At 36.6% G+C, this 72,089-nt stretch overlaps 2 protein-coding genes across 7 annotated transcripts; one reads left to right on the plus strand and one right to left on the minus strand.

The window, feature by feature from the left end:
* Positions 1 to 8,263: 8,263 nt before the first annotated feature.
* On the minus strand, positions 8,264 to 42,670 carry nid2b (nidogen 2b (osteonidogen)). 5 transcript variants are annotated; one of them, XM_087298031.1, is made up of 20 exons: positions 42,521 to 42,670; positions 41,080 to 41,219; positions 40,261 to 40,563; positions 38,183 to 38,406; positions 35,958 to 36,328; positions 27,758 to 28,003; positions 27,483 to 27,683; positions 22,046 to 22,270; positions 19,839 to 19,985; positions 19,555 to 19,683; positions 17,672 to 17,794; positions 17,139 to 17,378; positions 14,295 to 14,519; positions 13,125 to 13,294; positions 12,907 to 13,036; positions 11,640 to 11,811; positions 11,377 to 11,534; positions 9,011 to 9,134; positions 8,440 to 8,548; positions 8,264 to 8,338 (listed from the first exon to the last, which is right to left on the minus strand). In XM_087298031.1, the coding sequence occupies exons 2-19, from the start codon at positions 41,098 to 41,100 to the stop codon at positions 8,440 to 8,442; spliced, it is 3,318 nt and encodes a 1,105-aa protein (XP_087154157.1). In that variant the 5' UTR covers positions 41,101 to 41,219; positions 42,521 to 42,670; the 3' UTR covers positions 8,264 to 8,338. The 5 variants fall into 5 exon arrangements, with proteins under 5 accessions (XP_087154157.1, XP_087154158.1, XP_087154154.1 ...); XM_087298032.1 differs by having other exon boundaries at positions 8,264 to 8,355; positions 42,521 to 42,643; XM_087298028.1 differs by lacking the exon at positions 42,521 to 42,670 and having other exon boundaries at positions 41,080 to 41,436.
* Positions 42,671 to 56,346: 13,676 nt separating this feature from the next.
* On the plus strand, positions 56,347 to 66,616 carry ptger2b (prostaglandin E receptor 2b (subtype EP2)). Of its 2 annotated transcripts, none has more exons than XR_015517963.1 (2): positions 56,347 to 59,139; positions 59,728 to 59,990. XR_015517963.1 is itself a non-coding variant. In NM_001030250.1 (2 exon segments), coding segments are annotated over 2 exon segments (1,026 nt in total). In that variant the 5' UTR covers positions 56,565 to 56,723.
* The last annotated feature ends 5,473 nt before the right edge of the window (positions 66,617 to 72,089 follow it).

A 72,089-nucleotide genomic window follows, 5' to 3' on the forward strand; every position in this document is an offset into this window, starting at 1 on the left:
ACTGAATAAATATAAATTTACACACATTTACTCAAGTAAATAAATAGACTCATTGATGTGCTAAAAATCTGTGGATTTCTGTACGTGCAGAGTCTGTGTGGGCCTAGTAATTGGTTTCTTTTTTCATTACTTAGAAATTGATATTGTCACGTACTGTAACTCGCAGTACTTGTAATGCGTTACCCCCAATACTGTGCATGTATTAGTGGTGGGCTGTTAATGTGCTGAGTTAACGCAAGACTTTTATCGCGCGATAAAAAATATAGCCGTTAATCTATGCTCAAAGTTGGGGTGGGAGCTGGGTTCATTCGTCGCATGCTATGATGACTTTCACCTTGATAATTTAGCACGGATGTATACCTGATCGGTGAGTCGTCTGACAAAAAAAGTGCCCTTCTGAATCAAATCAGCAGGATGCCTGACCACTTTAACTTATGAACATTTCATTCATGCCCTCGTGACAAAATGGGGTATCAGATACAAATGAGGAGTAAGGACTGGTGAGATTGTTATATAATTTAATAACGCACACCAAACGGAAAATAAAAAACTTCCGCATTTCATGATGTGTTTGTGTGTACGCCTGTGTGTGTGGTCCTTTATTGACAGCCACGTTTGTGGATCTTGTCAGAAAATAGCGAAAAGACCTACATAACGGTAATAGTTTGATTGCGGTGTTTACTTTAATAATTTCACTAATATATGCATACTCCACATCTTAATTCCATTTCTGTTTAGTTCAGTTATGACTCCAGTCGGATTAAGGTAATCAAAAATCGCTGTGTCGAGTTTATGTAGTCCTACAGTTCAAAATTCAAGTTTAACTGAATAAACAGTTAGTAAACACAAGTACATCTTATTGAACATCATTTACTTTCATCACCAATTTTCATAGTAGAACAGTTCCTCAAGCAGTTTGTGAAAGGAGATGAGCCCCTGGTCTAATGCGCCACCTGGCTTGGGTATTACTTGGGTAGCAAACACTTTCTGAATGCCTTCGGCAGAATTCAAATAAGCCATTTTAATCTAGATTAATCTAGATTTAAAAAATAGATAGATAGATAGATAGATAGATAGATAGATAGATAGATAGATAGATAGATAGATAGATAGATAGATAGATAGATAGATAGATAGATAGATAGATAGATAGATAGATAGATAGATAGATAGATAGATAGATAGGCAGGCAGGCAGGCAGGCAGGCAGACTGACTGACTGACTGACTGACTGACTGACTGACTGACTGACTGACTGACTGACTGACTGACTGACTGACTGACTGACTGACTGACTGACAGACAGATAGATAGGGTTGAGATGGCTTAGGTGAAATATATTCCTTTTTGTTTAGATAAATTAGCTTAAATTGTCATCCTCTTATTGCTGCTATGCATGACAAGGTTTGCTTTTGATATATAAACTACTGTTACAATAAATGACTTTTCAGTCAGTGATAATTAAGCTAAAATATAGCTTCAAACAAACCAAGTGCTCGGAAAATAAATAGATGTTGAACTTTTATTGCTTTGATACCTGACAACCCCTTTTCATCTTTGACTCATTTGCACCCACATAAATATTTTAATGTTTACCACAGCTAATATTATGCAATTAAAGTTAATATTTAAATAGTTTTATAATACCACAATAACCTCCCACATAGCAAAATTTCTCTGGCCCAGCTCTGGCCCACACAATCAGGTTTTGCCTGGCCCACATACCGCAGTGAATTACGGTACATGACTGGACCAAATCTGGCTTCCAGACAAGGGCCAAACACGGACCATATCTGGGCCAAGTCTCAGCCAAGTTAATAACTCATAACTGGGCCTGAACTGGGCCAGATAGGTTGGTGTGTCACGATTACAATGAAATTTATAAACCAATGGAGTGATGCGCTTTAGGCACACTATGGGCACGCTTTTTCTCAAAGTGACCTGATTGGTAGAATTTTTTTTCTTTACTCAAAAATGATTTTAGTGTATTTTAAATGTGGGTCAAGACTGGCCAAACTCACATGGCCCACTTATCAAATTTTTAAATCTGGGCCAAATACTACGTTTTTCATCTGCCCCAAATCTTGTGTGCCGCCTTAAAAACGGTGCCACCTCTGCCAAACCCGGGCCATGTTTGGCCCACATGCTGTATGCCAGTGCCGGATGAATACCTGCTGTGCCAGCTTTATGCCAAATCTGGGCCAGAATTCTTTGCTACTAGGGCTGCTTTTAATCATCATTAGTCAAAAAAAGAAAACAGTGATATTGTTCAGTTTAACTGTTGGACACACAATCAAGTGGAAAAGACAAGCCAAAATGACCATACATGTTAAATCAACAATCACCATTTATGTGTTTTTGCAGCTATACTTTTCAAGCCAAGCGGATATTGTGTAGATAGTAGGCTAGTTTATATAAAAGAGTATTAAAAAAAAAGAAGTTTGTACTCTACTCATGCTCCCTAAATTAGGGCAGCAATATCATTTGAATGCTCTCGCTGACTCAAAATCAAAAGTTTACTCTTTGAAATGTAACACAACCATAACCATAGCGGTGTCTCCACCTGTTTGTGTGTTTGCCATAAAAAGGAGGAGTTCTTTCTGTTTGTATATGAACTCAGAAGTGTGTGTGTGTGCATGATTGTCTATGTGTGGAGACTAGTCTAGAGGTTATACATTAGTCTCAAATGGGCCTCATACGGGGGCTAAGACAATACACGCTCTTATGTAACAGCTTCCATAGAGGCTCTGCTACACAACTAAATGCTATTCTGTAGCGCACATGAGTTTGTAGTAGGGATGTTGTTTTCACTTGTTACTTGTCTTGAAAGCACCATTAAGACAACTGGCATGATTTTCAAAGACCTCGAGGAATGATGTTGTCTCCGTTTTGCGTCACTGAACGCTCGAACCGTACAAATGTTTGAGGCCTGAAGGATGTTTATAATGAGTCGGGACTTAAAATAGGAGCTGATAAATGGTCGTAATTGAAGAGAGAAAAGCTAAGTGGCCTAAACCATTGGAAGCGAAGTCTGGACTAGAAAGAAATAAAAAATGTTCCTTGCACGCTAACTACCTGCAAGAGACTAATTGCCTTCCACAATGATGTCTAAAATCATGCCTATTTTCCAATCTGGCATCTTTATGCAGAGGCTGATTCAGACTTCAACATACAGCCTCAGCCACACCAATGGGAATGTTTGCTTATTGCGTGTGAAAAGAGCTGTTTAGCATTGACACTGCTGTCGCTCGGTATCAAATTCACTGGATGTTTAAGCAGACAGCAGCTGGACGCTTCACCTGGCTTTGATGCCATGGGAACGTGCCTTGCATCATCTGTGTGGTTATTTGAGCGGTGCATTTTTTGGATATGTTTATGGATAATGGCAAAGTTGGCAGCTATACACATAACATTTGCAGCAGCAAACATCAAATTGTGGAATTTATTTATCCTCCTCACTTTTTGAAAAAAATATTTTGGTCAATCATAGACAGAATGATTTTACTCGTCTTTTTTCGATATGTATAAAGTCAACCCAGGCGTATTGGAATTATGTGCCCAGTGATACATTATTGAGAACCCAGAAATATGTACCCTACAATATTGCTGCGCCCCAATTCGCATACTTATACTATGCCCTAAAAGTATGTACTGTTTTTGTGAAGGAAAAGTTTATACCTTTGAGTGTGCAACAGAAGAGTATGCAAGCTTTGGGACATACTACTTCCTCTTTAACAGATCGCTGTGTTGCTTAGTTATGCCCCCTGTTAATCATCCACACACCATCATCCACATTTCTGTCATATTTAATTTCCTACCTTATTGGAGAAGCAGTCGCAGGTTAATCTTCCAATTCAAGAATCTATCATGCAGAGAAATCTCCTCAGGTCTTTGGGTAACTATGCATTCAGACGTCCAAACATATAAGTTTAGTATTGTTGCAGATGAAATATACCACAGCGATTTAAATATTTTCCAGTGGGCTAGATATTGACTTACAGTCATTCAAACATCTACCGAAGCCTCTCTACTTGACGGTTGGTCTCGCTCGTCCATTATGTTTGTAGTTTATTTACACTTTTCACATGCGTTTGTAGTTTTAATCGAATTTGCATCCAATGTGCAATGTATTGTGGGCAATATCACTAGTTAGAATATGGATGCTTCTACTATGGTTTGGGAAATACTAATTCTATTTTCAAATACTATTTAGGATGGATAGTATGTGGATTGGGAAAAAAGTAAATGGCTTTTTGCAGTATTTGTTTTCACAAATCCACTAGAGGGTGCCGTTCTGCTTTTAATTTTTTTATTTTTTAAAATATTTTATATAGCAAGCAAATTTTAACAGTACGTTTAATAATATTTTTTTCTTCTAAGGAAAGTCTTATTTGTTTTATTTTGGCTAGAATAAAAGCAGTTTAAAAAAATTTTAAGCCATTTTAAGGACAAAATTATTAACCCTTTTAAGCTATATTTTTTCGATAATCTACAGAACAAACCATCATTATACAATAACTTGACTAATTACCCTAACCTGCCTAGTTAACCTAATTAACCTACTTAAGCCTTTAAATATCATGTCATCACGACAAATATAAAATAAATCAGTCATTATAGATGAGTTATTAAAACTATTGTGTTCAGAAAAAAAATTCTCTCCATTAAACAGAACTTGGGAAAAAAATAAACTGGAGGTTTAATAATTCTGACTTCAACTGTATATAGTACAATTACTATAGTATTTATTATATACATTATGTATTATATAATCACATTTACACAGAGCCTGAGATAATAACTGGGTTGTTATTGATAAGATATTACAGCAAAAGATTCAAAGATTAATTCATGCATATATGACCATTAAAATTGGATAAACTTCCAATAAATAACATAGCATCAAACTGAATTTGGCACAATCCATTTGATCGGGGTGTTGTGATGATTTTTAAGTCAAAAGACACAAAAAACACTATCTTCTACACACATTTTTTTTTAAACATGAACAAATGAAAATGGATGAGAAGGATAATGATATGAAACACTGGTATTGGTATTGGAGGAGTTTGATTGTGAGGTTACACCAACTATCATTTTTGTTCTCATGACTAGATGTCTTCAACAAAACACACTGCTTTGGTAAGTTTCCAGAAGTCAGCCACTATTTCCACCATCTCAATCAATGAGATCACACATAATGGTAAACACATACTTTTCATGCTCAATTTGTTGTCCAATTATCTCAAAAATCTTAGAACAATAAGCATTTACAATATTAAAATATTGTTTTCATAAAATAATAAATCTAAATTAAGTGTTTTTTTTTTTTTAACAAGCTAAATAATCTGCAAGTGGGGTAAGCAAAACAATATTGTTTTTGTTTTGAAATAGTCTAAGATTTCTTTACCTCGAGGCAGATTTTTTTAAATAAAAAAAACTCTTTATTTTGACATTGTTTATAAAAACCAAACAATATGTCTTGTTTACTATATATTATATTCAGACTAGAAACAAGATATGCATTAAAATATTTGTGTAGTCTGACACGCTTGTCCACAAAGCCAAAACTGAAATGGCAAAATTGTTAAATATATAATTGAATAACTAATTAATTAAATAATTGTTTGATAGATCACATATTTAAAAAAATGTAGTATTGATGTAGTGATTAATAAAAAACAGCGATAAGAGCCCAATATAGGCCAGTAAGCTGAGAATCATGTAGTATATGGTTATATTTACTTTTTACACTCTATAACTTTATTTTCAATTATAGATATCATACTTTTACTCCCTTGTTATTGTTTTTAGATGAACTTCGACACTTCATGTAACAGTATCGTTTTTTACGCACATCTATGTACTGTACAATCTACATGAAATAAATTTGCCATCCACACATACTGCACAAGAAAGGAGACAGAAAGTTATTCAGTGTCCAGTTAAACTCACTGCACATTTCTACATAACAGCAAAATAATATGGGTAAAATATGGATAAACCCAACTGTTGTGATTAAAGTTTCATTGAAGATATGTTAAATATTTTAAAGATGTTCATGTTTGACCCAAATTTGGGCTGAAACAACCCATCTTTTTGGGAGTACTAAATACAGAATTCTAGCATCTGATCATGAATACATTTGCACAAACTCTACTATTCAATTCATGAGAGTTTGTTTATGAAGCATTTTTGAGACCACAGTATAAACAGTATAGATTGGTAGTATATGTTGGGAAACATGACGTGCTTTGTATTTTTGTAGGAAACACGTATGTAGGCCTAGCCATTGACATTTATAGCAGGACGATGAGGGAAAATAGAACCATGGGAGTCGAATGCTACCCCTTTTCCAACACTCCTCGCAATGTCTTGTTTTTGTGTACAACAGTAGAAGGAAATTAAACCAGTTCTGAAACAAGTGGCAGGTGAGAAAATTATGACAGAATTTTCATTTTGGATGAACTATGTATCCTTTTATGCCCATACCTTGTCAGATTAGACAATAAACAGCACCTGATGGGCTCAAACAGCTCCCGCGGGTGCCTGGTGGTCTTCTATGACCCGGCCAGAGTTCGCAGGCCACCTCTGGGTCTCCGGACGCTCTGTTGTAAACTACAGTGAACTCTGTGACCTGCGGTGGGTCTGAGGCTGGAGACCGAATCGGGCTTTGGCTGCCCTCCACAGGCTGGGAGGTCTGGCCTCTGCAGCGGTGAAGTTTTGCCGTCTGTTGGCGCTTCTTGCGCCTTGTGGGAAACCCATCCTGTTTATTTAGCAATATCAGATGGTGGGTTTACAGAAACCCCATGGCAGTGCTCAAATATTATTCCACACCTTCCCGTGGACGTGAGAATAAAGTGATGGTGGGATGTTTTCTAACCAAGCTGAACATCATGGGTTGAAGACATGAGATGTTTTGAGGAAGAGATGGCCTGCTCCTGGATCCCTTGTTTGTTTGGCCCTACTGAGGATCAAACTAAAATTAACCATTATGTGTCAACATTATTTTAGACAGTGAGAATTTTCCATTGTGGTTAAAGGCCAAAGTGCTCTTGTGCTGCGCAATACGCCTGGCAGGAATCTTTTTAAATGGATGTACCAAAAATGAATATGCATTCACCATTAACTCACCCTCAAGTGGTTGCTGTCCAGCTTATTTTTGTGTGTGTATTTTGGGAAAACTTGTATTTTATAACTATTACAAAAAGCTGAAGACATGCTGGGTCTTAATCTTGTGCCTTTGTAATTAAGTAACAGGAATAGGCTTATATGTCCATTTGTTGAACTAAAGGTCACAAGTTAGTTAGTGACGCCATCTATGGGTGAATATATTGAACTTCAACTTAAGATTGTTTTCAAATTGTACAAGTTTTTTAAACTTCTATCATTATTAAGTATTTATTTATTTATTTATTTATTTATTTATTTATTTATTTATTTATTTATTTATTTATTTATTCATTTATGTTAACAGGACAAAAGCTGAAATATTTTAAAATAATCTAAGTCAAAGATTACAAATAAATAAAACTAAATTACAAATAAAATGGAATGAGATTGAAACAAAAACATTTCTAAATGAAATTAATAAACAATATATATGTTAAGTAATTTATTGAAATATTTGTCATTTTTCTTTGCAAATAAATGAAATAAATTGACAATTCTTGTACATTTAAAATATATAAAAATAAAATAGTAAAAGTACATAAATAAACATGTTATTTATTTTTTTATTTTGTTAGTTTTCATTTTCCATTTACTGAACTTACAATTAAGTTTCAAAAAGTTAAATTATTAATTTATAAATTAATAATGTCCACAGTCCAAAGACATGCAGTACAGGTGAATTGGGTAGGCTAAAATTGTTTGTAGTGTATGTGTGTGAATTAGTGTGTGTGGATGTTTCTCAGAGATGGGTTGCGGCTGAAAGGGCATCCGCTGCGTAAAACGTGCTGGATAAGTTAGTGGTTCATTCCGTTGTGGTGACCCCAGATTAATAAAAGGACTAAGCCGAAAAGAAAATGAATTAATGAAAATTATTAAGTATTTAGATATAAGCAATACAACAAAACACAAACGATTAATAAAACTTTAACACCTAAAATTAAAAGATAAAATCTTTCTAAAAATCTGCTTCAGACTATAACACAAAAAAACAACTGCAGAAGTTACTTGAGACTAACTTAGTGGACAAGAGCACATAAAAAATATAGAAATGAACCGAAAATAAAATCAAAACTAATAATACAAAACCAATGTTTCTGTTTTGTTGTCATTTATTTATATTCCAAAAATCCTTACAGTCTCTGTAACTGCAGAGATCCACAGGGTCTCTGTGAAAGAACAGACACTGACAGTGTGAAAATCAATACTGCTTTTATGAATATTAATAAAGGCATTTGTTGTTATATATTATTCCCATTTATATACCTACCTATAGACATTGTGATGGGATAAATGTGATCCCATATAAGTGTGACTGCTGAATGGGCAGATAATCTGTGTTTTTCCCTGTGCTTTGGTCAATCACCAGTATCCCATCTCTATACAGACATTCTCATTGTTAATATAGAGACATTAAGCAAAATACAAGGTCACATGCATAATTAAACTAGGCTACACAGCAAAATCCTCTAAACAAAATTTACTTAGTTCAGAGAGTATTTGGTCCCTCTTTAAATAAGGGCAAACGGGTTGGTAATAAGCAAAGCTACTGTTTGTGGGGTTTCTTAATGATCCTCTGCTGAGATTTTGAGAGATTCAATGTATTATTTTTCAGCTGATTTTATCTAAGGCTGTGACTGAAGTCAGTTGTAGTTTTGTGTTTCTTTTCTGTGTTTCTGTTTGTTAACAGCAAGTATTCATCATCAGTCCTTAATCATCACTTAATTAATCCTTTTATTGTCTCATGAACTTGAGTAGCTTTAACTCAATTAAGAGAGGGACCAAACACTATTTAAACTGAGTAAAATTTACTCAGGGGATTTTGCTTTGTAGAGACTCACCTCTCCCAGTCGGTGTAATAGAAGTGTTTGTTATGGATGGCTAGACTGAACGGATAGTTCAAAGTATCCTGGAACACACGTCTCTGAGTCCCATCCGGAGATATGCATTCCAGTTTCTTTGTGCCTGATGAATGAATTCATGTTTGTCATAAAATTACAGTACATTTTTCCTGGTCACATTATTAGGCACATCAACTGCTAATTAATGCAAACATCTAAACAACCATAACATCAACATGCATTTAGGCATATAGACATGGTCAAGACATGAGCTTGAGACTTGAGCTCTCCCTTAACACTTAAATAGTGCACTATTTGAGGTAGTACCCATTTAAGCATCGACATCATAGCATCCAGATACTATTGGAGGGTTTGTGTCTGACCACAAGATGGCATCCACAGTTTAATTATTTTGTTGCAAGTTTCTAAATAAATCATTTCAGCATTAAAATAACATTTGTAAACAAAACCAAGCATCAAAATGAACAAGAATGTAACAAGAATGTAAGTGACTTTGAATGTGGCAGTATTGTTGATGTCAGGCTGTATTATTTCAGAAACTGCTGATCTACTGGGACTTCCACACAAAATCATCTCAAAGTTTTCAGTGAATGTAATCTATGTAAATACTTATGTAAAAAACTTGTTGATTGCAGAGCTCATAAGACAATGGCTAGCCTGGTTTGAGCTGAGAGATGGCCAACAGTAACTCCGTTAACCACACAGGTTTTTAAACATGATATCAATGGTATTGAATGATTGTCTTCAGAAAAAAAAAGTATTGTGCTAGTTGAGAGTCTCTTCATCCTGATAGCAATCATTAAATTAGAAGGTCAAAATGTATTTATTTTAATAATCTGTGGAGGGTGTAGGACCAAGAACTGTTTGTCCAATCAAAATGTTCATCCCGAACATTATAGGCTGTCCTACCTACCCATCAAGCTATGTAATTGCATACCTTTGTGCATCCTAAAAAAGTTTACACCATTGGCACTAAGGTTGGGTCGACAGACATCACAATGCTGTGCCGGCATCGCGGTCCTCTGCTCCGCCCCCTTAGCAACAGCAACCCGCTCGCAAAAAATACCCATTTAGGCTGCATTTACACTAATAGAAAGCCTCCTTTCTACTGCACAAGACAAACGACAAGCGACAGACCGGAAGTCATTCATTTCCAATGGAGAGCAGTCCGGGAGCTGCGTGGAGTTCTGATCATCTCCGTATGAAATATTTGAACTCCTGCGACTAGACCGTATGCGACCTGCCGACCGGATATGATGTATTCCAGTGTTGTACAAGCAGATTCGTGCGCACGAGATGAGAAATAGGAGTTTATTTGGTTATTTTTTGAATTATGAAAAGTCTATATTAAAAAAAAAAAAAAAAAATTCTGTTCATAAATGTAAGTAATAAAGTAATAAAAACATTTTTTTATGTCGTCTCCACATTCCCTCCAATATTTTAGCGGCCTATGAGTTTCTAGTATTCATTCATTTATTAAAACATGTAAACGCACAGAGAATAAAGGCTCTTGCTTTTGCACACCTTTATTTCGGACACCATGAGTATCAGCTTCTCCCCCACGGTGCACGACAACACTGAAAATACTGTGCGGCTGCCACAAAGGGACGTATTCCGACAGTCGTGTCCAAATGTCCTGTGCAGTGGAAAGGCGGCTTTAGACAGAGTAGGGCAGACAAACACCAAAATCCTACTTTCTTTTTTTACGTTTGTAATTTTAAACTGTACTATAAAGTTTTCTCTTTGGTGAATGTACTGTGGTGATATCTTTTAGTTGTTAAATTTATGCATTCAGTAGGCATGCTTTGGGTGGTGATTTGCAGGGTGGCATGTAGGCTTTCAGTGTGATTAGGCTAACTCAAGCATTTTCCAAGAAGCCCTATTGCACCTTTAAGTTCACTATACCCACATGGCCTCCACAGTCTCCAGATCTCAATCCGAAGAAGAACAGACTTACATCAAATATTGAAAATCTGCAGTAACTGGATCTTTTAGGCCAGTCACCAGCCCTGTTCCACGAGATCTAACTTCCTTCAGATTTCAGTTGCAAGCTTGATCAGACCCACCTATCGGTAATTACCAAGTGCTGCTTTAGGTGCTAATTAATTGGTTTAGTGGTGTTTTGAATCAGGGTTGGAGCTGAATATTGCAGGAAGTTAGAACTCCAGGAACAGGGTTGGGCACCTCTTCTCTTGGGACTGTAGCAGTACCTTGATGAGTCTATACCATAAAGATTGTAAGGCAGTTTTGAAGGCAAAATGGGCTTCAAAGCATTGTACCTCATAAAGTGGCCAGTGCATGCATGAGAGTGCATAAGATTTGCTATAATTTAAGAAGACTCTTACCTGCATCAGCCCAGCACAGTTGATTTGTGGCATTGTCCCATGCCAAGGCATTGGGCAACATGAGACCCACTTGCACCAGTACTTTTCTATTACGTCCCTCCAGTGATGAGCTTTCTATTTTGGGAGCATCACGGTTCCAGTCTGTCCAGAATACAGTTCTGAAGCAAAGAAATACAGTAATTTCTAATTGCCATCTTAATGCATTTACGTATTTATAGTATATGTAACAATGCATAAGCAATGCATCAGAACATCTCACTGACCCACTCTTGGCGTCTACTATGATGGCTCTGGGATTGACCAAACCTGAGTCAATCAGTACTCTTCTTTTACTGCCATCCAGGCCAGATGTCTCAATCTTGTCTTTCCCACTGTCTGCCCAGAACAGCATCCTGTGCACTGAGTCCACTGCAATTCCCTCCGGCTGAATCAAGTCTGGAATTTCACATCGCATAATCATGGAATCTCTTGCCAACAGCATTTACCAAGGCTGAGACCTATTGCATGTTATTCTCCCTTTTTTAAAGCAAGTTACATAAAATAAATGGTATTGGTCTCATTTGAAACTGAAAAGCAAGGCTATTCACTTTACTTTCTGCTAAAGTAGTTGGTCAAAATATTTGTTTCAACATGCATGGGTAACTCTAAGATTAGAAAAATGGATGGATAGACAGACGGAAGCATGGATGAATGATTGGCTAGGGAAATGAATGAATGGATGGATCGACAATTAGTCATAGCAAAGAACAATTCAATAGAAGGATAACTGTGGGTGGGTGAATGGATTGACGGATAAATAGATTGATGGATTGACAGATGGACTGCTGGATAGATTCACAGATGGATAGATGTAGGAGAAAATCAATAAATGGGTCAATGGATGAAGGCATATGTAACGGATAGATAGAATGAAAGATGGATGGATGGATGGATGGATGGATGGATGGATAGATGGATGGAGGTGGAATTGATAGTTGGAGATCCGAACTGAAAGAAAAATGGATAGATGGCTGATTTGATAAAGAGATGTTTAGATGAATGGTGCAGTTACATGGATTGGTGAATCTGTGGATAGGGAAAATAGATAACTGTAAAGATGAGAGGATGGATCTGAAATTGACAGTGCAATATGTGAATTGAAAGAAAAATGGATGGATGGTTGATTTAATAAAGATATGTTTAGATGGATAGGTGCAATTAGATGGATAGGTGGATCTGTATTGGGAAAATGGGATAACTCGAACTGTGAAGAGACAGACAGACAGACAGACAGACAGACAGACAGACAGACAGACAGACAGACAGACAGACAGACAGACAGACAGACAGACAGACAGACAGACAGACAGACAGACAGATAGATAGATAGATAGATAGATAGATAGATAGATAGATAGATAGATAGATAGATAGATAGATAGATAGATAGATAGATAGATAGATAGATAGATAGATAGATAGATAGATAGATATGAAAGAGGTAGGTGGTTGGATGGACAGATTGATTGATTGATTAATTGATTGATTGACCTTTGCTAATAACAGCCTCTGGCTCAGACCCAGATATTAGAACTGCTCTGTAAATTGTATGTCGTCCAAAATCTGTCCAATACAAGATGTTCTCCTGACAGTCATAGTCAATTCCAATCACAACCGAGTCCTGCAATGACATTTAAACATCATTTTTTTTTCCTGAATAATGATAACAAGACAGTCAGTGATCACACTTAGTGGATATAAAAGTCTACCTGTAAGGCTAATAACACAGTGGACTTTTCCTGAACTGGGTCTGTTTCTTCAAGTGGAATGACTCCAATCTGTGAGGCTTGTGTGTAAAGTATAGCAGGGCCTGAAGGGGAGGAGCTTATAACCGGATACATCAGTGCATTGTTGAGTGGGGCGGCATCACCAGATATACCTGACAGGTGAAAAGAAGAGACATTACCACCAGGGCTGGACAGTTTGGCTAAAACTATTGAAATCACATGATCACAAAGCTCAATTAGTTATTCTACTTCATACCTGCCAACACTCCGGTTTTTCCCGGGGGTCTCTCGTATTTCAGACCCATCTCCCGTTTTGTTCTGCCCCACCCCTGTTCCTTAGCTTTTTGGTACAGTCCCCGGACACCCCCCCCCCCCCCCCCCCCCACACACCACCACCCAGCTCTTCTGTTCGAGGGAGCTTTTAAATTGCTGCTTCTGAGTAATGGTTTGGTTTCAGAATTGGTAAATTAATGATGCATTACAATTGAATGCCTTTTGATGGTAGTATTGCATGTGGTTAGTGAAACCAGTAAAATTAGAACACACCATCGGATATGAAAATGCACTCGACCAAAAATGGCTGAAAATGAGTGAGGCAAAAAAATTGATTCAGAATGTCATGTGTTTAAGGATTAAAGGACATCAAAATACTTCTTGACCAATATCGGACAGAAAGCAATATGTCCTATATGTTGTTATGATGCAATGCATTCTGGAAATTCGGGATACTATAGCATGGATCTAATTGATCTCTATTGGTTTATTGATTCAAATTGTGCAGCCCTAGTTCTGAACATTCCAAGGTGTTTTCAGATAACCACACAGCTAAAGTTCCTGTAGTAGTTCCTGGCAGGCCTTGATTGAATTACAGTTCCATATCACTAGGCCAAATGATTGATGAGATACAGTGTAAAAACACAGTTCCTTCATGTTGTCCCAAGACAAATCAATTAAGTTAACAATATTCTTTAAAAATGTCAGTGGATTGAACATAAAACAATTAAGCTGTCTCCTCAAAAAAAAAAAAAAAAAAAAAAAAAACTAAGAATTGTCTTGTTTCAACTAATTTTAAATAAGCAGTTCACTAGAATCCATTGCTTGTTAGCATCTCTTATCTTAATACATTGCATCCAAAATAACTTTATTACTCACAGGGGGGCTTTACATCCTCGTTGGACCGGGTTCCAATAATTTCAACACCATGTCGGTCCACACACCAGCAGAAAGCGCTGTTGCCGTAACATTGCACAGGCTGGAAATTTCCATGAGCGTCACAGAGGGGCATGTAGTCCTGAGAGGATGGCTGACCATTATAGTGACTCATGAGTGCAAGCCTCCAACGCTCACACACAGTCTCCACACGGGGAACTAGAGCAGCTGAGCAACACACATAGTAAACAACGTCACATTTACTGAAAAAAGTTACCGCCCAAACACACTTTTTCATGACATGTTTCAAATCTCTGACCGCCGGCTGCATGCATATTTCTTTCCCAATGAATGACTGTGAGATGCTTTAATTACAGTCTGACTGTCCCATGAGAGATAATTATGTCATATATAGCTGGAACTGAATGTAGCTCCCACAACACACATGCTGGGGGAACAGGAAGTGTGTTTCTGTTTTAAATGCAAACATACTGCTAATGTTTTGAACAACAGAGATAATTTTGTGAATTAAAACTTGAAAGAACTTATAGACCCACAAATTCTATTGAGTGGCGACACGGTACCGTAGTATGTATGTATGTATGTATGTATGTATGTATGTATGTATCTATGTATCTATCTATCTATCTATCTATCTATCTATCTATCTATCTATCTATCTATCTATCTATCTATCTATCTATCTATCATCTATCTATCTATCTATCTATCTATCTATCTATCTATCTATCTATCTATCTATCTATCTATCTATCTATCTATCCATCCATCCATCCATCCATCCATCCATCCATCCATCCATCCATCCATCTATCATCTATCTATCTATCTATCTATCTATCTATCTATCTATCTATCTATCTATCTATCCATCCATCCATCCATCCATCCATCCATCCATCCATCCATCCATCCATCCATCCATCTATCTATCTATCTATCTATCTATCTATCTATCCATCTATCCATCTATCCATCTATCTATCTATCTATCTATCTCTTTGTCTGTCTGCCCATCCATCCACTTGTTCAAAATAAGATATTGAGCCCAATTTTTTTCTCTCCATAAAATCCTGGAAAAAAAAAAAAAACACAAAAGCAACTATCAATAACATCATTCATTCATTCATTCATTTTCTTGTCGGCTTAGTCCCTTTATTAATCCAGGGTCGCCACAGCGGAATGAACCACCAACTTATCCAGCAAGTTTTTACGCAGAAGATGCCCTTCCAGCCGCAACCCATCTCTGAGAAACATCCACACACATTCACACACACATTGATACACTACGGACAATTTAGCCTACCCAATTCACCGGTACCGCATGTCTAATATAATAATATGAAATATTTATTCAGCACCAGTTCAGCAGGTCAAAATACTGAAGGATCATGTGACACTGAAGACTGGACACAAAATAACTTATTTTGAAGAATGTTTATAGTCATTGATGTATTTCTGAATTTATTCAGCTAATCTCTGGGTCTAGTGGAATCACTTGTAGCTTAGCTTAGCATATCTCACTGAATTGAATTAGACCATTAGCATCTTGCAAAAAAAAAAAAAAAATTAAAAAAGAGCTGCGTAATATCATTGCACCTGCTACAGCCATGTGCAAAATATCTTGATTAATATGCCAGAATGAGAGTTTACAGTACCTGACAAAAGTCTTGTTGGCTATCCAAGTTTTAGGAGCAACACATGATAATTTGACTTCTAGTTGATCATTTGGTATCAGAAGTGGCTTATATTAAAGGCAAAGACCGCTAGGTTATGTCTATTTTACCCAAATAAAATATGATCATGCCTTGATTTTTATTAATTTAATTAGAACAGTAAGGTCTGACTTTGCTTTGACAACATTCTTGTCACTTAACAGAAATAATGTACTGAATAGAATATATAGTCATGATGCAGTGAAACAATAATATTGTGTATGGCTCCCATGAGCTTGAAGGACTGCATCCATACATCTCTGCAATGACTCAAATAAGTTATTAATAAAGTCATTTGGAATGGGAGTTGCAGGACTCCCAGAGTTTATCAAGATCCTTTGGATTCATCTTTAATGCCTTCTTCTTTATCTTACCTCAGACAGGCTCAATAATGTTCATTTCTGGTGACTGGGCTGGCCAATCCTAAAGCACCTTGACCTTCTTTGCTTTCAGGAGCTTCGATGTGGAGGCTGGAGTATGAAAAGGAGCGCTATCCTGCTGAAGAATTAGATCTCTCCTGTGGTTTGTGATGTAATAGGCAGTGCAAATGTTTTGATATCTCAGGCTGTTGATGTAACCATTCACTCTGCAGATCTGCCCCCATACTGAATGTAACCCTAAATCATGATTTTTCCTTCACCATACTTGACCGATTTCTGTGAGAATCTTGGGTTTCCATTAGGTCTTCAGAAGTATTTGTAATGACTGGGATGCAGTTCAACATATGGTTCATCTGAAAAATCTACCTTCTGCCACTTTTCCAAATGATCAACTAGAAGTCAAGTTATTATTTGTTGCTCATACAATTGAGATCAATGATGAAACTTTTGTCAGATAGTATATTTCCTAGACATCAACCAAAATACCAACTTTTCATTTACTGTCAGTCTTTGTACACAAGGTAACAACAGAAAAGTCAGCCTTTAAATAGAAAAACTATTGAAAATTGGAACTATTGAAGTTCATTTTAAGCGAGATGCTAATGGTCTAATCCGATTCACTGATTTATGCTAAGCTAAGGGAAAAGTGCTCCTGCAAAAAAAAGTGTAAAACGCATAAGAGTATAAAAACCGGCCATAACAGAAAACAGAATGTGAGGATAAATCCTTACCTGGTTGATCACAGTTGGCATGAGCTGTGCCAGGCATTGTCCTGGTGCCCACTCTCTCCTGCCCCCTGCTGTCCACACACCAGCAGTGTCCAGTGGAGCCCAAACACTGCAGGGGTTTGTACTGGCCTTTATCATCACACTTTGGAACAAAAGCCTCCAGAGCTGGATACATGCTCATACTCTCCTGCAGGCTGTTTCTGTGCTGCTGGCATGCAGTTAATGAAGGCTTGGGCCTTTTTGCTGCAGAATTTTTTTTTAAAGAAAAACAGAGGGACATCAATCACATGTAATCAGTAAATGGCATGATGTTATTTCAACAAGTACTGAAACAAAAGACGTTGCTCCAGAAACATGCTCTACTCGTTCCAGTCACATTAGGAATAATTAAACAGCTCATTCTGATTGGTGCACAATACACACAGATACTTGATTTAGTTGATGTACTGGACTGTGTTGTAAGCAAAAAGAACGGCCCGTGACTGAGCTGACAGGGAGGAAGGGTTGTGTGTTTCTTGATAAATGTTGTGGTTTACGTGGTGGTTGGCAGAGGAAGCCATCGCCCTTGTATTCAGGCCAGCATTGACAGCGGAACGAGCCCTGGGTGTTTGAGCAGGAAGCAAACGGATGACAGAGCTCCTCGAAACACTCATCGATATCTGCAAAATAAAAAAGAGAACGATGAAGCCTCTTCAGAAATATGCAGAATGAATGTGTACCATATGTGCGGTTGCATAAATTAGACTTTCCAATGGGTTTTATGTGTGAAAGGGTTCAACAAATGTCTGTGGTGAATTTTTATATTTCATAAATGACCAGAAGTTGTTTTTGATTCATTCTGATGTAAATTGACACTTTGTACGTTTACAGATTTTACAAATGAGAGTCATGTGTTGTCCATCCAACATTACCAAAGCATAAATGACAAAACAACAATACATTCAGTGAGGGTCAATTCTGTTGGGCAAAAATGGCTTGTTGATGTAGAGGTCAAAGGAGAATGATCAGACTGGTTTGAGATTATGGAAAAGCAATAGTAACTGGAATAACCACTCATTTCAACTTATGTCTGTAGAAGAGCATCTCTGAACACACAGCACATTGACTGATAGTTACTGCTTTGATTAAGTTTGAACTATTTAAATTTTTTAAGCAAAAATACATGATAAACAATCAATGTTGTGTCTAAGGCTAAAAAAAAAAAAAACAGAATCAGAAACTGTTCATTTTGTTGTGAGGAAATTCAACTAAGTAACTGAATCAATTACAAAAATATTTGAACCAATTGATTGACAAACTGAATCAAGTGAAAACAAAACAAAACAATGAAACAGTTTAACTGGTTGCTTTAATACAAGTCAAAACATGTAAATCAATTGAAAAAAAAAAAAAAAAAAGGTAATCAGCTGAACATGCTGTATCACAACATTCACTGTTTCAAAGGAATTCAATTAATAAACAAATAACTCACTTGAATCATTTGCTTTACAACACAATTCACTGTTGTAAAGCAATCAAATCGATTCATAAACCATTGAGTCAATTGAAACTGTTGCTTAAGAGAAAGATTCCCTGTTGCAAAGCAATGGAATCAATTGTAAAAACATTAAATTAATTGAACCAGTTGCTTCACATCACATTTTACTATTTCAAAGCCCAAAAATTGAAAAACGAATGAATAAAACAAAACAATTAATCAGTTGGAACAACTGGTTCACAACAAGATTCACTGTTTCAGAGCAAGTCAAATCAATTGAAAAAAAAAAAAAAACTAAATCCGCTGAACCAGTTGCTTTACAACTCAATTCACTGTTTCAAAGCAATTGAATCAGATGATAAAACCATAAATCAGTAGAACCAGTTGCTTCACAACACAATTCACTGTCTCAACGTAATTGAATGAATTAAAAAAAAAACAATGAATCAGTTGAACCAGTTGCTTCACAACACAGTTAACTATTTCAAACCAATTTTATCAATTTATAAATCACTGAATCAGCTGAACCAGATGCTTCACAAAAAGAGTCACTAGTGCAAAGTAAAGCAACCTAAATCAGTGTATAAAATAATGAATCAGTTGATGCAGTTACTTCACAACACAGTTCACTTTTGAAACAGCTAAATCAACTGAAAAGCTCACTGAATCACTTGAACTATTTGCTGAACCAAGATCAAAAAACAATGCATTGTATATTAGAAATATATATATAGATATTAGATTCTTAAGACCAACACCTGAATAATGGTAAACCACTGAAATATAGAAAACTTTCAAAACATAACCAAGCCTAATTTTTAGAGTATTAAAAAAAATGTAATCCTTAATTTCATCAAATAAGCAATTCAAATCCCTGTCATATTTCTAATAGTTCAATTCCCCAGCTTTAAACATTTCAATGATAAATCAGTGAACACCTACCCACACACTCATGCAAATCGAGGTCAAACTCGTAGCCAGACTGACAGTGGCAGTGATGGCCACCCGGCATGTTCACACAGTCAGAATGAGGACCACAGGAACTGAGCCCCTCCGCGCACTCATCCACATCTGGATTACAGATTGAAAACCCATGAGAGTCGTTCACCACTTTAACTCTGGCAGTAATTCATTAAAGGCCTCAGAAGAGAGAACCGAGCTCTCGGTGGAGCATGCTTGGCTTGATGTCAAAATCAAGTGACACTGAAACACTGAAAGATTCCTACCGTAGCAGTTTTGTCCATCGCCCTGGTAGCCCATAGCACACTGACAGAGATACTGAGTGCCGTCCCCTGGCAGACAGAGGGCCATCGGGTCACAATGGTGCTTCCCAGTTAAACATGGATTCAACTCTACAAGTCCAGGAAGCTCACCTTGAAAACATACAGTTAAATAAATAAGAAGATTCCACATGATCCAGACTGAATGCTTTTACTTCCAAGTTCTTAATCTGATAATACTTGCTTTAGGAAATTGTTATCGCAGAATAAGTCCGACAAGCTTATCGGCAGCCAGACACAAAACAGAACACTGTTGTATAAGACTGAAGAGTTTATCTACTATATTACACAGCTACGTGCCACAAAAATAAGCCAAAAAAACATGAAAAATAGACACAAAACATTATTTTATTTTATTTTTACACTATCTTGAGCACTTTTCAGTTACAAAATGGCTCCAAACAGTCACAAACACAAAGCCAACAGAAACTAAGCTGACTTGATGAAGCTTATCCTAGCCTACCTATTATTCATTTACAAGATGGCACCATCTTGTCAAAAACAGTGGACGGACACGATACATATGAGTGCAGATGTAAGCAAGAAAGATTAGAATGTAATCACTGACAGTCAAATTGATTCGAAGTTCCCGAATGAGCCTGCATTATTTAGCGGTTGTTATGTCAGAATAACATGCCTGTAATGAGGTATGTCATGAGTGAACAATCTGAGTCGAGTATTCCAGACAGTCATTTAATAAAACATGTAAACATGCTTATGTGTTTTCTTTCATCAAAGTAAGGTCATCAACTACCTAAACATAAACCGGTATCAGGGTTTGTTCCAATGAAGCAATGGTTTACCAAAAAATTATCTTCAAAAAAACAAACCCAAATTTGGCCATACAAACCAATAAATAAAGTGTAATGAAAAGTCACCAGGGCACAGATGTTCCCAACTTCACAATAAAAGGGCAAACTAAAGTCTCCCCAAAAAAAAAAAAAAAAACAGGATACAACAGGAGGTAAGATCCAATATGCAGGTTTATTAAGCGTTAGGCAAGCAGTGGTCAAATCAGGTGCAAACAGGTATGTGCAGGCAGTCCAGAATCGTAGTCAATATAAACAGGCAACAGGTCAAAAGGCAGGCGGCTAAACAGGAGAACAAGGCTAAGGTCTAACACGGAGAAACAAGACAGGGAAACGCGTTGTAATGTCACAAAATGCAAACAAGACTAGGCAAACTGGATGGGTTTATGAGTGGCTTATGTATGGTGTGATATCAGTCTCTGACAAGGTGCAGCTGGTGAGTGCAATCAAGCTAGATGTGTGAGCATGGGTGTCTGGGAGCAGTGCATGTACGAAAATTTAGTCCTGGGAAATGCGGAAGTGTAGTCTAGAAGTTTGTGTGAGAACCAGCGATCTCTGGAGAGCGATCGCTGGTTGTGCGACACAGAGAAACATAAGCTAACATATAATTCCAAAAAAATAAATAAAATACTATACGTACTCCATGGTAACATATACATAGATGATGAAAAATAATTAATTTCTTGCTTGTTCTACGCAGTTCTTTTAAATAGAAAAATAGCAAGTAAATAGACATATACGAATACATGTGTCCTTTCGCGCTCAAAAAAAAAAAAAGACAACAAAACATCTAAATTAGAGCATATTTATACAAATAAACAAAAGAAAATACACACGTCCACATTAACAATATAATAATTAAATGAATACATAGAAAACACATATAAAAACAAATAAACTTGTAGAAGTAACACTTTCAATTCTTTAAATTAAATTAATAATATATATGTGTAACCTCTGTACTTATGACCAGCAAAGCAAGATTTTGAAAATATTACACAATTCAGACTAAAGGAATTTTAAAAAAACTGCATTGATGTTGTGTGGCAGAAGGATCTTGATAGGATAAATTGTAAGCCATGATTTTCCCATTGAGATTTACTTACTTTTAAATAATGATTTAATAAGCATGACAACTGACATACAAAAAAGTTAGATGTACAAATTATTACATTTTGATAAATCTTGTTAATGTGGTTTACTTGATTTGCCGGTTTATTGGTGTGCATGTTAATCTAGCTAATGGGTTATTTTAGTTAGCTGACTGTATGTAAGTTATCAGTGTGTTGATATGCATGTGAATGTGCTTATTTTTTAAAGCATTGGCTATCACAATGTTCTTACCTCCTACAGGTCCCACTCTGTTGCTGATGGCATATCTGAGTGTGTTTCCCTCTGTAAACATGACCATCAGATGCTCCACGTTCACCTGCTGAAAGTCTGGTGTGGTCCTGGGATCATGTGCACATCCACTGAAACTCATGTTCTGCTGTAGTAGGTAGGAGAACGTCTCAGATCCACCATTTTCTGACACCACCATGTACTCCCGCAGTGAAGATGATGTCAACACTGAGACAGACACATTTAGAACATGCACCATCATTTAGAGATAATTCACAACTTAAAGGTCCCATGAAATTAAAATAAAAAAAAAGTTAGTTTTAGTCTGTTAGTTCTAAGGACATCTATATGTTGGTTTGTTCGTTGTAAGGATGCTAGCCTTCTGTAACTCAGAAGACCACAATATTTTGGATATTAAAAGCATGGATTTTAAAGATATTCAATCATTAGGGATTTATGGTCAGCTAAAGTTCTAAAGACCCTTTATAAAGGTAAAGCCCTTTATAAAGTATTTATTATAAAGCACTAATTTAGGGAGTATTACAAACGCTTTTTTGTTTTGCTGATTTTTGCAGTCTGTTTGAACTTTAAAGTTCATATAATGTCATTACTTAATTTTGTATAGCCTACTTGCATATTAATTAGTAAATTATTAATAACAACAGTTATATATATATATATATATATATATATATATATATATATATATATATATATATATATATATATATATATATATATATATATTGTAGCGAGTATACTGATGCCACGTCGCCTTGGTCCAGGATTCACCCCTGCTGGCACCTAATCAGCACGGATCGGTCCCAGCTGGAACTCATCAAGAGAGACACATATAAGCCAACCCCGCACACAAGGAAGACAAGCTTCATTTCACTCAATGACTCCCTGTGCTAATTTGTGTCTCGTTGTCTCTCCTACACAGCGGATTCCAGTGGTTGACAGATCCTTCACCAGAACTCTCACTCAACCTCACCTTCTCCCCGGAGCACCAGAGCACCTACCCCTAGAAGAGCACTGTATTCATCTTGTTTCACTATTTTCACATTGTAAATAAATCACCCTCCGGGGACCTGTTTGTGACACAACGCTTACGTGTATGTGTTTTCCCTCTACCTCGCTACTATATATATATATATATATATATAAGCAATTCCATGCAAATGTCAACCTTGTCATGAAAAAAAAAAAATTTAGTTTTCACCAAAATACGGGAACCGTTTCTGGGGTTTTTTGTGTAAGGAATTATTTTACACTGCTTGAGAAATACTAAAAAATGCATCTGTTTGTGTTTTAAACTATTCTTTTCGATTTACCAAAGTCACAAAAGTGGCAAATTTACAACTGTCACATCCATAACAGAGATATGTAACATCCGTAATGACACTTTTTTTCCTCATAAATGTGAAAATATTAAATAATCATAAATCATTTTGTTTTATAGAGAGCCAACTAATATCACTTTAATTATCATTGTTTCTTTTGTTTGTGCAGTTTAATTCACAGAATTTCTTCAAAGTATGTTGTATTCTGTAAACTGGCAGACTTTTTTGTCTCGTCCACATCGGATGTTTATTTTCCTCATTTAAAGTACAAAAAAATGTTTACAGAGTGATGTTTTTCTGCTCCCTTAACTCTGTGGTCAGTTGTTTCAATGTAATGTTAACATATGCTTTCTATGTGAATTTATGTTTTGAGTTTTTACTGCAAATGTCACGTCCGAGGGAATTGCTCATACTGTATAAATACTTCTGTGAGATAAAAAAATAAAAGGAGGCCCTTGCATTTGCTATAGCCCCAAGGCCCAATGTGTTCTTAATCTGGCCCAGCTTGTAATGCATTAGTTGTGGGTATTTTTTCAGTGAACCTGCTTTGTTGCCTTTACAGATTGTTCCACCTTATTTAGGACTGAATTTTGTATTGTCGGAGCATAAAACAGACAATGAAATTTGGTCCTTATTTATGTTAGTCTATTTTTTATTTATTGATTGATTGTTGTATTGAATGTATGAAAGCGAATCTCACTCATAATCAAATTGAAAAACTAGAATTACCAAATCCCCTGTCATTAGCCTTTAACAATTTAGAACAGAGCTATTCAATTGACAGCCCGCAGTCCGAACCTGGCCCCCGAGGCAATTTGTTTCAGCCCTCCAAATAGTGTGACGAAAATATCAAAACTAAATTTAGTTCAGTTGTAAAAAGGGGTGCTATAGTTATGAAGTGAATTGCGTCTGTTCAATACAGCACAAGCTGCAGTTGAAGGCTTTGCAAGGAGTGAGTCAGGGTCAGGGAGTAACATTAAGGGCCCTATCATACACCCGGCGCAATGTGGCGCAAGGTGTGGTGCAATAGTCTTTTTGTAGTTTCAGCTTGGCGCAAGAGTGGTTTTGAGGCGTTGCGCTACGCTGTTTAAAAATAGCAAATGCATTTGCGCTCAGATGTGCGCCTATAGCTGTTCTGGTCTAAAAAGGAAGGTGTTCTGAGGCGCACTGCTGGCGCGTTGCTATTTTGAGAAACTATAATAGATTTTTCATTAGACCAAAACAAACCCAGTCTAAACTCCGGCGCAGAGTTGCGCCTCGCTTACACACTGCTTAATACGCACAAGAGAGCAATAGGCAAATATCTTTACATATGAAAATATTTAAATATTAAGGAGATATATAGAATATAATAAGAATAGATATAGAATATAAATATAAAGGATTAAAATATTACAAGACATTATTTTCTAGCCTACATAAATATGAAAAACCACTGTTTTTATGTCTTCTTCATCTCGGGAGGCTTTTTCAGTTCATTCATAACAATTTGCTTTTGTATATTGGTATTATTATTAGCAGTATTATTTATTATATCCATATTTATATTTGTTTTATTAAAAACAAGCTTAGATTTGCCCACCTGTCAGGTTTTAGACCATAAGGGGCACAGCATGGGCACAGCACGCGACGCAGCTGGCTCTTAGGTAATGGGAGATGAGACTCTAATTGGTTAACCCTAGTAGCAAAGAATTCTGGCCCAGATTTGGCATAAAGCTGGCACAGCAGGCATTCATCCGGCACTAGCATACAGCATGTGGGCCAAACATGGCCTGGGTTTGGCAGAGGTGGCACCGTCTTTAAGGCGGCACACAAGATTTGGGCCAGATGAAAAACATAGTATTTGGCCCAGATTTAAAAATTTGATAAGTGGGTCATGTGAGTTTGGCCAGTCTTGACCCACATTTAAAATACACTAAAATAATTTTTGAGTGAAGAAAAAAAATTCTACCAATCAGGTCACTTTGAGAAAAAGCGTGCCCATAGTGTGCCTAAAGAGCATCACTCCATGGGTTTATCAATTTCATTGCAATCGTGACACACCAACCTATCTGGCCCAGTTCAGGCCCAGTTATGAGTTATTAACTTGGCTGAGACTTGGCCCAGATATGGTCCGTGTTTGGCCCATGTCTGGGAGCCAGATTTGGTCCAGTCATGTACCGTAATTCACTGCGGCATGTGGGCCAAGCAAAACCTGATTGTGTGGGCCAGAGCTGGGCCAGAGAGATTTTGCTGTGTGGGTTTATTCTCAAAACACACCTATAACTCATTAAGAAAATAAACTCAACCCTTTTAGACCATGCGCTATGGCGCAATGCGGATTTTCACGTCCTTAAATTAGCAAAAAATGCATTGCTTTTGCGCCCTGCGTTTTGCGCTCTGCCCATGGACTGTCAAAATAGAGCCCTAAGCGAGTGGCGCGAGCAGCCAAAAACATTTGGATATGTTTGTAGAAAAGGCCTTTTATTCAATGCACTATCGTTAATAGGGATGCAATGATTAGCCGATTTCACTATAACCGAGCTTAAATTTATTAGGGTTAATTAATCGTAAAGGTTTTTTAACGGCACATTTCTGTTTCATGGAAAATAACTGCTACAACTAAAGTAATGCCAGCTGTGTGCTAATTTAAAGTTCCAAGCTTATATCGAGGCTAATACGCACGCACATTGGATTAAATATAGCAGCAAGCCGCTGACATCTTGCATCTTTTCCACACACAATTTCCAGTTTTCCAATGGAGATGTGCACATATTGGTAGTGGTGCTCGCACAGCTCGCCAGCGGACCGATGCACTCGCGTCCTCCAGGCGTACACAGTAAAAATCCTCATGCTGTAGTGGTGAGAGTTGTGCGTGGCTTTCAGTGCAATGTAAACAAAAGATCCGTTAGACGAATTATTACAAATTATTAAAATCATTATGCATTTAGGAACTTAGATAATAACAACAGTTCATTGAAAGTCTTGGCTAATATATAGCTTAAATTAACATTAGACAAATACTATTTTATTTATTTTAATTTTTATTTATCTATTAATTGTTCAGTCATTTATTTTCATTGTAAAATTATCCCTCATGTTTAAATCAAAAAAAAGGTTTCTTTTATTTCTAAGTCCAAAGAGAGAAATAGAATATTGTTTGTTTTATTAATATTTTGTGCTGTATTTGGTTACTGAGTAGCAACACTTCTCAGTAGCAACACTTCAAAAAAAAAAAAGCAGTTGTCTTGTGATTTTCTAAACTAGTTGTGTTTTGAATTTAATAAATGCATAATAATCATGATTATACTGAAACCATGGTTATTCTTCAGACTATGAATCATACAACCAAAATGTATAATCGTTGCTCCCTTAATTGTTATGCAGTTCAAAACATAACGTGTCTGAATGTAGAAGAAGCCTACTTCAAAGAGCATAGAATCACCAAGAGGTGACACTCTAGTGCGATTTGGGAAACAGCCAAAAGAGGGCACGGCGGCCATTTTGGAATGAAAATTCCAATAGAACAACAGTATACAATAAGTCTGTAAAATAAACTTTTAAAGTGCTAATGATCGTGATAGTAAGTGTTGTAATGTCTTCTTTCAGGTTGTTTCTCAGCTTACATGCGCTTTTTAGATAAATAAAAAAAAAAATAAAGCAGCTGCTTGCCATCGTGACAGCAAAAAGATCCAACGGACGGCCGATCGCTTTCACTCCAAAATGGCGGAATCCGGGGCTGTTGCTGGGCGCTGCTGTTGCAATGGAACGTTCTATTGAGTGTCGCAACTTGGTCATTCTAAGCTCTTTGCCTACTTGAGCAATACACTGATTTTGTTGTGCTCTGAAATACAACATTTAAATATGTTTGTAAAAAAGCCACATTGCACACTGCAGTGATGTTATGTAGTTTCAGAAACAAAATATTAACGTCTTAATGAAGAAAAAGCCAACGTGGGTGTCTTAAGGAGCAAAAATATAATATTTGGGCTCTTATATTGCTGTTGTGTCATCACTTATATTGCAAGTCATAACTCTCCGGCCCCTCATTTGGGATGCTTTTCATGAACTGGCCCCCATGACAAACTAATTGAATAGCGCTCCTTTAGAAGAATTACCTGAATGGTTGTAGTGATAGGTTTCTGTATATGGCAGAATATGAACTTTGGCTCCACTGGGAATGCTAGGTAAATCTCCAATGATGTTAATGTCAAAATTCAAGTGGTTGAATGAATCCATTCCTTGAGCCTCTTGAATAATGATAACACGCTGTCCTTGTGGGCTGAACACCAGCTCTGCTTTATAGAAAAACTCAGCACCTGATAAAAGGTATTGACATGATTAGTGTGAAATAATAAGCAATGGAGCTTCAGATAAGGATAAGCAGTCATACCAGTTATGCTGAAGCCATTTGGATGGTTCTGGAGCTCAAGAGCAAAGAGCCAGCCAAATGTGGAGACCAGCGGGCCCACAGCCATCAGAGCCCAGCCCACCCTAGCTGGGACAGGACTGATGGAGACATACACACGACCTTCTCCCACCACCGCAAAGCCATGGAGGTCCACACTGTTTAGCTGAACTTTAGTGCCCCCAACAGAAACATGGCCACTCAGCTTTCCACTCAAAGGTTGAGAAATACCTGTAAAACAGACTTATTTTACATTTGCATTATTGCTGGCATCACAGTCAAACATACAGTATATAAAAAGGTCCTTGTTGCACCTGATGATCATGGCCTGGGGATATAAATTCACAAAATGTGTAGTTAATATTAAAAATCAGATGACTAGTAACTTTAAAAAAAAAAGTTTTTTTACCAAATTTAGAAAAAAGGGGGGGTTTAATTATTGGATCAGACATCTCTCAGGCACATTCCTTTGTTAAAGATGGTTATTTGATAGGCCACATCTTGAGCATTTGTGACAAAAAAAAAAAAAAAAAAACCTATAATAATTCACAAACTATGACATACACTCCCAATCTCTGTTTCGAAAAAGCCAGTTTAAGCATTTCATATCCCAAGGCAGGACTATTGTAGTGCATTATTCATTTATTTATTTATAATTTTTTTTTAACAGGAAAAGATTAAAAGATAATAGGGCCTGATCAGCATGAATGCTGTTTTTCAGCAGGTTCCTGCTCTGCAGAACATAAAAAAACAGGCAGACATCTCATCCATCAACACAGTACAAACAATCACCAAACATATAAGATAGAGAAAAGCAGGCTACTATCTCAGTGGCTACAGCGATAGTTGACCATTAGATGACGAGCATGTGATATTTTAAAAAGTCTCATTGTTGGTATTGTTTTTAGATGTTGTGGGATCTCATTCCAGGCTTTTGTGAATACATAAAAGAAAGATCTCTGTCCATAACAGTTTTTTTAAAGCCATTAATGGCAAACATCCATATGTTGCAGATCTGGTGGAACGATCAGTCCTTGTGTTAAGTTTTGGTACCAAAGCAAAAAGGGCTGCTGGGGTAGCGCTATTTAAAACTTCATAGTACAGTTTAATCCCTGCGTTCATAATGTAGTTTTGAAATGTTAACGCATTAGAGAGTGATAAAGCAAAACAGTGATGTGTCCATCCAGAAAGTCTGTTGTGGATCTAATAGGCCCTATTGTACACTCTGGCTACAAGATATCATTTGTTGTGAGAGACCAAACAGGCAAACATCAAGACAAGGTAGACAAGATTATGGCATGAAGATCAGTTTTTGAAACCGAAAAAGACAAATTTGTCGTAATTTTCCCATAAACAAATAGCCTTTGTTTCAGTTTTTTATAAACATTTTGAACATGGTTACAATAAGTGAGGAGAGAGTCCATAGTCCAAATATTAATATGTTGATACAATGTAAAGTTTTTGATTTGAGAAAGTAATGGCATATGGATAATTTTTAGTGAATAAATGAGTAATATGCATACATTCTGTTTTTTTAATGTTAATAGTCAAATGATTGTCTTGCAGTCACTGATGTAAATGCTACCACTAATGTAAAAGATCTGCATTTAATTTATTGTTAATTGTGTCTGGACTTGATCCAGTCACAGATATATTTCAGCAGCTGAGTGACATGCTAAACATGCTGATTCACATTATCACTGGTAACAGGTAATGCTTGAAATAGAAATGTCATGTCTGTTGTCATAGGGTGCATGAATTATGTTGGGTTTCCACTTTTTTTCTTGTGCTTAAAAGTTAAAACGGCCCTCCTGTGAATTGTCAGTCACTGAAATCGGCCCACTGCCAATTTCAGTTTGAGACCCCTGTGATAGAAAAACTTAAAAATAATTGCTTTGCAAAATGATTTACTGTTTCAAAAGGTTCAAAACCTACTGGTTAAAACTGTGTAAATGCAAAAAAAAAAACAAAAAAAAAAAAACATGCTATTGAATTGCAAACTTTAAATCGAAAATATAACCTATAAATGCACCTAATATAATTAAAACCAGACAGCATCTGCTGACAATTTTTGCTATTTCTGTGCAGAATTTTGTAAAAAAAACTGTGGATTTATGCGGAATGATTTTGGGAGGATCATAACTAAAACCTTAATATATAAAATAAAAAAAAAATACCTTTTTAACTTTTATTTAATGTTTACAATGCAAATCCAATTCGATCCACTTTATTTGGTAAACAAAGCAAGTCTCATATAATATATTCTAAAGTCAGAAAATATTACTTTAGAAACGATATTGTAAATAAATCATATGAATCACATTTTCATATTAGTCAATAACATTACTGAAATTGATTTAAAAACTGAATAAATAAATTTACACAAATTTACACAAGTAAATAAATAGAATCAATGATGGGCTAAAAATCTGCAGAATTCTGCGCGCGCAGATTCTGTGTGGGCCTACTTATCATCTAATATTTTAAACTATTAAGGCCCTGCATAATATGTGTTATTTTATACATTTTAAGTCTTATATTGTCACAGTTTATGAATCAGTACTCTCATTCTGTTGTTGTGTTCCTTGAGTGGGTGTGTTTGTTTACCTTTTCCCCTGACAGTGTGCGGACAATCATCTGACTCATTATAGCTACAGCTGCAACCTGTTAAGACTGGCTGTTTAAGGACTTCGTTTACTAGTCTTAAGCATTCAGTCTGTTCATGTGTCTGTCCTGTTTCCTCAGGTCTCACCCTGCAGTCAAGTGCTGATTTTTGTGAGATTCGTACGCTGCCATCGCCTGGCTTCTGGCTACCTGCTGTCCTGTTGATTTCTTCTATGAACTAGTCAAACTTTCATTTGCAATTGGATCCAGTCTAATAGACTTTGTGACATAAAGAGTTCAGATGAAAAAGCCTCTAAATGTCAACTGAATATTCGGAAAAGCATTTTTTTAGCCTCCTGTGTTTATATTTATTTATTTCTCTTTAAAGGCAATAAAAATAACATATTCATCACCATAAATGTGAAATTACTGAACTTGCACAAAGCAGCCTGTGGAAAAAGAAAAAAACTCATTTCAGAAGAACATTTCAGACAGCATTCAGAGGCTTTTGCATCTGAACTCTTCATATGTTGTTTGTTCCATGGTGGGCTCTGCTAAGAAAGAGACTATTAACTAATATTATTCCCTTTTATTTTTCAAATGCCTCAAAATGTCTACAAACTAGTAAATCTGATCCAATATCAGTTAAAAACTTTGAAACTTGTTCAGTGATTCGGCACTGGGGGCGATCTATCATTGGATTGTATTTATTTTATTAGATCACCACCCAGTATTGAAATATTAAGTTTTCTAAATGTTTGTAAACTGTAATGATGTAACAAAGCCAAGTTTACTAAAATCACATGACCTTGACAATTTGATATGCGCTTTAAACCACCCACATATAGGGTTGGGTACCAAAACCTGGTGCCATTATTGAACCAGTACCCTTGTAACTGGTATGTACCAGATCAAATCAGCATATGAAATATAGTGCTGCGACAAGGACATACGAAGCATCAAGAGGTGCATCAAAGGCACACATAGGGACACATCATCTCTAAACATTTAATTCTAAAAAACTTTGAGGAATACGGACAGGCGATGTCAGGCGTTTGTTCTTGTTGTTTAGGGAACTGACGCACACAACCCACATGGTACAGCGTGCAAGATTTGAGATATCACAAATATTATGATATCTTTGACAATTCAAACATGAGCTGAAAACAGAGACAAATTGACTTCACAACTCAGCTGGTGGGAATGCGGGAAAAGACCAGTTCCCCACCTTTGCTCCATTTAAATTTGAATCCACTGAAACGCCTTTGTTCTACCACCCCCTCTACACACTGTACTCATACAGTATGACCATTTCAAAGTCTGAATGTTCTATGTCAATGGTTCCCAACCTTTTTCTTTGGGGGCCCCCCCATGAACATATACAAACATTGGAGCCCCCCCACCATATAAATACACATGCACGCACACACATATGTACTGTTTATATCAGTGGTTCCCAACCTTTTTCTTTGGGCTACAGTATATATATATATATATATACTGTATGTGTGTGTTTGTGTAATATTAATATATACGTAATATGTATAGAAAATATAAATTAATCACTTTTAACTTGTCTTGGGCTTCAATAAAACTAATCTTTGTCTAATCTTTTTCTTCGCCTCTGAAGAACCACTGCATTTACGTTTCTCTGCCATTTTTGTTTTGATTTTGCCTTTACGACGCGTTGGACAAGCACATTGCGTGAGCAAAATTTAAATAATTATTTAAAGTTATTTATTTTAATTATTTTTACTATTATGTTGGAATTTTAAGCATGTTTTGATTTTGATTTTTTTTAGTATTTGAAAATACATATATAATAGTAGGGCTGCTTGATTTTGGGAAAATCATAATAACGATTATTTTGGTCATAATTGTAATCACGATTATTCAAAACGATTATCAGTTAAAGTCAAAATTATTAGCGCTCCTGAGAATTTTTTTTTTTAGAAATATTTCCCAAAATTATGTTTAACAGAGCAAGGAATTTTAACAGTATTTCTTATAATATTTTTCTTCTAGGCTTATTTGTTTTATTTTAGCTAGAATAATAACAGGCTTAAATATTTTGAAACCAATTTAACTTCAATATTATTAGCCCCCTTATGCAATATATATTTTTGATTGTCTGCAGAATAAACTACTGTCATACAATGACTTGCCTTATTACCCTAATTAAGCCTTTGAACCGCACTTTAATCTGAATGTTTGTATTTTGAAAAATATCTAGTAAAATATTATGTACTGTCATCATAGCAGAGATAAAAGAAATAAGTAATTAGAAACGAGATATCAAAACTAATATGTTCAGAAATAAGTAAAAAAAAATCTTCTTTCCATTAAACAGAAATTGGGCTGGAAAATGGTTGCTAATATTCAGGAGGGCTAATAATTCTGACTTCAAGTGTATACATGCAGTTATTTCCACCTTGCAAAGGAAAGAGAAATAAATACAATAGAATAAAAATATTAAACAAACTGTGATTTAAGCATCTTCACTGTAAGAAAAACACTTTAGCTACAGTAGTCCTTCAGTCAAGACTAGTGAGGGATTTTGTCATTGTTTGATTAATGATAAAAACAGGCGGTAGCAGGAATATTTCTCGCTGTCTCTTTAATGGTTTCTCTTTCACGTCCTTTGATCCTCAACTCGTTTGTTTATTACACAAATGAGGGTTAATATAAATAATCACTAAACACCGCGTTTTGACACCTATTTGACCATTAATGCGCTCACGTTACGATGACTTTAGATGTCTGCGCTCCGCTGCTCGTCTCAGTGTGTGAATGAGAGTGAATGCTGACCGGCCGCATGCTTCTGACTGCGGGTGCTTGCTGCACACACAAATAAGCACGCAGTCTTTCGCGCTTTTAGAAGCAACAAATGTGAACAACTGGAAAGGGGATGGTTTATGATGCAATAAACTTTATCTTGATTAATGCTTTTTTAATAATCGTTTGAAATCGAAACCGGATTTTCGATTAATTGTACAGCCCTATAAAATAGTGGAGCATTTTTATGCCTTTTTCTACCTCAACACTTATCCTCTCCCGCGCCCCCCTTGTGAACTCTGGCGCCCCCCTTAGGGGGGCGCGGACCCCAGGTTGGGAACCACTGTTCTATGTCAACCCAAGTGACTTTATCTATCATGTTTGATATCATTTGAAATGTCTCAGTGCGACTGGTACAAAGATCTCATTCCCTCAGAAATAGACATAATCAAAACATTAAATATATAACTTCAGGTATCTTTTGACCACTGTGAAGGGTGTGCCTTTCTTACAGGCAGCACTAAATGCAAATGCCTTTTGTTATTCACACACCCCTTTCCTTGGGCGGATTCTTGGATTACTTAAGGGAAGATTTGAAAAATGTTCTGGGCGATCCTGTTATCCAGATCTGCTCATAGCGTGGAACTTCATGTTCCACGCTATGTATATTTTAAAGTCAGGTATGCATCTTTTAATCTTGGATTTATCTTTGAGAATTTGATGTCTTGTATGAATAATAATACAATGTGTATAATATAATAATACACATTTACCTGGCTAATAAATTATGTTTTGAATTATTCAAAGAGGGTTTATGTTATTATCTCTAATAGATTACGTTAAACCAATAGCACCACAAGCCTCTGTACAGGTCGGACTAAGACATGTTAGACGGAGCAGTGTGGCACGCTATACAATGTCCTCAGAGCTCTGACATATTGACATTATTTCAAGTATACTTAGACTGTAAAAGGCCAATGATGGGCTTTCTATTTAGAACAACAAAATATTTTTGAGACCAATCTAAATGTGGGTAAGTTAGGCCTTCATCTACAAACTTATACTATATACAGTTGAAGTCAGAATTATTAGCCCCCCTGAATTATTATCACTCCTGTTTATTTTTCCCCCCAATTTCTGTTTAATGGAGGGAAGATTGTTTCAACACATTTCTAAGCATAATAGTTTTAAAAACCTATTTCTAATAACTGATTTATTTTATCTTTGCCATGCTGACAGTAAATAATATTTAACTTGATATTTTTCAAAACACTTCTACACAGCTTAAAGAGACATTTAAAGGCTTAACTAGGTTAATAAGGTGTATTAGGCAGGTAAGGGTAATTAGGCAAGTTATTCTATAACAATGGTTTGTTCTGTACACTATCGAAAAAAAAATTGCTTAAAGGGGCTAATAATTTTGTCCCAAAAATATTTAAAAAAAAAATTAAAAACTGCTTTTATTCTAGTCGAAATAAAACAAATAAGACTTTTTCCAGAAGAAAAAATATTATCAGACATACTGTGAAAATTTCCTTGCTCTTTTAAATACCATTTGGGAAATATTTAAAAAAAAAAAAAAAAAAATCAAAAGGGGGGTAATAATTCTGACTTCAACTGTAAATCATATGGTGATTATTCAAAGTTCTCGATTCTTTAGTAATGATTATGGTATGACTAAAATAGTTTGTCTTGATTCAGTAGATAACAGATCTATGGGGACCACATAAAATATCCTAAATAGAGTAAGTAGGGTTCATATCAGATTTTAACATCTGGGCTAAATACTACATTGACATCTGGACCAGGTCATGCCTGCCACCTTAGGCCGTACTCACACTAGGTACAGTTGCCTCGAAGCACGCTTGTCCCCCCTCCCGTCTTCTCCGACGGCCCGCACTCACACCATATTGGGCCTCGGCACGCTTACGTCATCGCTGCTGCGCTGTTCAGTGAGAAGCGCTCTCTCAGTCAGCAGCATAGAGGAGATTTCTCTAGTTATATCAGTCATTTAATATGCAGTGACATGCAGTTAAATATTTCGCCAAACAGTCCTTAGGGATGCGGTGACACGCAGTCTGATATTTCGCCGAACAGATCCGCCACTTTTGGCGCTCATAAACAATAATAAAGCCCTCGTGCTGCAGGAATAAGGTTTGCTTAAGCTGCGCAGCTGTCGTGCTGTGAGGAGTTCTCGTCTTTAATAAACTACGGCAGTTTGCGTTCACTGAACAGTAAGAATGATTAATAAATCTATATGAAACAGCCCCTTAAAAGTCACGTCTCGCTTTCAGTTTCGGGCTTTGGCGCGTTTTGCACTCACACACAAGCATACCGCGCCAAATCCCAAGTGAACCGCGCTCAGGCACACCTCTTCCAACCGGGCCAGGGCCGGCCAAGTGAACCATGCTTGAGCCCGATTCAGCGCATTCACACTTCTCAAACAATCCGGGAAACGGGCCTGGGCACGGTACTAATGGCATAGTGTGAGTAGGCCCTTAAAGGCAGTGCCACCTCTGCCTCTGTGTGCCAGTGCCGTATGAATGCCAGCTGTGCCAGTTTTAGGCCAAATCTGAGCCATAATTTTTTGCTACTTGGGCACTAATTTAAAATAAAAAGCATTCATAAAGGTTTCAAAGGTTCATAAAGCAGTGCTTCGAAAGCAGAAATCACTAATTACAAAACCCTAAACTGTGTCGTCTATGTTCACCTGCTTTAACACAATCTGCATTGTATAAAGTGCTAAAGAAATAAAAATGACCTGACTTGACAGTCACAAGAAATTAAAAAAAATAAATAAACTCACCCATGGGTAAACAATGTCTGCCATTGCCATAGTAGCCGGTTCTGCAGTAACAGCATGGCCCAGTTGGGTAGTCTGTGCAGTATCCATCCACAGAGCAGAATCTCAGGTGCAAACCACACATTTTGGTTACATTGACTTGTTGTAGTTCTTGGTTTGGTTTTAAGGGCTGTTGAACAAGTGAAGCTGGATTGTCCACCTGAGGCTCAGAAGCAGATTCATCTGCAGTTGTATTTGATTTTGTGGTTCTTTGAGTGGTTTTGTAACCCATAGAGTCAGACTTGGTGACAGAAGCAGGAACTATATTCTGAAAAGGGAAGCGGCTGGATCCGATGTGGAAAATCCACAGTCCGCTTATTCCCGTGTTCCCCTCCCTGGGGTTTGCAAAAGTGGAAATGAATAATAAGGTTTAATCTGCTGCCTGTAGTTACTGCATCATGTTAAATAATAAGTTAAAAAGTAATTCTGTTACAGCATTTATAATACCATGGTACTGTAAGGTCTCATTTGTCAACATTAGTTAATGCATGACTGAAAAAATCACTAGTAAGTTGGTTAAGACATTTGTTAATCTCTGTTAATGCTTTAATGAAAATTAAAGTTGTTCATTGTTTATGTTAATTAGAGTTTTTTTTTTTTTTAACACATGCAGTGTTTTTGGTTAAAAGAAACTTAAATGTATAGTTCAGGCATTTCAGATAGCCTTTAATCATTTAAAAATAACCTGAAAACTGAATATTTATCTCATCATTTTTATATGATTTTGTCAGGGAATTTTTAGTTTGAAACAAAGCACTGTATTACATACAAAAATACACACATGTACACATGCATATATAGTTAAAGTCAGAATTATTAAACCCCCTGAATTATTTGGTTCCCTGTTTATTTTTTGCTTAATTTCTGTTTAACGGAGAGAAAACATTTTCAACACATTTCTAAAAATAATAGTTTAAAAACTCATTTCTAATAACTGATTTATTTTATCATTGCCATGATGACAGTAAATAATATCTGACTAGATATTTTTCAAGACACTTCTATATAGCTTAAAATGACATTTCGTCATCTTGGAATTATAAGGTTCTATGTGCGTTCTGAATGATTTTGAGATATTGAGCTTCAAAGTTTTTGCATTCCATAGCAAACAGTGTGTGTGTGACATTTCTTTTTTAAAATAAAAACTCTTAAAATGTAAAAAGCGTATATATACAGGTATATAAAATCCAATAATGTAAGTAAGTTGTCATTTAATAAAAATATGTCAATAACTCAATTTTGACAAAAATGCCAGACAGAACCTTATAATTCTAAGTTGACGATTTAAAGGCTTAACTAGGTTAATTAGGCAAGTTAGCGTGATTAGGCAAGTTATTGTATAATGATGTTGACTATTGAAAAAATATAGCTTAAAGGAGCTAATAATATTGACTAATATAATAATAATATTATTATTTTTTTAAACTGAAATAAAACAAATAAGACTTTCTCCTGAAGAAAAAACAATATATATATATATATATATATATATATATATATATATATATATATATATATATATATATATATATATATATCAGACATACTGTGAAAATTTCTTTGCTCTGTTAAACCTTATTAGGTAAATATTTAAAGGAAAAAAAAATGAAGGGGATTTAATAATTCAGATTTCAACTGTACAATGACCCAAAAAGATTTCCATATAGTTTCAAACTGCTAAAATGCCAGTATAGGTCACTATGTTAAAGTAGAGATCAAGGTCCTATAATGCAATTCAGAATTTGTAAATAAATAAATAAATGGGGTTAAAAAATAAGCAAATAAACATGACGTTAACATTTTAGCCATGGGCTAAAAGTATGTACTTATTGAGTTTTGCAATAATAATCTCGGTTGAGGTGCACTGTGAAATGCCACGTAGATAACTAATGCTGACAAATGAAATAGACCTATCCAAGTTTGTATTCTTTATCCACACAATGTCACTATATACTCATTCTCTCCTGTATTACCTTGACCATTCAATCATTAAGCAATTAAGTTTTCTAATACATATTACATTGTACAATATGTAATATATGTATCTACCATTCTAAGAATAAATAATTAACATAAAAATAAATTTTAATAGTTAAAATATTTAAGGGTTATTAAAATGGATAAATATTAACAAATCATTTTGCAATGCAGAAATGCAAAGGATAAGAATTAGGTCATCCTTCACTGACCTATAGAGGTTGATGTTCTCTTCAGAGCCAGGCAGACTGTAAGACAGCTCTCCTGTGGTCGATGTATCGCCTCTATTAAAACCAGCCTGCAGTTTGACATCTCCTTTTGACATGTTAGCATAATTGTGACTGATATTTAGCATCTGCTGCTCATCCTCAGGATACAGGAACAAGGCAAATGTATCTGATTTATTACCAGCCAACACAACCTGGAAACTGGTCACCTGCATATAGGTCAGAACAGTGGTTCACTTCAAACACTTTGGCTCATTTTACAAGTTTCCAGTTCAACACTTGAGTTTTAGCATTTTTAGCTGATCTCCAGAGTCTGGCGGGAGCACTTTTAGCTTAGCTTAGCATAAATCATTTAATCAGATTAGACCATTAGCATCTCGCTCAATTTCTTTTTTTTAAAGTTTAGATCATTTTCCTATTTAAAATTAGCAATTTCATTGTGTACGAAGAATGATGGAAACTAAAAGATGTCTTTCTAGGATTTTCTAGGAACTATCTGGCTAGGAACTATATTCTCATTCCAGCGTAATACTTCGCTGCTGTGCCATGCACTAAAAACAAACAAGTAAGTTGAACGTTACTAAACTGAATTTGTTTGTTTAAAGTTAGCTCATATAAATTGTTTGCAATCAGTTACCTTAAAGAAAATGTGTAAATCCAATGAATATTTTTATTTATAGTGTGTCTGCAGCAGGCACAATTGCATATTGAAATTTGGGTCCCACTTTATAATCGCTTTTACATGTGAACTTACATGGTAACTAGGTGTGTCAGTAGTACGTAACTACAGTGTATATATATACTGGTAACCTACATAGTATTTACTTGTGTAATACTGGTGTAACTACACACTTGTAACAACCTATTAAATAGTATGTGGAAGTTCAAATGTGTAACAGGACATTGCTAACAACACTAAGAAAGAACACATCTGTAACAAGAACAATGTAAGTGCATTGCGTAACAACAATATGTACTTCCAGGTGTTTTCCCACTCCCACACCTGTTTGCATACCATTTTCTAGTGAACATTGTGTGGTAGAACTAATGCTGCATTAGATAGTTTCACCATGTGATACCAGTGTACCTACATGGTAACTCCACAGGAACTGTTCACTCAATATAAAGTGTAAAATGGTCTCAAATTAAAGACTACAAAATAACTGAGAGAACATTTAAAATTCATTCAGTGGCACTACTGGCTGGGAAGGTGAAATAGTAAAGTTGCCTTAGCACAGCTGATCCATGACATTAGAAAAGCATACCGGGTTCATCAAAAATATATATGCCATTTCCCCCCTCTTTTTATTTCTTCAGATTCTAAAATTTCTTGATAATGCAAACAATTAACTTGTTTTAATAAAGGCATAGCTTACTCAAAGTACTTGTGTAAAACACTATGTTGCAGAGTAAAATCAAATATGTTCATCCCGCTGTGGCGACACTGGATTAATAAAGGTTCTAAGCCGAAAAGAAAATGACTGAATGAGTTCTTGTGGAGTTCCCATGTAAGTACACTGGAATCACAAGGTGAAACCTTCTAATGCAGCATTACTTCTGCCATACAATGTACACAAAAAGATGGTGTGCAAACAGGTGTGGGAGAGGGAAAACACCTGCAAGTACATGTTGTTACAGAACGCACTTAAATTATTCTTGATACAGATGTGTACTTTCTTAGTGTTGTTATGTCCTGTTACACATTTGAACTTACACATACTATTTAGTGGGTTGTTACAAGTGTGTAGATACACCAGTATTACACAAGTAAATACCATGTACCAGTTAGTACATACACTGTAGTTACATGCTACTTACACACCTATTTACCATGTAAGTTCACAGGTATAAGCGACTATTAAGTGGGATCGAAATGCAAATGGTCTAATTTGGATCCCACCACACCAGACGATTGACTGAATGGTTTCAAAATAGTAAAACTTGATTGTTTAACTCCACTTACATAAAAAATTAGTCTATTTTTTTTTCGAAAAGAAAAGTGTAGTGTTCTATAACCAATCAGAATCAAAATGCCTCAAAATACAAGATAAACAATATATTACACAATGCGTAAATGGGACCTGAAGGAGCTTCTCCACTTCACATTCAATGTTGTCCCATGTGGCGATGACTGTGTGGCTGGACTTGAATGCAGAACCAGTGAAACCATGCTGAACCATGTCAGAAGCCCGGTTTAATACATTTATTGACTCGTCCACACGGTAAAACACAGATCCTTTCTCTTGTCCTGAACTAAAGTCTGTCAGGAAAGGTGCGATGGCAGAGAAACTCAGAGGAAAGGTGCTTCCTAGATACTGGCTCTCTTCAGGAGGAGGCTGAAGGGATAAAAAGCCATTTGTGGAAACCTGTAGAAGAAAGAATTTAGCATTTTAAAGTCCAAACCGAAAGCTGCAGACTTTTATTTCAATATAATGACATTTCCTACTGAGGTTAAATACTGAGTAGAGGGAGGTTTATTTTTGCACTCTTCCTCTCATCTTTCACTCACAGTAAACTATCGGTTGAAGGGGCATGGATAATCATATTTCATCCAAGAATTTAATGAAGATGACCAAATCAAGTCATTTTAGTGGATTAGTTTGCATAGATTAATTGTTATTTTAAGGTGCTATGACTAAAAATGTATGCTAAATGCTTTTTTTTTAGGTGAAATGATTGCCATACAACGGCCAATTGCATTTTATATTGTAGACTTGACATGTTTTATATGTTTATTGAGTCTGGTTGCACATGTGGTTTTATTTACTTAAGCAAAAAACTTAATGCTACCAAAAGTACCACCACACAGACACAGACACACGCACACACACACACGTGACACATTTAAATGTAATAGCAAAGAGCAAAATCATGTAGCTTACATAAAGAATGTTGAACTGCATGTCGTAGAACTGTAATGGCTTTTTTATCTTCAGGGCTGCGGACACTTCATCGTCACCTTCCTGAAGAACTGAATCCCCTTCAGATATTCCAAAAGGGAAAAGTCTCTCCTTTTGAATCGCTTTCATAAAACGAACATTTGTTAAAAGTACAGCTAAAATCCAGCAGTTCTTCATTTCGAGAGGGAGCAGTGTGCGCCTTAAATGAAATTGTCCCCGAAGAAGTTCATGAGATGTGACGATGTGGTGATCTTAAATGAAAGGATGCCTTAACCAAAGACCACAAAACTACCAAAACATCTAAAGAAGGGTTTCAGGCTGATGCAAAGCATCCAGTGCACAGATGTGATCCGATTTTGAATAGAAAAGGATTTGTGCAAAGAAACAACAAAGCTTTATAGATAACATAACTGTCATAATTATTTATATTGACGTAAATGATGATCACTTTAGAATATTATAAAAATATGAATAGATGATGAATATAATTAACACAAGTTTACCGTTTTTCGCCATTTTACTACTGTAAACATGTAACAAACTGTAAGTACATACCAATGTTTTTAATGCTTTTTTGACATTGGACACTATCATATGTGCATTTCACAAACTCTCTCTCTCTGTTAGTTGAGTTTGACAGGGTTTGGACTGGGTTGTGGTTAAATGTAAAAGCAAAACAACTCAAGCCTAGTTTACACTACAAGACTTTAAACATCGGCAGATTGCTGTGCTGTTTACACTACATGACTTGATTTTAGGTGCGTTCGACTTCATGCAGCGCTGTGCAGATTGATTGAATTTTAAGATCGGTCTTAAATTGGTGCATGCTGGTTCGAAATTTGGTCCGGATTGATGCTGCGCTGCCGCCATGTGACTGTCACATGATGTGGCATCAAATACCATGACTGCGCTCCGTGATTAGTCAACTAATTCAGCTGGTGCAGCATCTGAAAGAGCGACTGCTGGAACTGAGATGACAACACCTAACACAATTGGCCGAGTTCACCGCATGACAACAACCACGTGTGTTTAGGGTATATTATTAGATAAATTCCGATTCACATATTTCAAAACAAACAATTCACTTTTCATGCCATCTCTATCTTATACATCTCTATACAAACAATGCTTAGTAAAAGACTACAAATATTTTTTATACCGACTATTTACTACATTCAGCTCCATGAATCATTTGAGTTTTATATTTTAGTTAATAACCTAAATATTAATTCAAATTTGGCCTTCAAACTTGTAATAAAGTAATTATTATTATTTATCCTGCCACCCTAACAGTTTCTTAACAAATTATGTTAAAAAACTATTTTATTAAATAATTATTAAGGTATTTATATGATTATAAAATATATATTTTATTTCCTGTCAAGTGGTTTATACACAAGTTTTAAAAGTGACAATGATGTACCTTGCTCTTTCTGGGAAACGTCTACTTCTTTGTCATTTTGTTCAATCTTTTTGGATTAACCTTTTAAACTCCAGTGCTATTTTGGGATTTCCGCCTGGATTTTGCGTACCCAAATTTGAAAGCTATAACCAAATCGAAATGCAGAGGTGTAAATGCAAAAATTTGGTATAATTTTAAAGAAAACCCTTTGAATTTTCATAAAACACTATTGAAAGTGTATAAAAAATCTGTATATGTTGTCTGTGTTATAATAAACACCCCAAAAAAGCTTTTGTATTTTTTTAATAAACTCAAATTTGAAAGTGTAGCTTTTAGGTTCCATGTGGTCTAGGTAGCTGTAATTAACTTTGGTGGTTTAATGTCTGTAATCACAGGAAAAAAGAAAATGTCTCTACCATAATCTATGCAAAAGGTATTGTATTCCAACTGATGAGAGGTGTTTTACAAGCCACAGGGATAATTTTTTTTTTTGTTTTTGATTTCACTATTCTTTTGTTTGATCTAACATAATTCACTGTGTTTGGACCACGTCAGGCATAAAAAAGGATTACTTATGCACATCACCTCAAAAACAAAGGAGAAATGGCCCTGAAGCACACAGCATAAGGTAAGAGATGAGAGCTGTCTGTGCTATCTGGGGCTGCTTATTGATCATAAATGTATTGTTTTCACTTCTGCGCTATGGAAACACCACAATTCATTCGACAACTGTCTGATATGTGAATATAATTGAGTAAAATGAATGCTAGAACCGTATGAGCACCGGCAAAAGCTTTCATTTGAGCTATAACTTGTACATGTGTCATATATGAACCATAAGAAAAATTTGAAAATGAGCCAATGTTCAATACCTGGTAACGCTTTCTTTTACAACCCGCAAAGTACCGCGTAAGTACAGTGAAATTACAGTGTACTTTTCTGTACGTACTGTGTAAGTATAATGAACGTATGTGTAGGTATAAGGGAACAAACCGTAATGCTTGGGTAAAAAGGGGGTAACAACCAGATGTTCATCACGAAAATTACCGCATAAGTACAGTGAAATAACGGTGTACTTTTCTGTACCTATAGTGTAAGTATAAATAACGTTTACGTAAGTATAAGGGAACAAACTGTAATGCTCGGGTAATAAGGGGGTAGCATCCAGATATTCAGCATGAAAGGTACCGCGTAAGTACAGTGAAATAACGTTGTACTTTTCTTTAAATTGCAAAAGAACAAACCATAATTTTTGCGTAAAAGGGGAGTAACAATAAGATATACATCACGCAAAGAAGTATATTACGTTTACGATGTACATTTCTTCAAGTATTGTATACATATAAAGAATTATGCAAGGATGGTGACAACCTATTGCTATCTGCAAATGTACTGTATATGCACCTGCGTGAGTACATTAGTACTCTTATTCAGTGCTTGGGTTTTATATGGGGTGTTTAATGAATAAAAGGTTTACAACCTGTGAAATTATGAACCCTTATTGTATACTGTATGTATTTTAAATCTGCAATTCAATATAAAATATATTTCCATACACTACTTACCTTATGTTTACTCGTCGATCTCACCAAAGCCATCAATGTCTCCATAACTCACTATCAACAAATAACTTTGCATGACATAGGCCTACCGTCAGGGTTCAATGCAGATTAAAACAGGCTCGCATCTTTACTGCTGTTGCACAGGGGGGCTAACTGTTGCATTTCAGTAAATGTATAGCTGATGCTTTATAGAAAAATCTAGTAATTTGGTCTTCAATCAATAAAAACTGCTGCTGTAGTTTACTCTGTTCTTAGTGTTCAAGTATACACTAGTGTGTTAAAGTTCAGCTTCTTCCCTCTTTGTTCCCTGTAGTTAAAGGGTAAATACAGTATTTGTTCCCTCCTTGTTCCCCGTACTTACAGGGTAAATACCACATTTGAGGGTTGTAAATTAAAGTGAAGCTTTGTTCCTCTCTTGTTACCTCCTTGTTACCCGTACTTACAGGGTAAATACCACATTTGAGGGTTGTAAATTAAAGTGAAGCTTTGTTCCTCTCTTGTTACCTCCTTGTTACCTGTACTTACAGGGTAAATACCACATTTGAGGGTTGTAAATTAAAGTGAAGCTTTGTTCCTCTCTTGTTACCTGTAGTTAAAGGGTAAATACAACATTTGTTCCCCCCTTGTTCCCTTTAGTTTACAATGTAAATCTTGAAGGCAGTGAAATAAATATACAAACACACAATATATTTCTTCTTTACTTTGTAACCTTTATTTTAATAAATAAGCATTTTAAAAGACTTCATATTAATCAAACATTGTCTTGTCTATCATTGCCTATACTCATTCATTTTCTCTTCGGCTTTGACCTTTTGTTAATCTGGGGTCGCCACAGTGGAATAAACCACCATCTTATCCAGCATATGTTTTACGCAGTGGATGCCCTTCCAGCTGCAACCCATCCCTGGGAAACATCCATACACACTCACTCACACGCATTCACTACGGACAATTTAGTCTACCCAATTCACCTGTACCGCATGTCTTTGGACTGTGAGGGAAACCGGAGCACCCGGAGGAAACCCACGCGAACGCAGGGAGAACTCCATGCAGAAACCTTCTTGATGTGAGGAAACAGCACTACCTACTGTGCCACCGTGTTGCCACCCAGCTGCAACCCATCACTGGGAAACATCCATACATACTCATTCACACACATACACTACGGACAATTTTACCTTACCCAATGTCACCACATATTTTTGGACTTGTGGGAGCACCCGGAGGAAACCCACGCTAACATGGGGAGAACATGCAAACTCCACACAGAAATGCCAACTGACCCAGCCGAGGCTCGAACCAGCGACCTTCTTGCTGTGAGGCGATTGTGCTACCCACTGCGCCTGCCTATACTCAAACAGCAAAATAACACATTATTTCCTTCCCCCTTTTTTTCTGGCATCTCTTGCTTGGCTTCCTCTTCTGCTCTTCTCAGCTTCCACTGAGGACTCTGATGGTGAGTGGCTGATGAAATCCCATGGGTCTTGCTGCTCTGCATTTATATAAAATATATAAACAGACAGAAAGGCTTTTAGTAAGCTATAGACATGTTTATTTTGCTGTTTAATGTGTGTGTAGTGGTTGTCCAACAATTTCACATACTAAACATTTACAGATACCATACAGACACTATACATTACTATCAAACAAAAGTACTATCATCAGATCATATGGGAGATTGTGATCATTTATAGTGATAATAATTAAAGCGCAGAGGGGAAAAGGCTTAAATAGTAGGCTGCTGTGCTAAAGTCCTAGGCAAACGTTACTAGTAATTGGGTGGGGGGGGGGGGGGGGGGGGGCTATTGATATATCAAACTGGCATGCTACAGAAAATATCAATTTACATTTCCAAACATTAATTTTGTCATTAACTTTGCTGTAATTAACGTATAAAGGGAGAAAATCGTCTGCACAGTCAGTAAGACAACAGCCACAGAGATCTGACCTGCTCATCATCCAGTCTTTCTGGAATGACATGAAGAAACTAAATCCATAGGAACTTTGGCAACATTTCTAAGATGTGCAAAGTAAACGACAGTAAACATTGGTAAATGTTCGCTGCTGGCCGTTTAGATTCGGCCATGAACCAACGTTAATGTTACGCTAAAAACAAATGAAACAAAATAAATATAATCTGGTTAATGCACAATTTCTAATCGTAACAATAGCCTTATTTACTGACAACGATTTACTCACATGTGTTACATGGTGACAAGACGGAGCAATTCCAAACGTCCCAAAAGTCTGAGCAAAACCTCGTGGCGTGCTGCTGCAGTTGGATTCGGATCTTTAGAGGCTTCTTGATTCACAACTCGTTTGAATCAACGAATCAGTAGGCGCGTACCTGAAGTGATACAATATCGCGAGATGGATTCAAATGCACACGGAGCTGTCTGTTGTTCTCGCGATGTTTTGATGTCACACTGATCGGTTTGTTGAAGACGAATCGATTCAACTCTCCGTCCTCCATTCCCAGAATTTCCTGTTCACGGCAGTACAAGGACGGCAGCGCGAGGTAAATAAAACAAGTATTTTTATGACGTTATGTACATAGAAGTGTTTGTTTAGGTTTTTGTTTATATCTGATGTTTGTACCTATTTTTAACAATTACACCCTTTTCACAACACTGTTATGACGCGTTTAACGATCATCAGGATCTAAAATCCTTGAGTTTTTTATATGATTTTTTTTTATAAAATAACATTTATTTGTATCTACGTATGCATTATATAATATGATTACATGTGCGAGGTGTTTCAAACAGTGTCTATGGTCATGAGTAAATTAGAAGTTATTCTCTCTTCTTGCTGGCGTTATCAGTTTCACACAATATTTTTATTTTTCTAATTGTCTAGACAACACCATCGTAAAGTTTTCATTTTATTTGAGCAAAGAAGATTGTAAAAAAAATGTGTTGTACTTTCCCATTCACTGTGCTGAAATGTAAAAAGGGTCCATAACAGTACATCAACCATATTATGTTATCTTTCACTTTATTTAGGACTAATGATGGGTTAAGACATGTACTTTAATCAAAAACTAACCTTAGGGGTAGTTAACCCAAACGTTACATTTACTTACCATTTAATGAGTGACACAGAATTTAAATATGTACACTGAACTGCAAATAATCTTTACTTCAAAGTCTATACTGCCTGCACATATATTTAAGCCTTTTCCCCTCTGCGCTTTAATTATTATCACTATAAATGATCACAATCTCCCATATGATCTGATGATAGTACTTTTGTTTGATAGTAATGTATAGTGTCTGTATGGTATCTGTAAATGTTTAGTATGTGAAATTGTTGGACAACCACTACACACACATTAAACAGCAAAATAAACATGTCTATAGCTTACTAAAAGCCTTTCTGTCTGTTTATATATTTTATATAAATGCAGAGCAGCAAGACCCATGGGATTTCATCAGCCACTCACCATCAGAGTCCTCAGTGGAAGCTGAGAAGAGCAGAAGAGGAAGCCAAGCAAGAGATGCCAGAAAAAAAGGGGGAAGGAAATAATGTGTTATTTTGCTGTTTGAGTATAGGCAGGCGCAGTGGGTAGCACAATCGCCTCACAGCAAGAAGGTCGCTGGTTCGAGCCTCGGCTGGGTCAGTTGGCATTTCTGTGTGGAGTTTGCATGTTCTCCCCATGTTAGCGTGGGTTTCCTCCGGGTGCTCCCACAAGTCCAAAAATATGTGGTGACATTGGGTAAGGTAAAATGGTCCGTAGTGTATGTGTGTGAATGAGTATGTATGGATGTTTCCCAGTGATGGGTTGCAGCTGGGTGGCAACACGGTGGCACAGTAGGTAGTGCTGTTTCCTCACATCAAGAAGGTTTCTGCATGGAGTTCTCCCTGCGTTCGCGTGGGTTTCCTCCGGGTGCTCCGGTTTCCCTCACAGTCCAAAGACATGCGGTACAGGTGAATTGGGTAGACTAAATTGTCCGTAGTGAATGCGTGTGAGTGAGTGTGTATGGATGTTTCCCAGGGATGGGTTGCAGCTGGAAGGGCATCCACTGCGTAAAACATATGCTGGATAAGATGGTGGTTTATTCCACTGTGGCGACCCCAGATTAACAAAAGGTCAAAGCCGAAGAGAAAATGAATGAGTATAGGCAATGATAGACAAGACAATGTTTGATTAATATGAAGTCTTTTAAAATGCTTATTTATTAAAATAAAGGTTACAAAGTAAAGAAGAAATATATTGTGTGTTTGTATATTTATTTCACTGCCTTCAAGATTTACATTGTAAACTAAAGGGAACAAGGGGGGAACAAATGTTGTATTTACCCTTTAACTACAGGTAACAAGAGAGGAACAAAGCTTCACTTTAATTTACAACCCTCAAATGTGGTATTTACCCTGTAAGTACAGGTAACAAGGAGGTAACAAGAGAGGAACAAAGCTTCACTTTAATTTACAACCCTCAAATGTGGTATTTACCCTGTAAGTACAGGTAACAAGGAGGTAACAAGAGAGGAACAAAGCTTCACTTTAATTTACAACCCTCAAATGTGGTATTTACCCTGTAAGTACGGGTAACAAGGAGGTAACAAGAGAGGAACAAAGCTTCACTTTAATTTACAACCCTCAAATGTGGTATTTACCCTGTAAGTACAGGTAACAAGGAGGTAACAAGAGAGGAACAAAGCTTCACTTTAATTTACAACCCTCAAATGTGGTATTTACCCTGTAAGTACGGGTAACAAGGAGGTAACAAGAGAGGAACAAAGCTTCACTTTAATTTACAACCCTCAAATGTGGTATTTACCCTGTAAGTACGGGGAACAAGGAGGGAACAAATACTGTATTTACCCTTTAACTACAGGGAACAAAGAGGGAAGAAGCTGAACTTTAACACACTAGTGTATACTTGAACACTAAGAACAGAGTAAACTACAGCAGCAGTTTTTATTGATTGAAGACCAAATTACTAGATTTTTCTATAAAGCATCAGCTATACATTTACTGAAATGCAACAGTTAGCCCCCCTGTGCAACAGCAGTAAAGATGCGAGCCTGTTTTAATCTGCATTGAACCCTGACGGTAGGCCTATGTCATGCAAAGTTATTTGTTGATAGTGAGTTATGGAGACATTGATGGCTTTGGTGAGATCGACGAGTAAACATAAGGTAAGTAGTGTATGGAAATATATTTTATATTGAATTGCAGATTTAAAATACATACAGTATACAATAAGGGTTCATAATTTCACAGGTTGTAAACCTTTTATTCATTAAACACCCCATATAAAACCCAAGCACTGAATAAGAGTACTAATGTACTCACGCAGGTGCATATACAGTACATTTGCAGATAGCAATAGGTTGTCACCATCCTTGCATAATTCTTTATATGTATACAATACTTGAAGAAATGTACATCGTAAACTTAATATACTTCTTTGCGTGATGGATATCTTATTGTTACTCCCCTTTTACGCAAACATTATGGTTTGTTCTTTTGCAATTTAAAGAAAAGTACAACGTTATTTCACTGTACTTACGCAGTACCTTTTATGCTAAATATCTGGTTGTTATCCCCTTATTACCCGAGCATTACAGTTTGTTCCCTTATACTTACGTAAACGTTATTTATACTTACACTATAGGTACAAAAAAGTACACCGTTATTTCACTGTACTTACGCGGTCATTTTCGTGATGAACATCTGGTTGTTACCCCCTTTTTACCCAAGCATTACGGTTTGTTCCCTCATACCTACACATACGTTCATTATACTTACACAGTACGTACAGAAAAGTACACTGTAATTTCACTGTACTTACGCGGTACTTTGCGGGTTGTAAAAGAAAGCGTTACCCAATACCTACCTCTGGTATCCAAAATACTGTGTATTTAAGTGTAAATAACTTTTGCTCAGTAGAATTAAAAAAAAAATGAGATGAATATGTGCATAAAATATAGATTTAAATTTTTTAAATGAAACCACCTAAGGGGGTCTAGTGCATTGCTAGCCCTTTAAATCTTAAAGCGAAAGTCGATGACGGAGAGTTTAACTGGTTAAAGTGCTTTTTTGAAAATGCTTTCATTATCCAAAATAATCTTAATCATTATTTAAGACTTAATAAAAACACCTTGTTTTGGATTTACATTAATAGGACCATTGGAAAGTTTTATTTCTATAAATGTTAACGAATATAAACCCATTTTTAGCATATTCAAATAAGAAGTATTAGCCTAGAGTGATGTTTAAACTCCTAAAATGTGTGCTTATTGCATTGTATTTAATAGGGCTATTCATTTTTATGTTTTTATTACCCTCTCGTTTCCACTTATTTCTTTCATGCGTTTGATATGTAATTCATAATTGTTTAAAAGTGAACTATAGTTTGTAGAGACTATTCTGTTTTATTTGTACTGTAAATCTTCTGTTGTTGTAAATAAAAAATTATAATGACGCCATGTGATTGGTCATCATGACTGCTGCAACTTTAAGCCCAAATTGTGCGGCTGGAAGCCTCCGTTTTTAACTCCGCCCGTGCCTGCGCTCGGCTAATCTCGTTGATCACAGACTGCAGCCGTGCTTCATGTCGAACGTACCTTTTGTGTCTTTTAATTCCTGTGGTGTTCACACTATGTGACATTACGTAAATGATCCACAAGAAGGGGGTCACACAATAGATGATCTGACAACAAGGAGTCGTCAGAAAAACGTGTACACTATTGGTTGTGTGCTGATTACATCACTGACAGTTTCAAGCTTTCAAGGGAGCGTTTTAAAGTCACAGTGTAAAGTAATTAAAGGTAGAGATGCACAGTTCTTTACTGTTTTGTAATTTAAAAAATGAAAATGTTAGAATGAAATACATAGATATTTAGAAAACGGTAGTTCTAGTGTTAAAGCCACATTGATCCACTTGAACCTTGCAAATGAGCAATTGATCCGCTGATGCATCAGCTGACTGACAATGTTTTTAAATGCTCCCTTGAAAGCTTAAAACACGGTCAGTGATGCAAGCAGCCTCTAGTGTTCAGCTTTTTCTGACTACTCCTCCCTCAAAATTTCATTGAACGGGTTTAGTAGCTTGACTGAGCTGTTGACGAATGAGTTATTGTCAGATCATGTAGTGTGTGACCCCCCCCTCTTGTAGATCAATAACGTAGTGTCACATAGTGTGAACACCACAGCGATATAACAACACAACGATCTGCCAATGTTTAAAGTCAGGTAGTGTGAACTGGGCTTCACCCTCATGTCACCCCATACATGCATGTCTTTCTTACTTTTTCAAAATAAGATATTTTGTAAAATGTTGGTAACGTTGGAAAAAAATGGTGGTCAATTAGAATAACAACAAATCTTTACATTTAAAGAGAGACCTAAAATGAAAATCCACTTTCATAAGCTGTTTTGATAGAACTGTGTGTAGGTATAGTTTGTCCACAGTCATATGGGAGTGATAGAAACCCAACAACTCTCTTTTGAAATTTCCTGACATTAGAATAGGACCCCAATCCCAGTGATTTTGAGGTCCACCGCAACGTGACGTATAAATGCAGTTTTCCCTGCCCACTGATTCACAGCCGGCATGTTTCTATGTATACACATGACCACAAAACATTTTTTGCAAATAAACTGGGGTTAAAATATCTGTCACAACTTTCTGTGACTTTTATAAGTTTTATAAAATTAAAATGTTTTTAAAACAGAGCATGTTTGTAACAAAGACAAAAAATATGTATGTTATTCTTAACCGCTATAATTACCACACCCACATGGTGTCGGTAAAGTTGCATATATATTTATGTGAACTAGATTTTGTGTAGGACTTATCATATCAGAAAAGCTTGAATAAACTCCGCCACAAATACAGAGTCTGTAATCATTACTGACTGCTGTTTATCTGACATAACGCATAAGAGGCAAACACACATGTGGGAGCGATGGGCGGGTAGAAGCAGCTCATTGGCATTTAAAGCAACAGGCTACAAGCTACACTGCAATCAGACACCAAAATGAGCAGATTCTGACTGTAATAAATTATCTGATGGGTATTTAGAGCTGAAACTTTGCAGACACCAAAAGCTTAGCTTACATCTTGTAAAAGGGGTAATTAGGTGCCCTTTAAAATATTGCATTTTGTGAAAAAAAGTTATACCCAAACCAAAATAGAAGAGCATAAGCAATATTTTTAATACAGTGTTATACAATATGAGAAACTGCTGTAGATCATGAAGCAAACAATGCCAAGAATGATTTGTGTGTGGTTGTGTTTGCATAAGAGCATTGGTTTAATTATGTGTGTGTGTCTGTGTTTGCATAAGTACGTTGGTTTAAGGGTGTGGGGTGGTTAAATGCTTACTAAAGAGGTGTCTCTTCTGCTGTGAAAGATGTGATGGTTTCAGCAGTTTGTGTGCATGGCAGATGTTGGCAGCTTATTCCACCAAAGAGGAACAGAGAAAGTAAATGTTTTGGAAAGTAAGGTTTGACCTCATTGTGAAAGCCATTGCTCATTCAGCGAGGAGGGAGCATATTCGGGAAGTGATGTGTGTCAGTGTTTCAACCAACATTTTTGGATTTTCTGCAGGAAGAATCTGGATGTCTTGATTGTGGTATTTAAGGTGCAAACAACAGGTCGTTGTCAAATTTCTTGGCTGTCGGAGTGGAAGATGGTCGAGTTTGTCTATTGAAATGACATGGTCTTGGCAATAGGTGGTGTTTGCCTAGGATGAACAGCTGCTTTGTTTCTATCAATATTTAGTTTCAAACCATTCAACTAGACCACAGTGCCGAAACTTGTTCCTATAAAGGGCCAGAAACCTAACTTAATAGAGGGCTGTGGGCCGAACATATACCAAACCATATTACATTAAATCTGTTAAAAAAATAAATAAATAGAAAATGTTGCTTTAAATCATATAAATTAACCCAGTATCATGTTTAACATTTGGACTTAATGAACTTATAACTGTAAAGACATAAGCAATTCCATTTATAACACAATGGAGTACAATGCTGAATACACTCGAGCTGCTCCTCCACCTTTACCTTGATTTGGTCGCAGATTACCTGTGCATTGTGCTTCATCTGTCGTGACAGTATTTACATTTTAAAAATCTGATTCATTTACAACATTTATTTGAATTATTTGATGTCAGTTGGATTTTTTGTAGTTCAGCAATAAAACAGCAATAAAACAAAAAATAAATAAAAAATAAGGTTATGTTAAAATGACGATCTCTGTCAAAGGCATTCGCTCCAACCCTTTCCATCATTCTCACCCCCTTTTTAGATCGAATGGTGGGCCAAATCAAAGGTTACAATGCGCCAACTTTAGCCTGCGGGCCCTAATTTGAGCATCTCTAAACTAGACAGACACACATACTCATCAGAGAATCTATGAATGCTAGAAAGAACATGGAGAATTACCAGTGAGAATCCTAACACTGATCCCTGTGGAACTCCAGTTGATCTGAAGATAAAATGGATAAGTTTAATGATTATAACTAATGTTTCTCAGGCTTTTAGCCAGCCTGGTAAAAGGGGTGATTCTTTTTTCTCCAAAAATAGACCTTTTCGCAATTATACGCATCATTTTCTGTTGAATTATGAAAATTAAATACTGCATTTTAATGAGATTAAAACAAGTATAACAACTATTCTGAATTGGCTCGTTGGATGGTCATCATAACCAGAGATTTTGCCTATTTTTACCAAAATAGTATTTAAATCAAATTTAATATGGGCCACTTTTGGTGCTTCACACCGTTTTTTGTTTAAAGAATAAGGTCTAAGATTTACAATAAACGTTTCTTGTAAAATGTTTTCTCCATTAAAAAGAATACAGTAGTGAAGGAAGACTCATCTTATTCATCAGATTGTATGATTTCTTGCACAGCTGGATGTTGGACTCAAGAAGCAGACACACTCTATTAGTTTAAAACTAGATTAAAGACACATCCCTTTGCATTAGCACACACATAAAACACAAATGCTGTAGAACTCCAAATCCTCTAAAACATTGTTAGTCTGCATTATTTAGGGCAACCGGGAACACTTCCCCAAAGACATTATAATTTGAACGGCATCTGCGCTTATGTTAGTCTGTTTTTTATTGTTTCGAGGTTTCATAGTCCTGGACCAGGCCATAACCTGAGCAGCTGCTGTAGTTGTCATGGAGGAGTGGAGAGCATGAGACTGATCCTTGTAAGACCCCAATGACAGACGAGTCCTTGCATTGATCCTGAAGAGACAGCCTGTACACCAGCCGGTGACCTCTTTCACCTGCAGCTTCTCCACGATGATCTTCCAGCGCTCTCCAGCCTCCGGCGCCTAGACTGCAGCTCTGCACAAGACGTGAGAAATGGTCGTGCCCAACTGAGCCTGGTTTCTCTCTTGGTTTTTTAATTCTTAACTTTCGCCAATTGGTGAAGTTTTTTCCTCGCTGCTCTTGCCACTGGCTTGCATGGTTAGGGACCTGTAGAGCTGCGCATCGATGGATCTGCTCTTCAGGGTTTAAACACTCAGCAGTGAATATTAAACCACACTGAACTGAACTAAACTGAACTTCAACACTGAAAACTGAACTGACACAGTTTCAATTTAATATAATCTTCCATACAAAGCTGCTTTGACACAATTTACATTGTAAAAGCGCTTTAGAAATAAAGATGAATTGAATTGAATGGACTCATGAAAAATAATTGTTTGCATTGGCTAAAACTGATTAGCTGAAGTCGAGGCGACAGCCAACGAACCCCCTGGCCACTGTTCCTACTGACATTTTTGGGAAATGACATGTTTTAGCAACCATCATCTCTTCAGAAGCCTGTCTGTCTCTTAAATCTTCTCCACTGGGAGGCGTCCTGACGCCATGCAGATGGTAAACAAAAATTTAAATAGACGAACTGGTTTTACAGTTTTTCTCACATGCTAAAACACATTTCACAAACGTTTTCTCCATGTTCCCCAATGTCTAAACACAACATCCTTTTCTAAAGCTACATAAACACAACCACAACTTCTCACTTCAAAACTCAATCTTTCAAACCAAAGGAGCAGCTAGAAGCTTTCAAAAATGTAAACACTATACAAATCATTACACACTACAGCAAAACAATTGAAAACACAATGCTCAATTTGGGAGAAGGTTCTTTGTTTCATAACTGTATATTGCAAATTCATATTTTTAGAAACCGATCTTTGCAGGGGAATAAACATTTAGATTTGTAAGTTTCATATTTAGAGTATACATCTATAGAAATCACTGCATGTACACTAATGTGAACATGCTCGGTGAACCTACACAGCTTTGGATGGACTCTTAGTCCTGCTTCAGCCATTGTCATGCCATGGACAATGACATGGTTAATGACTGTTGCTTTCATCTCATCTGTAATGATGGCGCAAGGTTGTCTTGCTCTCCCTCCTGGACCTTCTCCCTTCTTGGCCTCCTGCTCTTCCTCCTCTAATTTGAACCCCTCCTGCTTGTTGACCTGCTCCTTTTCTTTCATGGCCAGCTCTTCTCCCTCCTGACTCGAATTCCTCTTCCCCTGACTCTGCCTTCATCCACTGTGTTTGTTTGGAATCTTCAGCAAACTGCACTCTCACCTTGCTTTTATACGTGTGGTCACAGCATTTGCAACAAGTGTCTCCAATTTTGAGATGTTCTGTGTAATGAATGATGCCAGGTATGTTCATTGTGTTCTAATATTGCTGACTGTGTCAAGCATTTTGCATCACATGAGCTTTCATTTGATTATATGAGCAGAGTTCTTTTGCAACTTGTGTTTTAGCAAGGAAAAATGTGTTTAGATTTATGAGAACGGAGGATTGTGTTTTGTGAATGGTGTCTTCATGTGAAATGTGGTTATAATATTGCAAAATGATGGCTAGATTTGGTAAATGTGTTTAGACAACTGTCTTTTAGATGATTGGCTTTTGTGTTTTAGCATTTGAGAAAAACTGTAATAAACTTCATTTGGCTAAAATAATTAATGTATATACATACATTTTAAGTTCTGTTTATAAATGTTGGGTAAATTAATAGTTAAGTATTATAATTGTATACTTTCCATAATATATATTAGCAAAAAAAAAAAAAAAAAAAACATTGTTGGTTCGCAGCTGGAAGGGCATCTGCTGTGTAAAACATATGCTGGATAAGTTGGCAGTTCATTCCACAGTGGCGACCCCAGACTAATAAAGAGACTAAGCCAAATATATGTATATATATATATATATATATATATATATATATATATATATATATATATATATATATATATATATATATATATATATATATATTTGCAAAAACATTTTAATAATAAATACATTTATTTCACTTTCATGTAGGCCTATTTTTTGGGCTAATTTTTCATTTAGCTTGATACCATACAAGCTGAGAACGCATTACTAAGACATCCAGTAAACCGTTTTAAATTAAGTGCTTGAGTTTTGAATCCATTTGACTCAAACTGCGTTTGTTGGAGTGAGTCATTAGCTGTTGACATCAGAGCGCGCTCGACAGAAACCCCACCTCACTTTCGTTTTAAAGTCATGGGCTGTGCGTAAAAGCTCGCCTTCACTATAAGTTTGGATCTTCTCTACCATAAAATTTCCCTCATATATATCTCTTCAACCAGCGCAGAATTAACCCAGGGGTGGACAATAAAGTAACTTTCATGGCGTCACAGAACGTCAGTTGCCGCGAGCAGATCAGCGTCTCTGGAGGATCTCCCACAATACCCGCGTTCATGTTTTCCACCGGTGTCCTTGGGAATGTGGTCGCCTTAATCCTCTTGGAAATGCGGCGGAGGAAACAACCGGCATCTCTATTCCACGTCCTGGTCTCATCTCTAGTCATCACGGATTTGCTGGGAACTTTCTCCCTCAGTCCTCTAGTTTTAACTGCGTACTTCAGGAACGCGTCTCTGCTCGGGATGAATGAAAATCGGCTGGCCTGCGGACATTTTGCATACGCGATGACATTTTTCAGCGTGGTGACCCTCGCCATTCTTCTGTCCATGGCCGTGGAGCGCTGGCTCTCCATTGGCCATCCTTTCTTTTACGAGAAGTACTCGAGTAAACGGTGCGGGTACATCACCATCGCGCTCATTTACCTGCTGTGCGCGCTCTTCTGCGTCACACCTTTCCTCGGGTTCGGGAAGTATGTCCAGTACTGTCCGGGAACGTGGTGCTTCATTGATATGGACCCGTCTGCGAGCGAACACAAGGCGTTTAATATCATCTACGCGTCTTGTTTGCTGCTCATGATAGTGTGTACTGTTTTGTGCAACGCGTCCGTCATTTATCACATTTCGCTCATGTACAGGAGGCTAAAGGCGCATCGAAGCTCAGTCCGGCGGCAGCGCGGACACAAGAGACACCGCTCCATGACCAAGGAGGTTGAACATCTGGTGCTGCTGTGGTTCATGACAATAGCATTCGTCTTTTGCTCTCTTCCTCTTGTGGTAAGACAGTTATAGGCAGAATTGTCTCATGTCTCTTTCGAACTTTCACTTGACTTTTACATTCATGCTCTCTTTATAGATAAATAGATTGGTATTGTAGTATTGGTTATAATGGAAATTATATTTATTATTGGTTTTAAACATTAATGGCCCTTTGGGTCTCTATACTGACTTTTTTGCGTTGTATTGGTAGTATGTTAAAAATTAATACATCCTAATGTATTATGTCTCCAAACCCATTATGGAAACCATTAAAGTGTAAAGTGTAACTGTAGTGGAAACCATATTAAGCTCTTTGATGATTTCTGTTTTCCTCTCAGCAGGGATAACGCTCTCCAAATTACACACTTAGATTATTTAGCCCTTAATACTAAAAGTTTTTAGGTATGATTTATTTTTTTTATATAATGTTTTTTAATTGGATGTACAATTCAGTTTTTTTTATTGAATGATAAGTTTACATTAAAATTAATTCTCTGTTCACTAAAGATAGTGCTACTTTATTTTCAGACTACAAATAGAGAAATAATACAGATAAAAAGTCAAGCTCACATTGGTCCACATGAGAGTAAATAAGATAAATAAGCATAGAAAGTAAATACAAAAAAAATAGATAAATATTTTGGTTAATACAATTAAAATAATATTTTAAATAAATGCACAATTTTATTGAGATAAACACACAGTATAAAAACTAACAAATGCAAACTGTATACAAATGAAATCATTTAAAAATAATTCATACAAAAAACAATAAAAAAATTAATTTAAAATTTGCAAAATGTGATTTAAATAAATACATTAAAATACAAACAAAATTACAAAAAAATAATACAAATTACATTAACAATTAATTAACATTAATTGCAAATTAATAAATGCAGTATCATAAAGAGAAAATACAATACAACTTAAAAGAACTTCATATTCGATCAATAATATTTTAGACCTTTTCAATTTCTATAATTATTTTGCAGTACAATCTGGATCTTTATAGAAGCAATATACAGTGCTTCTTACATTTTAGGATCTGAATCTCTTGCATGAGAGATCATAATGATTATCTAAAAGACTAAAAATCCTCAAGTATACAAGAACACAAGAGATCAGACTCTGTTAGCACCACAGTATCAGGGCTGGAGTGGGACTCCTTTAAGGCTGATTTATACTTCTGCGTCAAACACCGGCGTATGCTACGGCGCTGACGCATAGCCCTTCGCCGTGGCCGTCACTGACGTGCACCTCTCAAAAAATGTAACTACACGTCGCAACAACGCGTAGCGCAAGCTCTGTGATTGGTCGGCTTGGTAGCGCTGACGAGTCTGGGCGGGACCGAGAGCCGCGCGAATGGCGCGAGCCCAATGTAGCGATTGTTTACAAGTGTGGAGTCCCGTGAAGGAGCTCCGGATGGAAAGTTTTGTTTTGTGTTTACGTCATAGTTAAAGTTGCTGCACGTCCGCCGGTTGCTGCCTCAAAATGAGCAAGTTTGAGCCACTTGTACATCCCGGAAGTGTTCAGGAAAAGCAAAAAAGCAGCGAAGAAACTCGACACAGAGGAACATTAACACCTCACTGCCAACTAGCGTTTCGGAAGTGTTAATGCAGACCAACAGAGACAGCGCGCAGAAGTATAAATGCACAGCCACTCGCGTTGCATGCGCCGTGGTTACGCCGGTCACTTGACGCAGAAGTATAAATCAGGCTGTACAGCCCTGGAGTTTCACGCCTTAAGGCTGATTTATACTTCTGCGTCAAACGCCGGCGTATGCTACGGCGCTGACGCATAGCCCTTCGCCGTGGACGTCGGCGTCACTGACGTGGACCTCTCAAAAATTGTAACTACACGTCGCAACAACGCGTAGCGCAAGCTCTGTGATTGTACAGCTTGGTAGCGCTGACGAGTCTGGGCGGGACCGAGAGCCGCGCGAATGGTGCGAGCTGGACGCGAGCCCAATGGAGCGATTGTTTACAAGTGTGGAGTCCCGTGATGGAGCTCCTGATGGAAAGTTTTGTTTTGTGTTTACCTCACAGTTAAAGTTGTTGCACGTCCGCCGGTTCCTGCCTCAAAATGAGCGAGTTTGAGCCACTTGTACATCCAGGAAGTGTTCAGGAAAAGCAAAACAGCAGAGAAGAAACTCGACACAGAGAAACATTAACACCTCACTGCCCACTAGTGTTTTGGAAGTGTTATTCAGACCAACAGAGACAGCACGCAGAAGTATAAATGCACAGCTACGCGCGTTGCATGCGCCGTGGGTCACGCCGGTCACTTGACGCAGAAGTATAAACCAGGCTTTAGGCCGGGCCACCTCAGTTCAGGACTAACTATATTAAAATGACGTCATTTCCAATTCAGTTTCCAATGACACTATAACGTTTTTTTTTTTTTTTTAAAGACAACTGCTTTAGAACTCCAAATGTTCAACAACCCTAACAGTATCATATATCTTAACAATAAAAATAATAATAATAAAAAAAATAATAATAATAATTACTGTGAGGTTCGAACCTCGCAGGTTGTAGGTTGTAACGCAACGTGTTGACCACAACGGCGCTGTTACACTGGTGTGGTTAAAATAAAAAATATATGTTTCATGGTTATTGGCGAGACTTTTTTTTCCCACAGAATTACTTTCTATTGATGGCTTAATCTTTTTCTTCCCTTTTTATATTTCTGATCAAGTTATGTCAGATTTATTAATGTAGTGAATCATCTAATCTTCATTGAACAGGTGTAATATTCATTAATATTAATTATTCAAATTCTTATTTTCACTAAGGTGCCTCTGTTTGGGGTCGAATGACAGTTACATCATCATTAACCTGCTGGCTGCATTTTGCTTACAGAGCTGCGAGAAAATAAATAAAATGAGTATAGAGCTGCGGCAAAATAATGAATAAAAAGAGTGAGGCTATGGTCAAATAAATACATTTTAAAAAGTGCGACTGCTGAGAGTGCAAGCAGCTACCCAATCCAGGCCTGTGCTGTACGTTCACATTTTTAGGGCTACATTACATGCAAGTGCACTGACTTAAACACTCAAATCTCATCTAAAACTCATCCATAAATTAGTCACTAGACCACTGGACTTATTGCTTTGCTAGTCACTATCACAATACTGACCCATATTTCATTGTTAACAAATTGCACATATTTACCATTGATCCCTTATGGGATCTGTGATTCAGATTCCCTTTAGACTAGTGTTCTAAGTAGCACTGCATAAATACAAGACATGGCCTGCTATCTTGTTTAACTGTAGTAGCGTTGAAGCATTAATTCCCAAGAGTTTAATTACATAGAACATTAATACACAAGCAACAGACTGTCAAGAAACACTTGATTACCCATAGAGAGAATACATGATTGTATCAATTAGAGCTTATTATATAAAAAGGAAATAAATGTTAAGATGTGCTTTGTAAGAGCAGGAGCCTTTCTCTGTTCATAAAGAAACAAGCACATTCTTTTCCGGGTCGTAAATAAATACCTCTGTGTTGGGTTACACACTAGCCATTACCTCTTGCTAGATAGTAAAGGGTGTTTATGCAGTATTTGTTAAATATGACCAATAATTGCGTCTGTTCGGTCTCTTGTGCTCCAAAATGCACTACAGAATGTTACATTTTCAAATACATGCACAAATTGTATGTTCAATCAGTGCTGCATGTAGGGTTGCCACCTGCCCCTAAAATACAGAATCGTCCTGTATTTGAGAATGAAATTGCGTGTCCTGTTTTGAATCAATACGGATTTTTTATCATTTTTTAAAAGTAGCTTTTCATGCAAATCCTCCCACACGCATTTACTGAACATGCCTCATTTCCTACTTTTTATTGGGTAATACTTGACGTAATCGTTAGTTTGATTGGTCTTTGTCCAGTTAGGAGGGTTTGTCTTTTAGGCAGAGTCTGTCAAGTCTTGACAGAGTAATGGCAGATGCTTCTACAGGTAACCCTCCACGTCTTAAAGTTTTAGAGTTTAAACGCAACCGACTGAAAAAATACTGCAGAGAGTGGGAGGAAGCAAATACCTGGTTGCAGAGTGTTAGAAATTGTTATTAAGCCAACTGCACGATTTGGCGGAGAGCGTTCTCTGTGGCTCATGGTGGTCTGTGGGACAACATGCCTCTGGAGAGCAGCATTGAGAGCTTGCAAAAAAACAAAGCAGTCAGACAGTTCTGCGTACCCCAAGTCTCTCGAAGCAGACATGGTAATGACAGTGTAATCATTATCAACAATATTTAGGTTAAATGCTTTTTAATTTTTTTTTTGTAATTTACTGTTTTCTACACAAAATAAAGAACAGTCTGAAAATAATAATAATATATGTATCTAATATTAACTGAGTAAAACAATGTCAACAACTGAAATCCCAGGGAAATGAATGGCTACAATCAAACTTTATCTCAGAATTAGATTTGGCCTAGTTTTCACATACTGGGGGCCCTGTCATACATCCTGCGCAAGGCGCGACGCAATTGTTGTTTGCTGGTTTCAGCTTGGCGCAAGAGTCGTTTTGACATTTTGCACCACGCTATTTAAATAGCAAATGCATTTGCACTCATGTGTGCCCATAGGCATTGTGGTCTAAAGTACGAGGCGTGTTGAGGTGCATTGCTGGCGCGTTGCTATTTTGAGAAACTGAAATAGACTGCAAAATAGAACAGATCAAATCAGGTCTAAAGTCCAGCGTAAAGTGCGATAGTTGTGTGCCTCGCTTACACATTGCTTAATACACACAGGGTGTACAGCAATACGCAAATATCTTTACAAATGAAGTAGAATTAAAGGATTAAAATATTACAAAAAATTATTATTTTCTAGCCTACAAAAATACAAAAATCATACTTTCATGCCTTCTTTAACACAGGGGGCTTTTTCAGTTTATTCATAACAATTTGCTTTTGTATAATGTTACTATTAGTAGTAGTATTATTTATTATATGCATATTTATATTTGTTTTATTAAAAACAAGCTTAGATTTGTCCACATGTCTGGTTTTGGACCGTATGGGGCACAGCATGTGTATTTGGATATAACTTTTTTGAACACACTTCGTTATTATTGTTGATTTATTCGTTTGCTGTTAATTAGAACTGAATTTAGAAATAGTTTTGAAACAAATCTTTGCGCTTAAACAAAATTAATTATGTAGAGGCATATTGATGTCTGTGCGTACAAGAAGTTTCCCTATCCACGAGACTGAAAGTGAAAGTAAAGAATGAAGAGGCTCGGTTTTTCCACTTACAAAGTCCGCTATGGATATAGCAAATGCGCCATGGCACGACGCAACTGACTCCTAAAGGGAATAGGGGATGAGACTCTGGTTTATTCTCAAAACACACCTATAACTCATTAAAAGAATAAGCTCAACCATGTTAGACCATGTGCCACAGCGCAAAGCAGATTTTTCCATCCTTAAAAGAGCAAAAGTGGATTCTGACACGCCCTTAATGCATTTGCGCCCTACGCTTTGTACTTTTTTGCACTTATTTTGATCATCAAAATAGAGCCCTGGGTCAAAAAATAATTATATTTTGTGAAAATTCTGTAAATACAATGTAAGTAGATCACATTCCAATGCAATATTATGATTTGTTTGTTAAGGCTAAGTCAGGCACATAAGCATTAATTTAATACTTGAAACATTTTATTTAATACATTAATAAACAATATAATGCCCATGTAAAGAAAATAAACTAGTAAATTACAACTTTCCATATTTTTTTCCATATTTAAGCCGAAAGCTTAACTACACTGTAAAAAAATCCTGGTTGCCTTAATTCTTAAAGCTAAATGAAAATAATTATGAGTTCATTGAACTTATATTATGTTAAACTGACTTAAAACTAAATAAAATTAAGACCATGATTGACTTAGTTAAAATTACCTAAAAACAAATGCTGTTTAATTGTTCATATAATTTTTACAGTGTAGCTAATGTTTGTATCTAGTTTGTGTGTGTGCTGTTTCATGTTTGAATAGCTGTTACTGCAAATAATGACAAATATTTTAGCCAAAATCTGTTATCAATACCACCCTTTAAAGTTAGGTTAATTCGTATTTTCTTCTCGCCTCTAGGGTACAGCAGCTGAGTTAACACAAGTGTACCACACTAAACATAACATCAGCTATATCAGTCCTGCAGAGATGTAAAAGAGAAAGACTGACTGCTTCTGTTTAGACACTTAGACACTTTATTTCAATGTCCAAGTGTTCATACTTTCCTGAAAACTTATTTTAAGTTGCGATTTACCACCACTAGCATGCTATTGGGCCTGTGATCACTGTGGTCTAGGTCCCCAAGGCATATGGCCCCCACTACAGTATGCATACTTAAACACTGCTGAATTGCCAATGTGTTCACATGTTCAAAAGACTGTCCGTAAAGGTGACCAGTTCACCAGTCTTCACCGATGTTCACCAAGTGCAAACACAGAGACAGACACTGAAGCAATTCAAAGCCGTTTAGATCAGTTGATTCATCAGTGAATCATATGTCAGCTCATAGACAGACCAGCTGATTGACGCAACTTTGAAACACCCCAGTGTCCACATCTGTGTTTGCACTCGGTGAACAGTGGCAAAGACTGATGAACTGATCACCTTCACGGCCAATCACAGTAATTTCTAAGGTTGGGTATGGTTTGGGGTTTATTCGATACCGGTGCTAAATCCATACTTTTAAAATGGTACCGTGTCAAACCTGAACTAATACTTTTGAGCCACAAAAGTGTGGTGGATGACTCTAGAAAAATATTTATTTGACAAAAAAAATATATTTTAATCATTTTAATTGAACAATAAAATTCAAGTTTAAAGTGTACATCAATTCATGTTTTATATATTTGCAATAATATATTTCTTTTGATCATTTGTTTGTTAGCATGAATTTAAGATTTGCATTATGGAATTAACATTACATTAGTTTACCTGTGGAAAGGCTGTCATCAAAATCAGGGATCACTTTTTTTTCTAGGGTTGGGGCTTGTGACTACATTCAGTAATCAAATTATTTGCCTTAATCTGAATACGGCAATAATATGATTAAGGTGTTTACATGAGCCGCTTTTTGAGTGTTGCTTTCATGATCCCATTTTACATGTTACAGCACATAATTCGATTAATGTCATTGTGTCATCACGCAATCCACATATCCTCCGCAGTTTCACTTTCATTTCTGCTTTTTCATTGTTCGACTTTAACAATATGTTGCTGAATGAAGTGAAACGGCCAAACTGCAGTTAATGTCCTGTGACAAACTGAGGTATTGGACGCAAATATGAAGTAAGGACTGGTGGAAGAGTGTTTTCTTTGTGAAATTTGATACAGCACATGTAATGGAAAGAAAAAAACCTCCACATTTTGTGACACAGGTGTCTTTGGTCCTTTAAGGTAACCCAAAATCACTGTTTATATGGTAGACTCTTAATCAGAGTATTGTCTTAATCAGGGGTTCTCAAAATTTTCACCACGCAACCCTACAATAGCAACACCAGTGACTCGCAACCCCCTCTAAACTTGGAGGTGGTTATAAGCATACAAATATTGCACATAATGGTGCACACACACAAATAGGAACTATATAAACAAGCTTATTGAAGACACAAAAAGTGCAACAGTCTATTTATATTTATTATTTTACTATTAATCTCACTGAAGGAGAATGGTGAGCACAATATTTACAGCACAAGACTATTCTTGGTTTAATTTTGGAGACTTGGAGCCACTTGGAGATTGTCCTCCTTGTTCTGTCGTGGCCTCTTTTTTTAATGTTCAGTATATGAGTGCCATAAAGGTGTCAAAGTTTAACATTGTACCATAAAATCAATCTGCTGCAACTATTGCTATTGCTGTGTTAATCTAGCATAATAACCCCAGGGGTCGCAATCCAATGGGAAAAAAAAAAAAGCTGATGACTTTTTATTTGCATGTTTTTTATGTAACTATTAAATATTAACTATATTAAATATATTATAAGTTAAAAACTATTTAAATATTATGCAGGTTATGGATAAATCTGATTTAGTATGATAGTAATAGTTTATTAAAATGTATGAGATTTTTGGAAATCATCCAGCGAACCCCCTCTCTCTGACTTTTAAGGGACTGTTTAATATAAATTATGTAATCATTCTTACTGTTCAGTAAACGCAAACTGATATAGTTTATTAAAGATGCAAACCCCTCACTGCACGACAGCTGCGCGATCAGCAAACCTCCTAATTCCTGCAGCTCAAGGTCTTTGACTGTTTAGGAGCCTCAAAAGTGGCTGATCTGTTCGACAAAATATTTGAAAGCGTTTCACTGCATACGACTAAAACGATATAACTAAAGAAATCTCCACTGTGCTGAACGAGAGCGTTTACTGAACAACGCAGCGTCAATGACATAAGCGTGCCCAGGCCCGAATGTAATATGAGGCCGTCGGGGAAGACGGGAGGGGGGTGCTTTGGTCCAGTTCAAGGCAACTGTACATAGTGTGAGTACGGCCTAATTGTCTCGCGACCCCCCAGGGGGTCCTGACCCCTACTATGAGAACCACTGGTCTTAGTCATATTAAATCAGAGTATTGGTGTGCTCAGCAAAATTGCCAGATGATGTCAAACAGAACATCATTCCCCTCTGATTTTGGGAATAATTTACAGTTATGGTTGGGTTTAGGGGTAGGGAATAGGTATGGATTATATTTTTCAACAAAAATTCTTACAATACTTGGCAAAATCATGTTGCGCACTTACTACTCTGGTACTTTTTTTAAAAGGGGTACTTTTTACTCATACATTGAGTAGTTTTTAGATAAATGTACATCTTTTGACTTACTGTTTATGCACAACTAACATACTGAATTCTTGTCTCCATAGATTCAAGTTTACCACAATACTCTCTACCACCGAGATCGTCACAGAAACAATGTCATCCCCCTTCTTTTCCTCTCGGCCAACCCCATCATCGACCCCTGGGTGTTCATCATCCTCAGCCCTCCGGTGCCCCGTCTGCTCTGGGACAAGATCTGTAAAGCTGCAAAATCCAAACCCATCAGGGAGAAGGTGCACAGCATTCACCCTGTCCTGTACCATTCGAGTCCACCTGCAGACTGAGGAGATAGAGGAGGATCTGATGGACATTTGCAGAGCAGTTCCAGGATGCAGCGGCTCCTGATCTCCAAAAGCTCTCTGTGTTTGTGGGAGAGATTATAGAGTGATTGCTCTCTCCTGTAATGAAAAAGTGAATGCTGAAAGAGCAGGTCACTAGAAACCTGAAAGGATGAGTCTAAACCTGTGGATGATAAAGCTGGGTGGTGTGTGTGTGTGTGTGTGTGTGTATGTAGATAAAGTCAAAATTATTAGCTCTTCTGTGATTTTCTTTTCCAAATATTTCACAAATGATGCTTAAAAGGGCAAGAAATTTTTCTCAGTATTTCCTATAATATTTTGTCTTATGAAGAAAGTTCAATTTGTTTTATTTCGGCGAGAATAAAAGCAGTTTTTATTGTTTTTAAACCATTTTAAGGTCAATAATATTAGTGCCTTAAGCAATCATTTATTTCTGATAGTCTACAGAACAAACCATTGTTTTACAATGACTTGCATAATTACCCTAACTTGCCCAATTAACCTTATTAAGTCTTAAAATTGCACTTTAACCTGAATACTAGTATCTTGCAAAATCACTTGAAAAATACTGTTCTGTCACCATGTCAAAGACATTCTAATAAGTTAGTTATTAGAAATAAGTTGTTAAAACTATCATATTTTAAGATATATTGAAACACATCTCTCCTTTAAATAGCTCTTGGAAATATTTGCAAAAGAGCGTGGAGGGCTAATAATTATGATTTCAACTATCTATATATTTATCCACAAAGTAAACGTATTTATTATTTTTTTATTTATGGAAAGTAAAGCATTTTTTGAAGACCGGAAAATACATGTTTATTTATCCATTAGAAACGTAGTAGTAAATATAAATAAACATTTACTGGCTGACATGAGGAGCCGTACTTCCTGTTTAAACTATGAGGAATGTGGTTCTCTCTCTCTTGTGTGTGTGACTTCATGCTTCATCGGTTTTGTTTTCTACGTTCTGTTGCAAAAATACACAGGACCAGATCATGTCTTAGCAAGTCAGTTGATTGTGAAAGACGTACGGCTTGAATAAAACTGTTGCATGACTGATGATGATTTGGGGGAAGCTGAAGCAGACTAAACTGTGAGAATAAATGTTTATAAATGTTTTGAAGTAAGGAATTGTTTTCATGGTTTTTCTTTTAAACATTATTTTACATTTATCAATTTAAATGTGGTTGAGAAAAAGTATGTGACCCTGGACCACAAAACCCGTCTTATGTTGCAATCGACTAAAATACATTGTCAAAATTAGACCTTTTTATTTAATGCCAAAAAGGAGAATGTTAAGTAAAGAGCAAGTTCTTTCATTCATTCTTTTTCTTTTGGTCTCTTTATTAATCAGGTGTCACCGCAGCGGAATTAATCGCCAACTATGTTTTACTCAGCCGATGCTCTTCCAACTGCAACCCAATAGGAAAAACCCATACACTCCTGCATGCAAACACATACACTACAGCCAATTTAGCTTATTAAATTCACCTATACCACATTTCTTTGGACTGTGGGGGAAACCGGAGAAAATCCACGCCGACACAGGGAGAGCAAGCCAAACTCCACACAGAAATGCCAACTAACCCAGCTGTGGCTCGAACCAGCGACCTTCTTGCTATGAGGCAATCATGCCAAAAGATCATGTTTAATGTAGATATTTTGTACATTTCCTACCGTAATATAAATGATGTATTCTTTTTACATAGTGGCATTTCACCCAAAAATATTCCTGTCCTAACAAATCACACATCAATGGAAAGCTTATTTTATTCAGTTTTCATGTAATGCAAAAATCTTATGACTGATTTTGTGCTCATATTGAAGGTGCAGTAGGTGATCTGACAAAATGCTAACCAGTTAGCATAATACAGTCCCTGCCGTCCAAAGCCACGGCTCCTGAAAACATAAACCAGCAGATTAAAGATGACAGAGACCCACTAGATCATGTCATTCGCCAGTTAGAAAACTTTTTAGTACTTTATAATACTGCAATTCTGACCGAAAAACTGTTATATCTAGCATGCTTTCAGTTGTGTAGCAAGCAAAATTTGCTAATGTGCAATATTTCATGCTAGCAAGAATCGCTGATCTATCTCGCTCACATGCTTAGTCCTATAACCGCTACTGTATGCTTAGTGGTTGGCAGGCAGGGTGCAGGAATTACACTCACTAAGCTATACTTGCATGTTATTTCAGACCGAATATTCAAAGTAGCATTTAGGGAGAACGTCACAGGTTGATTGTAAAGTGATTGTTAAATTATATATTATTTTTCTATGTAGAAAATCAATAGATTTTGGACATTCCATAAATCATATGTTTTATGTGCATATACTGCTGCTAAAATGACTTAGAATATAGAAAATTACAACACAATCCCAAATTATCCAACATCATTTTCTGATGTGATCTAAATGTCTTTAACGATTACTGTTAATAATTTTATGTAATACTTTTGATAAAGAATGATACGTGTGTTAAAGGAATTGTTCCTCACAAATAAAAAGTTCTGTCATGATTTACATTAAAGGGCCAGCATTGTTTGACGTTCTTCAAATATCTTCTTTTGTGCTCTGCAGAAGAAAGACAGGTTTTGGGGCAACGTGAGGCGGAGTAAATGATGACAGAACAGTTATTTTTAGACAGCCCTTCTAGAGCTATCGGGTTTGTAAAAGGGAAGATTGCAGGCATGTTTTCTTCAATAAGTCCATAGCTGTAAAAAGTCATAATGTGTATAGACATGTTGATTGTTCATCTTGAGCAATACATCTTCAACTTTTTATGACCTGTCATCTGAGGGACTAAACAAACATGACTCAGGGTCAAATTTTTTCATTTATTTTTTTTTTTTAATGCGTCATTATTAGACAACCACTCTCCATATCACAGAAGTAAAAGTCAGTTTAAGACTGATTGGTTCTTTCCATCAGTTTACTTCCTTTAGTGGTTTGGCTTTAACAACTTGTTATTCGTCTTAAGAACTATTTCAGACATGTTCCGTGGAAAGACAGTTCCTAATTTATACAAATAAATTCCATTACAGTGACAGAATCAAACCTGAACATCTGAAATGCACATTTTATAGCCACTGTTATTGAATAAAGACCTGGGAAAACCATTGAGCAGTTGCTTCATTTCCCACGATATGCATCAGCTTGTGTGTAATACACATGTGTTTTCAGTTGCAGGTAATTTCCTGATCTGCATCTAGTTTTCTCTTAACTGTCAACATGTTGTTTTTTTGTTTGATCTTCAATTTAATAGCAAATGGTGAGTCTTAGACTAATGAAAAAATAATGAATGTCCTGTTGTTCACCTCTACTCTGGCAGGACCAGACCGGCTGCTGTAGTTCATTTAATGTGCTGTTTTAATTGGACATTTGTAAGGGGAGATAGGGGCATGCTTTTTAGGCCAGACCGCACAGAAACGTTTATCAGTCAATCTGACCATATATTAGTCTTTCGTGTGGTCGCTTACACACACAGGCCCTCGAAGAGATGTTATTTCTTTGATAAGGTGAAGATTTGCTATTTTATCCAGCTTTTGCAGCAGCACAGATGGATCATGGGCACCTGATCTAAAGAGACTGTGTATTTTCTTTTGTTGAATTAGTGCTGATAATAGCTGTGTATCCACTTTAGGACTAGAACTTTTTCCTAGTAGCACACACAAGCTCATGCGCTTCAATTTCACCCGGGATGTTAGTATAAATTCTCATACTAGAACGACTTCTGAAAGATCCCTGAAGACTGGGATGTTGAGATGCACAGTTGAAGTAAGAATTATTAGCCCCCCTGTTGATTTATTTTTTTCTTCCAATTTCTTTTTAAGGGAGAGATTTTTTTTTAACATTTCTAAATATAATAGTTTTAAAAACTAATTTCTAATAACTGATTTATTTTATCTTTGCCATGATGACAGTACATAATATTTTACTAGATTTTTTTCAAGACACTTCTATACAGCTTAAAGGGACATGTAAAGGCTTGACTAGGTTAACTGGGAAAGTTAGGGTAATTAGACAAATTATTGTATTATGATGGTTTGTTCTGTAGACTATTGAAAAAAAAAACCTCAAGGGGCTAATATTTTGTTCTTAAAATGGGGATTAAAGCATTAAAAACTGCTTTTATTCTAGCTGAAATAAAACAAATAAGACTTTCTCCAGAAGAAAAAATATCATCAGACATACTATGAAAATTTCCTTGCTCTGTTAAACATAATTTGTGAAATATGTAAAAAAGAGAAAAAAATTTAAAGAGGGGGGGTAATAATTCTAAATACATACACAAACACACACACACTGAGCCAAGGTTCGAACCAGCAACCCAGCGACCTTCCTGCTGTAAGGCGACAGCACTACCTACTGCGCCACTGCCTCGCCTGTGTGTGTGTGTGTGTGTGTGTGTGTGTGTGTGTGTGTGTGTGTGTGTGTGTGTGTGTGTGTGTGTGTGTGTGTGTGTGTGTGTGTGTGTGTGTGTGTGCGCGTACGTGTACACATACATATACACGTACAACAGTTCTGTCTGGTTCTTTTTTTTTTTTGCCAGTAACATCACATAAAGGCCTCTTCACCCTTCACCTCTGTGTATTATACCGCCCACATACAGCAAGCAACAAGCAGAGATGCTAGTTTGATAAATATTACTGTTGTTAGACAACAAAATGTTCTTTTGAGACTTTTTTAGTCGAGAATGTAGTTGTTTAGATTGCAACTATGCAGTTTATTTGTAAGAATAGTGCCTATTTTAAAATATTTACAATTTCTGAGAGCTCTTCAGCAGCCAGAGGGTTGATGTAGTCTATCCTCAAGATGGCGCCAGAACCAAATAATAAGCCCTTCCTCAGTGTGTTCTCTTGAGCGTGAATAAAAAGCGAAAAAACGGAAGCCTCGTGGTTTTTAGGGTGGACCGAATAGAGTCAATAAGAAGCTGCAAAAAAGAAGCTGGATTCAGCCTTGTCCCTCCTTATCGCAAACACAACAGCAGTCTGGTGAGAAATCTCTGTAGGCGGATGGCATTTCATGTCACGTTCAGCCTTATAAACTTAAAATGTGAGCAAAATTTGCTCTTTTGTCATTACCTTAAGGGGGTCACACACCAGAAGCGCTGCTTTACATTGCTTTCACATTACGCTATAGAGAATCATTCAAATATTAGCTCTAAAGTGACCTTGGTGAATTACTCGTAGCAGTGTGCTATGGCTGTATATCAGTACTGGTGGGAGGCAGGCGTTGGCACGAGGCTGCAAGCTGATATATACCTACACACACACACACACACACACACACGCGCGCACAAACGCGCACACACACACATTTCTAATTTTAGGTGTTCATGCTGATTTGTACACTTGTCTATAATAATGCAATAGGTAATCTGTATTAATCTGCATGTATAAAGGGGTAGAAATGGGGAGTGGGGGTATGTATTTCAGAGTTGTTAAGAAGTC

Source organism: Danio rerio, chromosome 20 (assembly GCF_052040795.2).
Source record: "Danio rerio strain M-AB ecotype USA chromosome 20, GRCz13ab, whole genome shotgun sequence".
NCBI classification, from domain to species: Eukaryota; Metazoa; Chordata; class Actinopteri; order Cypriniformes; family Danionidae; genus Danio; species Danio rerio.

Excerpts from the sequence above, each read along its gene's own strand:
- nid2b (XM_087298028.1), bottom strand. The coding sequence starts at position 41,274 with ATGAAGAACTGCTGGATTTTAGCTGTACTTTTAACAAATGTTCGTTTT. Across the intron at positions 22,271-27,482 it reads CTATCACTACAACCATTCAG|TGTTGACATCATCTTCACTG; the intron begins GTAATTCTTCTA and ends TGTCTGTCTCAG. Across the intron at positions 14,520-17,138 it reads TGCCAACTGTGATCAACCAG|CTGCTCTAGTTCCCCGTGTG; the intron begins GTAAGGATTTAT and ends TGTGTTGCTCAG.